The sequence below is a fragment of the Myotis nattereri genome, assembly GCF_964212035.1.
Source record: "Myotis nattereri genome assembly, chromosome: 14".
NCBI classification, from domain to species: domain Eukaryota; kingdom Metazoa; phylum Chordata; class Mammalia; order Chiroptera; family Vespertilionidae; genus Myotis; species Myotis nattereri.
This window is the reverse complement of record NC_138089.1, coordinates 31,688,016-31,759,692: the sequence shown is the minus strand read 5'-3', so window position 1 is coordinate 31,759,692 and position 71,677 is coordinate 31,688,016. Positions and strand designations below refer to the sequence as shown.

Below are 71,677 nucleotides of genomic sequence, written 5' to 3'. Positions count from 1 at the left end.
GAGGAGCCGAGGGGAGCGAGGACGCACGGAGGAGCCCCGGACGCTGGCTCAGGAGGCCGCCCCGGCGGGCGCGCGGTCCGACTGGCGACCGTGGCTGCGGCCCAGGCTGGCATCGCACGTCCCTGCATCCTCGCAGCCGGCGGGCGTGCGCCCTGGACTCTCAGAGATCGAGGCGCGAGTGCAGCGCACCGGTCTTGCTGTCGTGGTCCCAGTAAGAGCAATGCATCATGGCGAGCTCGGGCTGCCGGGCGCAGGCGAACTGCAGGCCGGGCGCGTTGGTGGGTGCCGGCGCCGGGGGCGCAGCGGTGGCCGGGCTGGCCGGGCTGAGCTGGCCCGGGGGCGGTGCGGCGGCCCCGTGGTGCGGCGGGGCTGGAGGGGGAGCGGCGGCCGCGTGGAGATGGTGTGCGTGCGGATGCGAGTGGGGGTGCGGCGGCGGCGGCGGGGGTGCGGTCGGAGGGCCCCCCAGGCCGTTGTAGGAGTTCACCACGCCGGGAGGCAGCGCCATGCTCTGCACGCGTGAGTACGGCCCGTACGAGGCGGCCGGGCCCGCCAGCCCCTTGACCACCGCGGCCGCGCCGGGACTTCCCGGGCCCGCGGCCGCCGCCGCCGCCGCCGCCGCAGCCGCGGCCGCCGCCATCTGGCAGGAGGCGTAGGGCATGGGCGAGGGCGGCTGCGGGAGCGGCCACGAGTTGTTGAGGAAACCCGACTGCAGGTACTTGGGGGGCGCCAGGTAGCCGTAGCCGTCGGCCCCCGCGCCCGCCACGCCGCAGCCGCCCGCGGCGCCTCCGGCCCCAAAGAGCCCCTTGCCCGGCTGGAAGTGCGCGGGCGGCGGCCGGAAGGGCCGCTTCATGCGGCGGCGGCGCCGGTAGTTGCCCTTCTCGAACATGTCCTCGCAGGCCGGGTCCAGCGTCCAGTAGTTGCCCTTGCGCTCGCCGCCGCCCTCGCGCGGCACCTTGATAAAGCACTCGTTGAGGCTGAGGTTGTGGCGGATGCTATTCTGCCAGCCCTTCTTGTTCTTCTCGTAGAACGGAAACTTGGCGATGATGTACTGGTAGATGCCGGACAGCGTGAGCCTCTTCTCGGCGCTCTCGCGGATCGCCATGGCGATGAGCGCCACATAGGAGTACGGGGGCTTCTGCGCCGGGTCGGGCTTCTCCGGGGCTGTCCCGGCGCCGCCGCCGCCCTTGCTGGGGCTCGGCGGCGCCGGCGCCTCGGGCTCTTTGGCTGCACGGGCGGTCTCCGGGGCCAGCAGGGCCCCCGCGGCGTCCTCGGGCTCGGGGTAGCTGGCCATCGCGGCGGAGTCGGCGCGCCGCGGCCGGGCAGCCCTCACTCCTTCCCGGTGGCGCAGACGCGGCCGAGAGTCCGGGCGCACCGGTCCGCTCGAGGCCGAATCGCGAACTCCTGCGGTCGGCCGGCGCCGCTGGCGGGAGGCCTCTCGCTCTTCTCCACTCGGTCCCCCCTTCTCCGGCGGAGCGGCCGGCGGGAGTGGAGCTCAGCTTCTGGCCATGGGGAGTCCGCCCAACAGAGAGGGGCTCCGGCCCCGCCGCCCCTCCCCGCCGGGCCAGTCCCCGCCTCGGTGGGTTTCTGCGCTGCGCTCGTCCCCTCCCCCACCCGCCGGTTTCTCGAAGCGGGACCCGCGTCTCCGGCGGAGCTGCCGCCCGGAGTCCCTAGTGCGCCAGGAGCCTCGCTCTGTTCTGATTCGTATGGGCTCCGCCGAGTTCCGCTTGCGTCAGGCGCCTTCGCCCCTATAGCTGGGCGGCCAGTCGCGCACGGGCGAGTTCATCTCCAAGTCACTTTTTTGTAAACGCCCCGCACAGCCCGGACTGGCCGGCCCCCCTCCCTGCGAGCTCGGGGGCTCGGCGGACGGCGGGGCTCACGCTCTCGCCAGCCCTGGTGGTCGGCCGCTGCTCGCTCTGCGGGTCCGACCGCCTTCGACCCGCGTCCGGGGAGCTCGGGCCCTATCGACGAGAGGCGAGCTTTCAGGTGAAAGAAAACGACTTCTTTGCTCTGCCCTTTGCTGCTGTCTTGGGACTAAACTTCTGGCTCGGGGCTGGGGGAGGGGCGGGACGGCGAGGGGGCCGGACGGGGGTGGGGTGGAGAGGGCTGCGCGGTGGCTTTGGGAAAATCGGCCCAGAAACCCGTGTCACTGAAGGAAGAAACCTCGGCTTGGTCTGCTCCTCGCGCTCGCAGTGCGCCTGGGCCGGGCTGGGCGAGGGCGAGGATCGCTGGGGAGAGGTGTCGGGGGCTCCGCCTGAAGCCCCGCCGCCTTTTCTGGAGCCGTCCCTGGACCTGGGAACCAGACCCTCCTCAGATTGCGAGTGGCACTCTTACCGCTGGGACGCGTGCTTTAGACTCCATTCTGCTCCTGCTCTGTGTCACAGAGGCACGGAGGTGGGCGCCGTGGGGCTCGGGGGAACTGTGTGGACGGGCACTGGTATTACCTTAGAAGGCAGGGGAGGGTCTGTGCTTGAGACACGTGAGATACCAGCTGCCCAGGTGCGCGTGTGCTGGTGCAAACCACAGGTACGCACGTGTGCAAGCTTTGAGCGTTAGGAGGTAAAACGTACAGATATGTAACCATGTGTGTATCACATATCAGAGTGAATGTGGCTCAAGGATATTGCCTCTTCTTCCTTTTTCCTCTCTCCACCCCTCTCTCTTTTCTCCATCCGTTCCTCCCTTCTTCCCCCTTGCCCTGCTTTCTTTTCTTTCTCAATTCTTTCTGCCTCCATTGCTGCCAGTGTATATATTCTATCACAGGAAGAAAAACAGGCTGAGAGGGAGACACTTACTTAATTCTCCCCCCTGACATTTATTCTGATCTTTCTCCAGGGTTGAGGGGTGAGTTCTCACCTCCCTTCAGCAGAAGTCTGATTGGGAACCAGTTACATCTGCACGTGCGGACATTGTCTCTTTGTCTCGGGGAAGTCCGCGCTGGCAAAAAAGAAAGCCAGGCATGCCTGACTTTTACTAGTTAACAGCCTTAACAAAAATTCTGTCCTTAGACGCGTGAGTCCTCCTGCCCCAAACTCCTGGGAGCGGAGGGGGCAGGGATTCTTTGTAGAGGAAGGTGGAGGAATGGATGTTCTGCAGGTGTGTGTTAGTGATTGGCATGTCTGGATTGGTTGGCCCAATGCCTGTCACCACCTTGTCCTCTCCAGCTGCCCAGTCTCTGAGGAAGTCACAGCCCACCTGCATGAGCTGCTACTTCCCACTGGCCTCTGAAGCTGCATTCTGAGGTTGAAGGAAAGGAGGACAGGGTGATGGGGCTCTTGGAATTCAGCATCCTAAGCGGGTGCAGGGCTCTCTGAACTCATCTCAGTAGATACGCTTCCACCCAGCATTGAAAACATCTCATCAAAGCTGGGTGGGAGTCTCCCACTGCTCCCAGCATACAGCCGGGCAAAGCGGCACTCCTTCCCATCCTCTGTGCCTGCTTCCTGAGCAGGCGTGCGTGTTTTTCTCCGTCCTTACTCCATGAGCGCCTAGGCTCGGAGTGGGAACTCGGTTTGGGCTGCTGAAGATTGCATGCCCATCATCCCTTAGCATAGGGCCTGGGGGCAAGGGGGGCAGGCCCCCACCATGGATACTGCTGTCTCCTTTCTTTTTCTCTGACCACCCAGGCTGGCTCTCTGCCCCTCTTTCCCCCGGGCAGGCATTTCCGCTTCTGGCCAGCAGCAGCCAGGTGTAACAGCATTGTTGTGTGTGTCATCACTTCCCCGGATTCCAAGCCCGGCTCCCTTTTCACCCTTTTAAGGCGTGTGTGTGTCGGGGGTGGGAGTAAAGGGAGGAGAGCCTCTAAAGGATTTTCTGAGTGTGAGAAAGAGGAGTCCTGCTCTCCCCAGGTACTGATCCCTCCAGGAGGCGGCGAGGCGCGCCTGCATTTGCTTCTGCACCTTCTGGGGCAGGCTGGGCAGGGCCGCTTCCCAGCGAGGTCAGGATCCCTTGTGGTAGGACTGGCCGTGGCCAGGCTTGAGCTCTCTCCCCGCGGCGTCTCGGCGACTCAGGACCCTCAGGACCCGTCTCCTTGACCTCGGGCGGTGCCCACCTCCAGGGATCCGGCGGGATCTCCTAGCCTCCGCGGCTCGGTTTCCCGGGGCCCGCGCAGTTGCAGCTCAGGAGGCACCGGCGCCTCCCTCCCGTCTTCCCGCCCGAAGATGAAGAAGCCGGGCCAGACCCGCCGACGGAGCGCGGCCTCTGCTCCCGCACCTCCGAGGCCCCGCGCCCGCCCTGCGCCCCGACGCCCGGGCCGCCGGCGCGAGCAAAGCGCTGGGCTCTGATAGCGGGAGGTGGTGACAGGCATCGGGCCAGCCACCCCAGACGTGCCAATCACACACACTGTAGCTGAGCTCGAGGCCGGACCCGGCGACGGGCAGGGCAGCGGGACCTGCGGTCGGTCCCCACCAGGTGAGCGGCCCGCGGCCCGGAGGCAGGCAGCGCTGACCTGGCGCGGCTCCTATGGTCCCGTGCGGCCGCCAGCCACCGGCACCAGGTCCTGCGGCCCTTTTCCTGGCGGGGCTCTGAACCCCACCCTGGGGAGGTGAGGCACTGAAGCCCCTACAGGCCTCTCCTGTGAGTACAGCCTCTGTGGCGTGCACGCGGGAAAAGGGAAGCTTTTGTACCCACACAACTCCACACCTCAACTGGCTACCCTACCCTAGCCCCCTGCGGCCCTCCCCCATTCCTTCCGTCCCTCCATACGTTTCTCTCAGTCAACCTGGGATCCCCTCCCCTGCTTTCCCCCACTCTCACCTGCTGTATACACCAGCTCAGATACTGCACATCTTGGGTAAAATGTCACTCCGATGATGCCTGGACGCCCAGCCATGCACGCTCGCCACCCAGCTATCTTATGACAGTGACGTCTTGGCCCCATGCCTGCCAGTCTGAGTCCCAGAACCTCTTGATTCTCTGATGTCTTTGGCCTGCGGTTAGGGTGACTGGGTGGCCACCTGGATGTTCCCATGGTGAGCTCAGACTTTTTTTTTTGAGAAGCTGAGGTACAGAGCACACCCCTGATGTACTTTAACACACTCACAGGCCACTCAGCACAGGCTTTGTCTCTGTTTTGTAGCTGAGCTCGCTGCTGCACTGACAGTCTGCAGCCTGAGATGGCTGCACAGTTCTCGTGCACACACCCACACCCACATAGCCCGGCCCGAGGCCAGCCGGAATTATTCTGCCTGGATGGGATTAGCAGGGTCACTTACCCAAATATGTGTTTGGGAGAGAGAGTAGGGGAGGAGAGAGAGAAAGAGAGAGAGGCAGGCAGGCATCGCCACTGCCCATTCTGGAGAAGAACGCACAGATGACAGCTGTTTCCAGTTGGTAAGCATCCTTTTGAATCCCACAACCCTGACCCTGTGATGGCTGGACTGGGAGGCAGCAGGCCAGAGTTCTGGGCTCCTCCGTACCTCTCTGAGGTTGGGACTCAAGTCCACCAGCACCTCTTTGTCCTAAGGAGTGTGTGCCCTGCCCTCTGTAAGGCAGACTACAGGGCAGTTGTAGACCTTTCTCCTGGTTGAACATAACTCAGGGAGAAAAGGCAGAGAGGGCTGGTTTCTGTGCCTTGTGAGGACTTCCCCTCTCCGCAGACCTCTGGGATGCTCCCCGAGAGAGAATTCTAGGGTGGCAGAAGCTGCTGGCCAGCTTCCTTTGGTGTCCCATAGCTATGACTCCCATGGCCCAAAGCCATTGTATTCATTCCTAAACAGCGGATACCCTGCCACTAGGCCCCAACCATGCTGGAGAGAGGGATGTTGTTGTCTAATGTTGCCTTTCTCCACACCCAGCCTGTAAGCCTTGATGGGCAGAGATTCTGTCCTCCACTTCTCAGCGCCTCCCGCCAATGGGCTCAATACATTCTAATGGAATTGGAAAAGGACTGCTCCTCAGAGAAAACTGAGAAATGTCACTTTCCTTGTAATGAAGCTGGAATTTCTAAGAAAGGGACTGCAGGTGGGACACAGTGGCTGGACCATGGAGGGCCAGCTCAGGATCCGAGAGTTTTCTGTGATGGGGGCTCTCTCTTCATTATCGCTGCACAGTCATGCTGCTGAACCTTAGGCAAGGACACAGGACACCTTCTCGGTTCCCTGATCATGGGGAAGACCTGTCTGAAACATTCAAACTGAACTTTCTTAGACATGGAGAGGCCTCTGCACCTGTGACAGCTGGCTTGCAAGGTGTCAGACCTGCTGTCTGGAGCCCCAGGCAGGCCCATGAAGGGATGCCTGAGAGAGCTCTGCGTTTTGGTCCTCATTCCCACCTCGAGTTTCTCTCCACAAATGGGTATCATTCAAAAAGCCTCCACGTTGGAGGGCAGTTTTATTTTTACTTTTAAAATATATTTTTATTTATTTCAGAGAAGAAGGGAGAGGGAGAGAGAGATAGAAAGATCAATGATGAGAGAGAATCATTGATTGGCTGCCTCTGCATGCCCCCTACTGGGGATCGAACCAGAACCTGGGCATGTGACCTTAACGGGAATGGAACCTGGGACTCTTCAGTCCTCAGGCCCATGCTCTATCCACTGAGACAAACTGGCTAGCGCTGGAGGGCAGTTTTAGATGCCTAGCTTTGAAGAAACCCAGAGGAAGGGAGGGAGAAGGGCTGAGTTTTGTGTTTTGTTTTACTGGCCTTCTGAAGATTTCCCTCATACCAAACACCAAAATGATGTGGATGAGTGTGTGTGTGTGCTGTACAATTTATATATGGTAAACAATATGCACTTCAAGTGTACAAGCCTGATGTATTTTTACATATAATGCACCATGAAACCATTATCCAGATTTGAGACCTTACCATTTCTGTCACCTCAGAAGGTTTCCTGTATCTTTTCCTCATCAATAACTACTGTATTCCCAAAGGTAATGCATATTCTGATTTCTATTGCCATAGATTAATTTTTCCTGCCTGCTTTGAGCATCATATAAACTGGATATATAACACATACTTTTATGTTTATGGTTTCTTCAGCTGAACATGTTTTGAACATTCATCCATCTTGTTACATGTGTCAGACATTCATTTCTCTTTGTAATTGCTGTGTAATATTCCACAATATGCTTGACACTTCACCTGTATCATCTGATGGACATTTGTGTTGCTTTCAGTTTTGGGATATGATAAATAAAGTTGCTGTCAACATTTTTGTACATGTCTTTTTGTGAAGGGCATTTCTTTCCTCCTAAGCAAGCACCTAGGAGAATAGGCGTATGTTTAGTTTTAGTAGATATTGCCAAACAGTTTTCCAATGTGGAAGAACAAACTACAGTGCTACACAGACAGACAGACATATACTGTAACAGGGCCTTTTCTGTATAGATAGCATTCTCTAAAGACCACTGTGTACTTCCAGCTGTTGTTGTTGTTATTATTATTATTTAAAAAGCATTTTATTTATTGAAATTTTAAGAGGGAGAGAGAAACATTGATTTGTTGTTTCATTTGTTTATGCATTCATTGATTGTTTCTTGTATGTGTCCTGACCGGGGATCAAACCTTGGCATATCGGGACGATGCTCTAACCAACTGAGCTTCATGGCCACGACTCCAGCTGTTATCATCATCATCATCATCATCATCATCAAAAAACAGAATAGCTATCCTTTATTAAGCACTTATTTTGTGCCAGGGATTTTACATGTATTCTCTCGTTTCAGTTTTTTTCGGACAAACCTAAGGGGTTGGTAGTATTCTTATTTTATAGTTGAAGAAACCGAGGCTCAGAGAAATTAACTAACTTGCTGAAGGCCCTCAGCCAATAAATGGCGGTTTGACTTTGGAGCCCTGAGTTTCACCTCTGCATGTGTGCCTCTGTTTGTCCCTGCACGGGCAGGAAGTCCTTCCTTCCATCTGACCAAATCTAGCTGCTATTTATGAGACCTGTTTCCTATAACCTCTGGTCCTCCCCACATGTGCTGTCACACCCAGGCTTGAGATTTGTGTACACACATACTAGTATACACACAGTCTCACAGTCACATACACTCACTGGGAAGAAGAAGAAGGAGGAGGAGGGGGAGGGGGAGGAGGAGGAGGGCATGGGGGCCAATTTCGTGAAAACCTCAAAGCTTGCCAAGCACTGGGCTCAGCAATAGTGTTCTTCTCAGGGAATTTGCTGAAGAAGAAGGGACCAATTTGTTTTTGGATGCTGCAGAGAAGAATTCAGAGGAGATGGGCATTTGGTCATCCCCCAACAAGCTGAGCCACGCCCATGACAGTGATGCTTTAGAGGCAGCCTGGGGAATCCCTCTATCTGCAGGGCTCATGCAGGGGTGCTCATCTTCTCCTTACCACTTCATCCTGCTGGGGAGAGTGGTAAGCCGTGAGGATGTGTGTGGTCTGAGCAGGGAGAGAGCATGAAGTCTACAGAAATGCACGTTAGGACAGAGCACTTGAGCAGGCTCCGCAGGGAAGGGTCACTCGGAGAAGGAAAGTCAGTAGCCGTCTCCTCAGGATGTCCTGGGATGTTGTTACCGAGTATCCAAGCCCCTGGGCTTGCCTGAGAGGATTATGCTGCCTGGTGGGTAGAGGCGCTATGTGGGCACTATACTCTGTGCAGCTGGCCCCTCCTCAGGCCCCGTTTTAGACTAATTGAGGCCTTGCCGGCTCTGGGTTTGTAATTGGGTGTAATTGCTGACAGGCTGCTGTGGTGGTACAAGCAGGCTTTTGTTGGGGAAACAGTGGTCAGGATTCTGGGACTTCGGGTGGGAACAGTTCAGGATTCTGGTGTGCTCTGTTCCAGGTACCTCTTGGTCCTAGTTTTCGCTAGGAGGCGGCAGTGCTGAGGACTAAGGAGGGGGCTAGTAGCATGTCTGCATAGGAAGGGACCCCTCACCTGGGTGATGGAACTCAGGCCCAGACATATACAAGGTCAGCTCTAGGCCACAGAGGTAGTGCAGATGGACTGGGACTCCTGGTGCCTGGTACTGTCACTGATGCACAGTCCCCTTAGGCTGTCAGTGCCGCAGTGGAGTGGTTAAACAGGCATCTGTCCTGATACTTACTGATATCAGCCTGGGAAATGATGGGAAATGAGCTTCAGAGTTTTAAAATTTTGTCACTCTTTCAATCAGCAATATATTCACATATACCAAAATTGAAAAATATAGAAGGCTTAGGGCAAAAAAACCTCCCTCCCATTTCTGTTCCCAAGCCATCCTTCTCACAGGCAGTGATCTTGCTTCCACATCTATCCCACTGGGCACGTTTCATGCATATACACACATGCTATGTGCATTGCCCTGCCTTTCCTCACTTTTTGCACATGGCAGCATCGAATGCACAGTATTCCACATCTTAGAGATCTTTCCATGCCTGTGCATTCTTTTTTTAAAAAAAATATGTTTTTATTGATTTTTTTAGGGAGAGAGGAAGGGAGAGATAGAAACATTGATGAGAGAGAGAGACATAAATCGGCTGCCTTCTGCATGCCCCCTACTGAGGATGGAGGTTGCAATCCGGTATGTGCCCTAACCAGAAATTGAACCAGTGACCTCTTGGTTCATGGGTTGATGCTCAACCACTGAGCAACACTGGCTGGGCTGTGCATTCCTCTTCTTCTTCTTTTTTTTTTTTTAAGGGCTGCATGGTATTGTTTCCAATCCTTAGCTTTTATAAACAACTAGAGGCCCGGTGCACGAAATTCATGCACTTGGGGATGGGGTGGGGGGTTCCTCAGCCTGGCCTGTGCCCTCTCACAGTCTGGGAGCCCTTGGGGGAATGTCCAGTTGAGTGGGCCGAAGCCATCAGTCGGACATCCTTACCGCAGCTGGGCTCACCAGCTGTGAGCCTGGCTTCTGGCTGAGCAGCACTCCCCCTGTGGGAGCACACTGACCACCAGGGGCCAGCTCCTGCATTGAGCATCTGCCCCGTGGTGGTCAGTGCACATCATAGCTACTGGTCGACCGGTCAACTGTCTGCTCCTGGTGGTTAGTGCACATCATAGTGAGTGGTTGAGAGGCCTTAGCATATCATTAGTATATTACTCTTTGATTGGTTGAATGGACGACTGGACAATCAGACACTTAGCATATTAGGCTTTTATTATATAGGATGCTGTAATGTATAATCTTGTATATATCTAATTTTGTAGGTGTGTGAATATCTCTGTACTAAAATTTCTAAAAGTATAGAGTTGGGTCAAAGGATATGCACTTTTGAAACTTTGATAGATGTTACCAAATTACCCTCCTATGGATTGAAGCCATGTACACTCCCACTAAAAGGGTGCGGGATGCCTGTTTCTCCACAGCCTCACTAACACACATATTTCTTTTTTAAAAATAAATTTTACAGATATACCCCTCTGCACCCTTTCTTGATGCCTTTCTGTCTCTCTCTCTTCTAAGGTGATCACATTGGTAGATTTGGTGCCATCTATTCCCATGGTTGCTTTTATACTTGTCCTACATATACACCCACTCCTAGATGGTACTTAATATTGTTTTGTGTTTCATAACTTTAGATAATTGATATCCTGCTGTTGCAGAAAGACACTTGCCTTTTCATTCAACCTGGTCTTTGTGGACAGCTCCTGGTTGATATACAGACAAACTCCATTCATTTTCACTGTGTTGCACCATTCCATTGGATGAACACACCACGGTTTATATATTCATGTTTGTTGAGGGATGTTGGGTAGTCTTGATATGGATGTTCTTATATATGTCTGCTGGGGCTCATGTGCTACAGTTTACCCAGAAGTGGGGGACTGCTGGAACTGACATCTTCAACTTTACTAGTTATTGTTGAGCAGAAGCTCAGCCTCTTCATTTGTAAAACAGAGAGTGATGCCTGTACCCTAGGGAGTCAGTGTCAGTGAGTGTGAGATGGTGAGGGCAGAGAACATGGGCTCTGCTGCCTGAAGATATAGACTTAAATCCTGGTCCTGCATTCTACTTGCTGTATGACTTTGGTCCTGTTATCCAGCCTCTCTGTGCCTCAGTTTCCTCACCTGCAAAACAGTGATGATAGTATTTAGGTTTCAGGGTTCTTGAGAAGAATTAAATAAGATATTATGTGAAAAGTATTGAATAGAGGAAGCACTAAAAAACCCTAGCAATCATTATTAGTAATACTAGGGGCCCTGTGCATGAATTTGTGCACCTTGAAAGGAACTGTGGGCCGAGAGGCTGGGGTAGGTACAGGGGAGGGGGGGGGGGTCTCGGCCCATCCTCCACACCCCTGCCCAGCCCCTCCTGCCGTGGCCTCCCTGTCCTACCTCCCCACCCCCCTGTCCCCTGTCTGCTGGCAGCCCCACTATTGCTGCTCTCACACTGACGGCACAAAGAATTTTCAGTAGCCACCAGAGGCTCACCCCCGATGATAGCAATGGTGCCCTGCCTTGGTCTGGTACCCGCTCACCTGGTCCACCGTCCTGCTGTGGCCAATGCCCACCATGTTCTGCACACGCCCCCTGGTGGTCAGCGCATGCCATAGTGACCAGTTGTTCGGTTGTTTGGTTGTTCCGGTTGTTCCCCATGAGGCCCACCAGCCAGAAGTAGCGGCCAGTGGTTGGGGCCAGGACTGGGGCACGGACAGGGTCCTGATTTAGGCAGGAGAGTGTTTTTCTTTCCCCTGGGCCAGGCAGAAAGTCCGCAGGGAGCCTGCCGAGCTCAGGACGCAGGGCCACCAGGCTCATGAACGCAGACACACACCCAGGCTAGCTGGAGTCAGCTGGAGAGTCCTGCACCCCAGTAGCCTTGCCCTCTTTATATCTTCTTGATGTTCTCAGGGAGCCACCATGGCTGCTGGTTTTCCCACGCAAGCTCTCACTGCCTGCCCCTAAGCCCTGCCTCGGATGCCTGCCCCAGGAAGGGAATAAAGGGCTCCTTGAAATGGTGGAAACAACTGCGATTTCCCTGGGGCTGAGGCGTGGCTGAGGCACTGGAGACAAGATAAAGTCCAGATGGAGGGAACACCTTGTGTGGGGAGGCACTTCATTAAGGACAGGTTAGACCGCCTTGGGTCTATTTTTCTATGAGACATGGGTGCCGATGTTTTTTGAGACTTGGCAAGGGTTTCTGGGACATTAGTTTATGTCAAGGGATGGTTGGTCTTTCCTTAATCTGAAGAGTATATGAATAGAGTGCCTATTATACTAGTACATGGCAGTCTGTGCCTACCAAACGCTTCCTGGTACTTCTCCGTCTTTCAGTTTTGGGAAGGAGATTTTTTGTTAAAGATCCCACCAGATTTTCTTTGGCTCCTGGGACTTTGGGATAAAATTGTTTCCAAACTTTAAACTTTATGACTCTCACTAGGTGTTGCGTAAGTGGATTATCTCATTTAATCTTCAAACAACTCTTTTCAGAGGAGATATTAGTCCGCCTACTTTACAAATGAGACAACTGGCTCCCAGAGGTTAGGTGTCTTGCCCAAGGTCACACAGCTAGTTAGAACTGGGATGTGGAGTCAGGTCTTTTTTGCTTTCCATATACCAAGGTTTTGTTTTTTACTGTAGTATGCTTCTCCTCCCATTAGCATACGTTCAGTGGTGGCTGCCTCCTGGCCTGGCCTGACTTGCCCACACCCTCCAGGCCTCTAGGCCACGGGGACTTCAGAGGAGACCTGTATCCCAGATTAGCCCTAAAGACAACATGCTCCCGAAGAAGAAAGAGGAGGTCTGGGCACAGCTGAGGCCTGTGTTGGGAAGGGCTTCCCGAGAATCAGTGGGGAACTTCCTCTTGGGAAAGCCACGAGAGGGGCAGTTCCTCTCTGGGGCCAGGCATCAGGGAGTCAGGCCCCAGCTGTTCCTGCTCAGCCGCCTGCAGCCCTGGGCGCCCACCGGAGACAGAAGGCCCTGCCTGCTCACTGCCCATTGTCCCTGCACCACAGTGCTGCTTCCCACGTGCCTCCTGTTTATACAGGAAGCCCCTGCTCTGGATGCCACCTCCCTCTCCTGAGGGCTGGCCCCAAGCTTGAATTCTTCACAGGCAGCCTCAGTGACCAGAGTAACTCGCTCAGGACCAGCGTAAGTTATCACTGCTCAGCGACTTTAGGAATTAGTACAGCAGCGTGGGTAAAAGCATGGGTTTTACCATGTGGCTGCCCTGGATTTGAAGCTGGCCACTCATTAGCTGTATGACCTTGGGCATTCGCGCCAACTCTGTGAGGGCCGGTTCCTCCTCTGTAAGATGGGGAATAGTATTTCTCTCTATCTTACAGGTTTGATGTAAGGATACATGAAAGTGTCTGGGACACTTTTAACATACAGGTATATGCTCAATAAATTATAGATCTCGTTATTGTTGTTATTCTTTACCTCCCACTTTTAAAAAAAAATATATTTTAACTGATTTTTTACAGAGAGGAAGGGAGAGGGATAGAGAGTTTAGAAACATCGATGAGAGAGAAACATCAATCAGCTGCCTCCTGCACACCCCCTACTGGGGATGTGCCTGCAACCAAGGAACATGCCCTTGACCGGAATCGAACCTGGGACCCTTCAGTCTGCAGGCCGACGCTCTACCCACTGAGCCAAATCGGTCAGGGCTACCTCCCCCTTTTAATTGCACCAAATTTTAGCTGTGTCCCAATTGCAGGGGATAGTTGTAAAATATGGCCTCAAAATTCTGTGACACTCCTCCCATTGTGAGGGGGGGTCATGTCCCCTCCCCGTGAGTCTGGATGAGATTGTAACTATCTTGACCAACATGATGCAGCAGCAGTGACACTGGGTGCGTGACTTCTCAGGCTTTGTTTAGGTTTCTGGAACACTTATACTTGGCAGGCAATGAGGATCATTCTTCCTCGGTTCACTACCAGAGAGGTGGGAATAATTGTTCCCAGTTCAATAGAAAATGTATTTAATGTAGTTTCAAAGTGGTAGATCAAACTCAAACTGGAATTCTATCCTTTACCAACAAAAGATGGCCAGAATTAAAAAGATAAAATAATAATACAGAGTTGCACTTAAATTATGAAGGGATACTCTTTTTTTAAGAGTAATTTTTTTTTTGCAAGAAGTAACATTTTATTGAACACCTACTATGTGCCAGGCAATGTTCTAATTTTTTTTAACATTCAGTAGTATTTTGAATTGGTTTTAGGTGTACAGCATAGTGGTTAAACAATCATAGACTTTACAAAGTGGTTCCCCAATATTTCCAGCACCCACCTGCCACCATACATAGTTATTACAATACTAGAAGCCCGATGCATGAAATTTGTGCAAGGGCCTTGTCCCTGGCCCCCACCCACCACTGTTGCTGCAGCCGGGGGCCTCTGCCACCTCTGCCTCAGCCCTACCCGCCGCGTCTTTGCTGGAAGGAAGGATGTCCAGAAGAATGTCTGGTCTAAATAGCATATTAAGCTTTCATTATTATAAATTACTGACTATATTTCTTTTTTTCTTTTTAAAATATATTTTATTGATTTTTTACAGAGAGAAAGGTAGAGGGTTAGAGAGTTAGAAACATCAATGAGAGAGAAACATTGATCAGCTGCCTCCTGCACACCCCCTACTGGGTATGTGCCCGCAACCAAGGTACATGCCCTTGACCGGAATCGAACCTGGGACCCTTCAGTCCGCAGGCTGATGCTCTATCCACTAAGCCAAACCGGTTAGGGCCTGACTATATTTCTTATACCCTACTTTACATCCCCATGTCTATTCTGTAACTACCAATTTATACTTCTCAATCCTATGGAAAGATACTCTTTTTTTTAAAAGATTGTTTTATTGTTGACAGTATTATAGATGTCTCCCATTTTCTGAAGGGATACTATTGGTAGACCAGAAATGATAAACATTCCTGGAATAAAAAAGTAAATCAAATGTGACAGCTATATGCCCCAAACATATGCAGACCTATGTCTCAGAAAAAGTGCACACAATCAAGAATCACTGATCAAAAAACAGTTGTCATGCACTTATTATGTGCTAAGCCTTTGTCACTATTTATCTGTATACTAGAGGCCTGGTACATGAATTTGTGCATGGGTGGGGTCCCTCTGGGTGGCCTGCAGGGATCAGGCCCCAGCTTGTGTCCCCAGGCTCACAGCCCCGCCTGGCATCCCACCATGGCCTGGTGCCACTGGCAGCCCAGCCTCCCACCATTGCTGGTCACTGTCTGCGGGGTGATCGGGCCCCTGCTTGCACCCACCTTGGCCTGGCACCACCCGCTCACCTGCTCCACCATCCTGCTGTGATCCCACTGTCATCAGGGCCCATTGGAGCTGGCAGCTCCTCCACTGCTGCCCACTGCCAGTGGCATGTTGCTGATGCTCACCATGTTCCACGCTGTCCCCTGGTGGTCAGTGCATGTCATAGCAAGCGATCGAACTCCCAGTAGAACTGGTTGAACGACCTCCCGAGGGGACAATTTGCATATTAGGTTTTTATTATATAGGATTTTTATGGTTGATGCTTGTTTAGAGGTTTTCACATGTTCGCATTTTCTTTGCACACTCATTTCTTCCTTTTGAGTTCAGTTTCCTCCTTCCTGAAGTATATAGTTTCATAGTGCTTTTGCCAAAAGTCTGAGAAGTCCTTTGCTGAAATTTAAAAATTTCATTCTCTCACTTAAGTTAATATAGCTGGATATAGAACACTAAAGTTGACAGTAATTTTCCCTCAGCATATGGGAGACACTTGGGATATTCTATTACTTTCTGGAATCTGGGGTTGCTATTGAGGAGTCTGTGGTAAGCTTCATTGTTCTTTTGTAGGTATTGTATCTGTTCTCGCTAGTTGCTTTTAAGATTTTATTTTGGTATTCTGCAGTTTTAACATATTTCTAGGCATGGAATTATCTATATATATATAAAAGCCTAAGCGACCATTACGATGGAACTACCGGAACGACTGGAACAACTGGTCGACCAGTCACTGTGATGCGCACTGACCACCAGGGGGCAGACGCTCAATGCAGGAGCTGCCCCCTGGTGGTCAGTGTGCTCCCCTAGGGGGAGTGCTGCTCAGCTAGAAGCCGGGCTCATGGCTGGTGAGCACAGCTGTGGTGGTGGGAGCCTCTCCTGACTCTGTGGCAGCGCTACTGAGCAGTGGCAGCAGGCTCACCGGGCCGGGATGAGTGCAAGTGGTGCGGTGCCCGGCCCGGTTCTGGCTCCTCCCTGGCCACCTGCCACTTGGCGCACTGCTACATCCCTCGAGGCGTCCCTGATTGTGAGAGGGTGCAGGCTGGGCTGAGGGACCCTCCCCTCAGTGCACAGATTTTAGGCACCGGGCCTCTAGTTTTTATATAATCTGCTTGGGGACTGGAGTTATTCTTCCTTATGGAGATTCATATTTTTCATCATTATTGAGAATGCTTGGCTCTTACAGCTTTTGATATTTCCTCCTCCCCATTATTTTTGTTCTTTCTTATTACAAACTTGTTGAACCTCTTCATTCCCTCTTTTCTCTTAATTATCTTTTATACTTTTCATTGCTTTGCCTCTCTGTGCAGTCATATTGGTGATTTCCTCATAGCTACTGTCTTTCAATAATTCTCTTTTCAGCTCCATCTAGTCTACAATTTTACCCATTCACTAAAATTTCCATTTGATGACTATATTTTTTCATTTCTAGAAATTTTATTTGGTTCTTTTAAGAAAACCTACCTAGGATTTCATTATTCTGCTCCCTTTCTCTTTCACTATTTAAAATATACTTATAGTCTTTCAGAATATTCAGTTATCAGAAGCTCTTGGGATGCCATCTCTCCTATTCGTTGTTTCTGAAAAACTCCTGCTCATGGTAAACTTTTCTCTGTATGGTTTGCCATTTCCCTTGGTGGTTTCTTTCCCTGTGGGAATCCTGTACTGCCTGAGTTGTTGGAACGACCCTACAGAAAGGTTTTATTTTGGTTTTGCCAGGTGTCCTGGAGGTATCACCAGCTTGAGATCTATTTTTTGTATATTTGTTAATTTTTTTGACTTGGTTTTGCTGCACGATGTGGTTGGTATAAGTCTAATTCTAAACCATCACCTGATACAAAGTTGGCATTTTGATTTCTAATGGGAGACCAGGAAGAGACAAACTTTATTGCTATGTCTCTGGGCTGGTGGGGGAGTTTTTCTAACCTTCTTTTCACTAAGGGTGTGGCTCTTCAAAATTCCTGACTTTATGCAGGATCCTCACTCCTAATTTAACTTGAGTGACCCCAAAGCCCTGTCTCTTGTCCCTGTGAGGGGGTTAGAACTGGAGTTTCTCACCTACGGAGATATTTTTCAGTCTGTAAGCCTTCTGCCCCCGGTCTGGGGTTTCTTCAGTGTCAGCTCATGAGCTTTCAGTTCCCTCTATTGCTGGTATGTCCAGATGACTTTTTTTTGGAGAGCTAGAAGTTGAAAACAACGGATATTTATTAGTTATTTTTAAATATAGGATTTCTGTGAGTTTGTAATGGAAGACTCTTTTTATTTTGCTTTATAGCTTCAGGTCACAATGAACCTTTCCAAGCCCTTTGCATATGTTCTTTCATATCATCCTCACAAGAACTCTATGACACAGATGTTTTTTTTTAAAAATCAGCTTCTTTTTATGCACTATGATATTGAGACTTAGCAAATTTAAGTCTTGTCCCTGATCAAACAGGTAGGAAATGGCCTTGTCAATATTAGACAGGTCTCTTTAATTTGGTTTCATGTTATATTTAGGATGTTATTGATAATGACTCCCTCCCCCTATCATTTCATTATGAAAATCTTCAAACATACTACGTATACTATCCACCCAGATTCTACAATTATGTTGATATATTTGCTTTATTATGTATCTATCCACTCACCCAGCCCTCTATTCATTCATCTATCCATCTTATATTTTGATACATTTCAAAATAAGTTGCAGACATTAGTATACATCATCCCTAAACAATTTAACATGCATATTACTAACTTAAGTATTTATGGTTCTTTTTTCCCTCTAGGTACAAATATTAACTCTGCCATCCATGAGTTTTGATGATTGCTTACACTTGTGTAATGCCAATCTATATCAAGATATAGAACATCATCTTCTCCGTAGGAAGTTCCCTCTTGCTCCTTCCCAGTCAATCCCTGCCCTCACGCAGAGGCAACCATTCTTTTGATGTTTCCCCATGGACTAGTTTGCCCATTTTAAAAATTCATGTGAATGGTGTACTATTTTTTTTTCCATTTGTTAATCCTCACCCGAGGATATTTTTCCATTGATTTTTAAAGAGTGGAGGGGTGGGGGAGAGACACAGAGAGAAACATCCATGTGAGAAAGACATATTGATTGATTGCCTCCTACACATGCCCTGATCAGAACCGGGATGGAACCTACAACCAAGGTATGTGCCCTTGACTGGTATTGAACCCGGGAGCCTTCAGTCTTTGGGCCGACGCTCTATCCACTGAGCCAAATTGGCTAGGGCTGAGTAAATTTTCTTTCAGTTAGCACAGTGCTCTTGAGATTCATTCATGTTGTGTGTGTATCAGTAGTTTGCTCATATTTATTGCTGAGTAGTATTTCATTGTTTGGCTATCACACAGTTTATCCATTCTCTTATTGTTAGACATCTGAGCTGTATTCAGTTTTTGGATATTATGATAAAGCTGCTCTGAACATTTTTATAAATATTGTTATTTTTTAACAGTTTCTATGACATGGGGGTGAGGGGAGTAGGGCAGTAGGCAGATTGGAGTTAGTTTAAGGAGATGAAGAAGTGCAGAAAATAATACAGAGAATTTTCTTAATATAAGTAGATGAAAAGTGGGGAGATAAAGAGTAAAAGCTAAAGAGATATTCAGGGGTCAGAACCATATATAGATATATACCATATAGATTGCATAATAATATCAGTATACATTTAATATTACATAGAATATATTATCATGAAATAAATATAATGCACCTATTTATAATATAAATATATGCTTACACATATATAAATTAAACATAAATGTATATATAAATATAGATATTTCTATTTAATGAGAATAATATAAGCATGTTTTCGCAGGGGAAGAGGAGGGAGGAGAGGAGGGAGGGGATGGGGATCTTTGCTTTTAAGGACAGCCCATGGCTGCCTTCCTCTTGGCCCTGGGTCTTAGATGCTGGGCACAACCCTAGATCTCTGTGGCCGCTCCGTGTCTTTATTGGCAGTCTCAGGTCCTGAATCTTTTCCTCTGATGTCCACATTGGCACCAGCCATTCTGACAACTGAAGGGGCAGCAGACCTTTGTCTTGGCCGTCGGCTCAGGCTGTTGAAATTCTGGGGGCACAGCAAGTGTCAGTGAGAGATGGGATAGTGGCTTCGGCTGGGCAGTGGGGAAGAATCTGCTCAGAATGATTGGGCCACCTCTCACAGTGATGATTGCATGGGCCTTGCCATGGGAGAACCACTAAGATTCCTTCCAGGTCTAAGAAGCTGTGACTTGAAGCAGTTGCTCATTCAAGTTCCTGGGTCAGAAATCACCTCCCGACAGACGCATAACAGTCAGCCTCAGGGGCCAAGCCATGCTTTCACTTCAACCCACATTTAGTTCTCAAGACGGTTGGATTCGTGAAAGAAAGCCTGCTTCTTAAAGTGACCGGGGCTTAATTGTGTGCAGGCAAGCAGTTGGGACCAGGGAGATCTTGTGGTAATTCATCGAAACATCCCTTTCTGGATGATGTCGAGTTTGTTATGAAATACCTTCCTCATTAGGCTCTCAATACTGGGTTTTCATTACTTTAAAAACTCTTTGTTTATTGATTTATATAACAAACATATATTTTTCTCTGAAAAAAAAAAAAACACACACACACAACTCTACCGATATAATTTTCATGCAAAAAATGCACCCATTTAAAGTGTATATTTTGATGAGTTTGACACATTTAAACACCCATGTAATGACCACGTCAGTCAAAACATAGAACACTTCCATCACCCCAAAAAGCTCCTTTGTGCCGCTTCCTGGTCAATCCCCCACCCCACCTCCAGCCCCAGGCAACCACTGACAGGTTAGATTTATCTTTCTGGAACTGCATGTAAGTGGAATTAGACTGGGTGTTATCTTTGGATCTGGCTTCTGTTGCACAGCATGTTATCTTGTAGATTTTTAAAACATATATTTTTACTTGATTTCAGAGAGGAAGGGAGAGGGAGAGAGATAGAAGCATCAATGATGACAGAGAATCATTGATTGGCTGCCTCCTGCACGCCCCCTACTGGGGATCGAGCCCGCAACCCAGGCATGTGCCCTTGACTGGAATCAAACCTGGGACCCTTCAGTCCGCAGGCCGACACTCTATCCACTGAGCCAAACCAGCTACGGCTTATCTTGTAGATTTATCCATGTTGTTGAGTGATTCCCTAGTTCACTCAAGTTTTTTTCTGAGTATATTCCATTGCACACATATGTCCTAATTTATTGAGTAGGTAATAAGACACATGGTTCAAAATTTAAGAAGTGTATGTCTTTCCCACTCCATTGTCTAACCAGCCAGTCCCTTTTCACGGGCATCAAATACTACCAGCTTCTTGTGTATCCTGTTGAGCTATTTAGAAGCAGATGTGTAGGCAGGATCGTCCTCCAGTCCTCCAAGAAATATACCTCATTTTGCATGTATGTGAGTATAATCTTAGAAATGTAATTGCCTTAATATTAAGGGGTTTGTGCACATGTAATTTTGATAGATGTTGCCAAATTGCCCTCCATAGAGATAATACAGTTTCCTTAACTTTTTTGGGGGGAAGATTTAAAGATAGTACAGACTTTTGATGGAGCTGCAAGTCAATTGATTTGGAGAAGATGGAGACATTCATTTAAATCTGCGGGAAAAAGTAAACCAGCGAGATCGTTCCTTTGCATACATGGCAGGTTTTCAGCCTCACACTTGGTGACCCTCGAGGGTACCTGCTTTCAGTCACAGGGCTATCTGCACTCCAGCCACTTCGGCTTTCCAGTTCTTTCCCTTGTTCCCTGCGTCTGGACACACTCCCTTATGCCCACCTCCCCTCCGCGCGCTGTCTTCTCCTAGTTAACATTGTTTCATCTTTCGGATCTGACCTAGGCCAGAGCCTCACAGTTCTTCTCCAGCATTTATGGCCATCTCTGCTTCAAAATGTCTCCCTCTGCCCCGGCCGGTGTGGCTCAGTTGATTGGGTGTTGTCCCGTTCACCGAAAGGGCACTGGTTCCGTTCCCGGTCAGGGCACATGGCCTGCTGGCAGAGCCCTGGTAGTGTGCAGGAGACAGCCGATCAATGCTTCTTTCTCTATCTCCCTCTCCCTTCCTTTCTCTCTCTAAAAAAAAATTCTTTAAAAAGTAATTTCTCTCATCTGATCCTTAGTGTTTATTTCTCCTCTTGATCTATTAGTGTCACGCGAGCGGGGGTCCTATCTGTTTTGTGCATGCTTTTATTCTCTGTGCTCTAACGTAGTAGATGCCCAGTAAAAGTTTGTGAAGTGAACATGCAAGGAATTTTGATAGCACAAGCATGTAGCTAATAGTCAGAACTGGGGGTGAATTTCATTTTTGCACCTTGGCAAGTTGCCTAACCTCCCTGAGCTGCAGTTTCCCTGCCTGAAAGGTGGGTATAATAACATGGCCTCTCGGAGTTGTTGGAAGTACTTGGAAAGTGCCAGGCCAACAGCAGGTGGCTGAGCCCCGGTGACTATCGTAGTAGCGTCTTTGATACGAAGCCAGTGAGCACACTTGTTCGTGGGCAGCTTGTGCTCCTGGTGACTGGCGACAGCTGGCCTCAGTGTCGGGGGGTCAGGCTGGGCCACAGGTGGGGCTCAGTGCCCCCTTACCCCAGGAGGTGAGAGTGACGCTGGAGCTGGGGGTTGAGGAGGTCACAGTGCCATTTGGCAGCTGCCACCGAGACCTTGGAGGGAAGGCAGGCCTGGGGCACCTCCAGTCACTGGCCTCTGCCAGGGCAGCGGAGAGGAGCAACAGGGAGCCATGGGAACAGGGGAGGGCGGGGAAGCTGGGTGGTCTCAGGAAGCTGTGGGCCTGGCTGGCAGGCAGGAACGGAGCTGATGAGAATGTCAGGGCTCTGGAGGGGATAGGGTTTCTGCCGCCTCCAGCTGCCCTAAGCTGCCTCTGCTGTTTTCCAGAGGGACCCAATTACCACCCCCTTGTGGAGCCAGGGCCGCCAGAGATCCCAGGGAGATAGGAGGCGGCTCCCAGCAGGGCAGCAGGGCCTTTTAAGCTCCCCTTACCGTATACCTGCTCCTGATCATCTGAGATTAGGGGTCTGGTTTGGGGAAAATGTTAGGACTTCTGAACATGGTGCCTCAGGTTTCCACAGAACCTCAGGCTTTCAAAGTGTTCTCATAAGCACCGACTCCTTTGATCCTCTTCACAGCTTGGGAGCTGCCTTGGGAGGGTTTGAAGGCCTCTTTGGACAAACAGCGTCCCAGTGGTCCAGAGAGAGGGGGAGGCAGTTGGCCACAGTCACCTGATGAGCTAGTGATCCAAGACTTTTGTCTTTATAGAGCCTCTTCCCTGTCCCACTTCTGTCAACACACAGGAAAGCTGTCCAGCTTGCCACAGGCCCCACCTTGCCCCACTGTTTGCCAGCAGGCTTGCACCCCTCATCCACGTACCTGCCTGGCTCTGGAAGAGATTTGAGCAGCAGCTCCTGCCCCGCATGTAGCTTGTGCCCAGCGTTGTCCTGGGTGCTGTGGAGGGTACCAGGGAAGGTGGAGTGTTTTCTGTCCCCAAGGAGTGGACAGCCAGACACGCCCTCTGAGAAAGCAGCATATAATGTTGGGTACGCTATTAGGAAGCCATGTGATGTCAGGCCTGAGGATGCTGACCCGAGCCTTGAGCTGAGCCTCTATGGGGTTGGGGTTAGCCTACACCAGCAAGTGTGGAGAGGAAAGAAGGGACTAGGGCAGTGATGGTGAACCTATGACACGTGTGTCAGAGGTGACACGCGAACTCATTTTTTTGGTTGATTTTTCTTTGTTCAATGGCATTTAAATATATAAAATAAATATCAAAAATATAAGTCTTTGTTTTACTATGGTTGCAAATATCAAAAGACTTCTATATGTGACACGGCACCAGAGTTAAGTTAGGGTTTTTCAAAATGCTGACACGCCGAGCTCAAAAGGTTCGCCATCACTGGACTAGGGTGTCACAGGATGGACAGAAGACCTTCCTGTGTATAATGGAAGACGTTTGGAGGTTACATGGCTTTGAATCCATTCATACCACAACTGTTTCCTGGGAACCTACTATGTGTCAGATACCTACTAGGCACTCTACACACCTCATCTAATTTCATCCTCACTGTAGCCATGGAGGTAGATATTTTCCCCACTTCACAGATGAGCAAGTATGAGGATGCAGATGAGATATATTGAGGTTAAAGGACTTGCTCAAAGCCAGTCTGACTTCAAAACCTATGCCTTTTCTTTCCAGAAGGCTTCTGGGGGGAGGGGGGAGGTGAGTTTTGGGTATGAATGAGGGCAGGTGAGGGGCTTAGGAGGCATTAGAGGTGGTAGGAATGCACGAGTAAAGGCAAGGAGGCAGGACCAAGTTGGGTGTGCACCGCGGTCAGCGAGGTAAAAGTTTTGATTGATGCAGAACTTCCTGGTCGAGACCCTCATTCTTCCGTCCAGGGCCTTGTTTGGCCCACTTGAGGGCCCCGCTGCCTGATCTGCTGTCTCCTCCAACAAGCTCACCTCTCCTCCAGTTGGGCCCTCTGCAGACTTTCCGAGACTGCCGGGCTCTCTTCTGGTCTCCACCTTTGCATTTGCTGTTCCCCTCCCTGAAATTCACCCCTTACCGTCCCCACCTATCCCAGCCCTGCCTCTCCCTGCCTGCTCCACAAGAAGTTTCAGCTCTTCCAGGAAGCCCTGTCTGACCTGGAATGTAATCTCCTTCTCTTCTCTGAACTCCATCTGTCCTGGTTCTTAGCTGAGGGTGCCTGGGTCCCTTTCAAACACCTGCCTTGTCTCACCATTTTATAAACTCCCCATGTTCTGGCAGGAGCCACAACTCTAACCCACTCCCGGCCTGCCCAGCAAGCCCCATGGGCAGGGGTAGGCCACTGATAAAAGATGTGCTGCAGGCTGGGCTAGGGGCCAGCACTTCTCACAAATTTCCTGGCTTAGTCCTCACAGCAAGCCCTGGGTCCTGACTAGCCTGAGGGCAGAGGTCACTTGAATTAGGTCCCTGCTCACAGGAGCCCACAGTAAGAGAGGGGAATGCAAGATAGTGTGGCCCCAGCAGGTGGCTGGCTCCTTTGCAGATGCCTTATAGCACAGCCCCTCTTATTTTTTCTGATTTTTCTTTTGTATGCTGGTGGGGTGTGTCTCCCCAAATCCCATTTCTGCCTTGAATCAATTTCCATTTGGAAAGTGAGCCTGGGTGGCCACGGTTTGAGATAGTACCTACCTCTTGAGAGAAATAAACCCATCTGGGGTGATGGTGAGGGGATTGAGGGGCCCCTTCACCAACCCCAGCTGCCACGGCTCAGGGGTGCAGTCCCCACCCTCCCGCCCAGGCAGGGTGGACTAGCCTGGAGGCAGCAGAACAGGAATGCAGCCTCTGGCCAGCTCCTGACAGGGCATCTCTGGGAGGCCCCCAGCTCCTCCAGGCCACGGCTCTGCCGGGGAAGCCGGGGAAGCCGGGGAAGCCGGGGATTAGAAGCCTAATTCCGCCGAGAAATCCTGTTTTTCTTAGCCTCACACAGATTGCTCTTTAGGAAAGGCCCTCATCTAATTAGTCTGAGTCAACAGCTCCATTTATTTGGACACGTGATGTTACGAACGGGCTGCTGCCGGTGTGTTTTTGTACTGCATATCTGGGCTGCCCCTCCAGGATGGCACCGGGAGGGAGGCACCTCAGGCCACCGGGCTAGGGTGAGAGCCCAGACCCAGAGGGGCTCCAGCCGAGGCTGGAAGGGCAGCCACAGGTTTGCTGGCCGGGCAGGAACTGCTCCCTCTCAGGTTTCATAACAAGAAAGTGACCCATGGAGTGTCCACATATCCAGCTTCCTCTCCTGTTGGTGTTTCTGAACCAAAATAAAGAGGGGATTAGGGGCCCTTTGTCTAAAACTCCTTCCTCTGTCCCCTGTCAGAATCAAAAGGGACTTCTACAGGAGGCTTTAGAGCAGTGGTTCTCAACCTGTGGGTCGCGACCCCTTTGGCAGTCGAACGACCCTTTCACAGGGGTCGCCTAAGACCATCCTGCATATCAGATATTTACATGACGATTCATAACAGTAGCAACATTACAGTTATGAAGTAGCAACGAAAATAATTTTATGGTTGGGTCACAACATGAGGAGCTGTATTTAAAGGGCCAGAAGGTTGAGAACCACTGCTTTTGATGGTGACAGGCCCTTTACCACGGGCATGACTACCTAGGACTTTCTGAGAGAGAAAAATAGAATAATAGTTATCATTTATTACACATTTATTATGTGCAGTGTGCTAGACATATTATAAAATAAGTCACCTGTGCATGCACGCACACATAGACACACAAGTACAGACACACACACACACAGACACACATATTTCTTCTTCTTTCTCTCTTCCCTCTCAATGTTATTTCTTTCTCTTTTTGTTTAAAATATGTTTTTATTGACTTCAGAGAGGAAGGGACAGAGATAGAGGTAGAGAGATATAGATAGATAGATAGATAGATAGATAGATAGATAGATAGAAACATCAATGATGAGAATCATTGATCAGCTGCCTCCTGCATGCCCACTACTGGGGATTGAGCCTGCAACCTGGGCATGTGCCCTGAGCAGGAATCGAGCCGTGACCTCCTGGTTCATAGGTTGACACTCAACCACTGAGTCACACCGGCTGGGCTACACTGTTGTCCTTACCTAGCTGGTGGAAGTGGAAGCCTCCCTCCCTCTCTTCCACATTCAGTCCCCCCTCACAACCCCCCACCTTTGGTGTTTATCCTTCCATATTCTTTTCTGTGCGTTCATATACATATACATCACATATTATTCCTAACTGTAAAAACAGCCCTTCAAGGAAAGTACGGTTGTACTCAGTTCACAGGTGAGAAAACTGAAGCGAAGAGAGGCTGAGCCACTTGCCCGAGGTCACATAGCCAGGAAGGAGCGGAGCTGGGTTTCACTGTGATTCCAGAGATAGACAGGCAAATCCTTTTCCTCTGGCACTGCCCTGACCCCCAGCGGGTCCCAGGCTTTGGTCTCAGTGATTTGTAGTGTGCTTCTCACCTGGTCTCCACCTTGCCATTCCTTCTCTGTGCTGCTATTATTTTTGCCAAATGTGGGCGTTCGATACATTGGGCCACATGGAAGCCGCCCTGAATAAACGGGGCCGGAACTCTGTCTTGCTGCCTCCTTCCTGCCCCCGGATCTGGAATTGCTGCCAACCTATCCGGCTTACCTGGACCACTTCTGCCCTGTGCACACAAGAGTCAAAAGGAAATAAGTACCAACGAAGGTGACATCGCCACCCTTTCCCCAGAGTACGGGTGAGCAGCTCACACATCCCCAGACCACAGAGCACTTGGGGCTGAGTGTTCTCCCCTTGCCGACCAAATAGAACATTCTGTGAACAGCAGCAGTTCCGGGGTTCAGGGTGCTCGCCACATGTGGGGAGTCTGGGAAAGCAGCTGGTTGTTGCTACTTCTGTCTGGGAGATAAACCCAGTGGGAGGAACAGGCTCCTCAACATTTTCCTCTTTATAATGGGGTTTCTCTTGGCTGGAGAGGCAGGAATCAAAGAGATATTACGTGATGGATTGAAAAAACTAAATTCAATCCCGTAAATTGCTAGATTCACTTACTAGTTTTAGTAAGTGATTTGTAGCATCCTTTGAGTTTTTCTGTATAAACAATCATATCATGTACAAATAGAATAGTTTTATTTCTTCTAAAAAAACCCACACAAACCACACACACACAAAAACAAACCCCAAATTCCAAAGCTGGGCCTGGAAGTTTCTTTAAAAGGTAATGGGACTTTTTCCTGTTGAACTTTCAAACCTCTCTGACCCTGCACTGTGTGCTCTGTAGTTTATCAGGGCCACCAGGGGCCAGGAGTGGAGCATGACTAAAGTTACTGGGGCAAAGCTGGAGTCAGGTCAGCCCTCCACAGGGGAGTCCCAAGGGCCTGCAGGCAGCCACCGCCACCAAGAACTTCTAAGGCCAAGAAAGGGAAGCCTCGAAACCAAACATCCCTGCACGGTCCCAGGCAAATGTGTTCCTCATCAAGGCAGATACAAACAAAGTTTATTAAAAAGCCTTCTAACGGACATTCCAAATCACCAGCAGGCCTCTGTGAGGCCACCGTCCATTCTCCTGTGGACTCATTCCAGCCTCGTTGGGGCTTTTCAAACACCGAGTCACCAATGTGTCCAGAAAGGAAAATAAACAGGGGGCTCCAGCGGGCGGCCCTGGGGCGCAGGGTGACTCGGCTTGCAGTGCAGGCTTGCACTTTCTGACACCACAGCCAGTGGGGTTGATAGGAATGATCCGGGAATCGAGTACAAACAGGGCAGTGAGGCCTCTTGGACTGTGTGGCGGGTGCCCACCCCCCGCAACCCCATGTATTAATGGTAGCCCACCAGGCAGAGGAAGGGCCCCTGTGATTGCAAACATGGTGGCTTGGTACCGTGGACTAGGAAAGCCATGTGTCCTTTGCATTCCTGGAGGAAAGGAGACTTCTGCCTCCAGGTTTCCTCATCTGTAAAATTGGTGGTTTTTCCAGTAGATGGGGGTGGGTTGTTCTCATTAAGGTCAGCGCTGGAGGTCTCAGAGCTGGTCCATGTGTTCTCCAAAACATGTCAGGGTATCCCATGGAACCCTAGGGTCCCCTGTGGAGGGAACATACGTTTTTTGTTTTTTGTTGTTTTTTTTTTAAATACATTTTTATTGATTTCAGAGAGAGGAAGGGAGAGGGATAGAGAGATAGAAATATCAATGATGAGAGAGAATCATTGATGGGCTGCCTCCTGCACGCCCCCTACGGTGGGCTGAGCCTGAAACCCAGGCAAGTGCCCTGATTGGGAATTGAATTGTCGACTTCTTGGTTCCTTGGTCAACGTTCAACAGCTGAACCACACCAGCCGGACAGGGAGCATAGTTTAACATCCCCCTCCTGGCATTTAAGCTAAGATTCTATAATTTTAAAATAATTTGAGTATACAAGTGAACCAATAAGCAAATCATGAGCCACAGTATATTGCAGTACAAAGGACAGGGGAGAGCTCTGTCTCCAGAGTCAGACAGGCTTGCATTGCCACAACCTACTGTGTCACTGTGGGCAACGTCATTGCTCAAACTTCCAGGGCCTCATGAAGAGGGACCACAGTACTTGTCTCATGACGTTGATGTGAGCATCTGTGTCGAAACCAGTGATTTGCAACCTTTCTCATCTCATGGCACACATAAACTAATTACTAACATCCTGCATTTCACCCCCCAAAATCGATTTTTTTGCCAATCTGACAAAAAAAAAATAGGTATAATTTTGATTCATGCACACCGCGTGGCTATTTGTTGTGTTGGCTGTTATCATTTTTAAAATTTGACAATCTGCGTGCAAAGAGGTCAGTGCCCCTGACTAAATAGTCAGGTATGACATCTTTAAAAATTTCTTGTGACACACCTGTTGAAAATCAATAGTCTAAATCCTCAGCAGAGATTCTGACACATAGCTGGTACTTCATAAGTGGTAGCTATTGTTATCTTTATTTGTTGGGCATGTCCTATGGCCCTCGTTCTGTTCAACATTTTGGAGAGACAAAGGGATATCCAGGGAATAAAGGAGGGGAGGAGAAAGAGAGAGAGCGAAAGCCCATGGGAAGTAGGAGGAACTTTGATGCTGATGGAAATGAACTCCTGTAATGATTTATTGATAGATTTCTGTGAGTGGTTACTGTGTATGGAGATTATAGTAAGTCCCACCTGTGACAATCCCCCATTGCAAGTTAGTATAATCCTTTCCTAACAGGGGAGGAAATGGAAACTCAGAAATCTTCGTGATTTCCCAAATGCCAAGACCTGTGCTATAGGTTGAATGTTTGTGCCCCCAATTTATATGCTGAAAACTGAACGCCCAATGTGATGGTATTAGGAAGTGGGGTCTTTAGGAGGTGTTAGGTCATGAGGGCAGAGCCCTTATGAATGGAATTCGTGCCCTTATAAAAGGGGACCGAGAAAGCTCCCTCATACCTTCCGCCATGTGAGGACACAGTGAGAAAGGTCAAGCTATGAACCAGGAAGTGGGTTCCCACCAGATATCAAAGCAGCTGGTGCCTTGATCTCAGACTTCCCAATTTCCAGAACTGTGAGAAAGAAATGCTTGTTGTTGTTAAGCTTCCCAGTTTATGGTATTTTGTTATAACAGGCTGAATGGGCTAAGCCCATAAGAGAAAGAGCTGGGACTGATACCGAAGTCTAGGCTCTTGGTCACAGACCCTCAATTCTGAGGTGAGGAGAGCCCTCCTCTTAAGTCAAAGATGGTCAAGGTCTTGAAAGACAGGCGCCCAATCAGAGCTGCCAATTGCGATGCTTGGGAAACCCTTCCTGTCAAGGTGTTGTGTACAAGGCCAGGGGATGATTTCACCCATTGTGGCCATCCCAGCTTTCTTGGTTCTAAATTAGTGATTCTCAACCTTGGTTGCACATGACATCACCTGGGGAGCTTTAAAAAATCACCCAGACCAATTATGGTGTCTCTGGGTGGGGCTGGGCATCAGTGTCCTGTTAATCTCCCTGTGGTTCTAAAGTGCATCCAGGCTTGAGGACCCCTATGAAGGGAAACTGCTGGGTTGGAGCTCTCATTCCCTCCACTGAGGAGCCAGGAGTAGGGGCTGGGACCAGAGGTTTTGAGGTAGAGATCAGGCATCAGGTGCGAGGCAGTAAACGGGGAGAGACCAAAGGCTGAGAAGGAATGTGTGGAGTGTGGACACAGAGGACCACGCAGGTTAAATAAGTGAATTCAGGTTACACACAAGGTAAGTGGCAGAGCTGGAAATCACACCATTGAAGTTGTGGCAAAATGACTGGAATCTCTTGTTACTGGGGAGACTCCAAGGGTAGCTCAGTGGTAGAGGTCCCCAAGACCTAGTTTTGCATCCCATTCTCTTCTCAACCCCATCCTTTCTATTCAAGCAGCCTCATCCACACCCAGGGTGTCCGTCATCACCTGACTCCCAACTGTCTATACTGCAGCGACTCATCTGGCATCTGTCTTAGATTATTCCAAGGCACCTAAGATTTTACATGCCCAAGACTAACTCATAACCACCTCCATCCCCAGGCTGGGCTGGCCTTTTGCAGGGTCCCAAGCCTGGTGAATGGCACAGGAATTGTGCTCAGCTCCTGCCTTGCTCATGGCCCAGGTGCATCACCAGCACTCTCAGTTGAACCTTCTAGCTACCCATCCATCCTGTCCTCTCCTCTCTATCTCCATTACTGCTCCGTTCGCCAAGTCACCATCATCTTTGGTAATTTATTATTTTTGTTTTTAATATTTTGGTCATTTACTCTTGCTTACCTGATCATTTGATTTATGTCTGCCTCTGCTCGTCACTTATACACTGTGTAAGGGCAAGGACTAGCTTTTTTGATGACTTTTGTATCCTCAGCACCTAGTACCTTACCTGTGACTTAATAAACACTTGCTGATTCCTAACTGAGTGAATAAATTCATTTCAAATATTTAATTCCTTCGGTGGGCTGTCGATATAATGACCGCTTTATTAGAGCTCGCTGCTTTTCAGGCTGAAATCAGGGATAATGTGCTCAGACGACTGTGCATTCTATGAAGTCTAGGGGCAAAAAGTCTTGTCTATGGAGGCTGAACAGAGGGTCTGAGGGGACCACAAGCTCCGAGATGAGACGCAGCCACACCGTGAACACACACACACACACACACACACACACACACACACACACACACACGTATCCATCCTTTGGCAGCTCTTGCCTGCTTACTCCACAGACGTTACCTTTATCTGGAGAATTGATTATGAAATCAATCCCTCACTATTTCTCCAATAACGTAGTTAATAAAAAGAAAAGCTATTTTGAGGGTGTCTGCTTTTCAGCTAAAAGGAGGGTCAAACAGCAATTTTATCAGCTGCCCTTTGAAAGTGCTTCTCGGTCCCAGCAGTTCGCAGGGGGAAACCCGATGACTCCAGCCCCATTCTTGATGTTGGCTCCTGCCCGAGGTGACGGATTGTGTTACTCCGGACCAGGACATCGGTGGGTAAACAGCAAAATCAAGTCGAGGTCACATCATGCTTGCTCTGTCATTAGAACGTGGCCCACTCCTCCCTCCCATTGCACACACATACACACTGCCTGTTCGGGTGAAATACAGTAAAAATGGCGGCTCTCTGAGATTCTGGCAGAAATGAGCCATCGGAAGAAGTCCTGGTCTCTGGGTGCAAGCTCCTCTTTCAGAACCTCTCCTAAGATTCTTCTCCAAGAAAACAATCCCAGCCTCACAGTGGCAACTCTGCCTGTTGTTCTTGCCCCGTATGGTTGGAAAGGCCCCCGAGGGCAGAGACCATGGTCTTCCCACTCCCCAGCCTCACTGTCGGGGCCTTCATGGGTGCTTAGGGGTTCCTTGGGCGGCAGGACAGGTGCGACTAAGAAGTTGTTAGAAATTAAGTACTGGAGTCAGGAAATTAAGTCTGCCTCCTGGACCTGCCACTTCCTGGATGAGAACTTGGGCCACGTTACTTGATGTCATTAAACCTCGGTTTTCTCATCTGTAAAATGGGGACCAAAATAGTAGCTGTGTGACTTGCATGAGGTTTTGTGAGGAGGCGTCAATCAGATAATGCATATAAAGCACCGTAAAGGCCAGTTGTGGAATGAATGAGGTTGGGGTGCCCCTCCTTCTTGTGTCAGTGGGTCTGAGGAGATGCTGGCACACACTACAGCCCGTAGGAGGTGGGGTCTCAGGCCTTCTAAGGCCACCACTCCTTTGGATTTAGTTTCCACTAAATAGAAAATAGTGACCACTGCCTTTTACGACCAAGGCCCAGACTTAAAACCGAATGTTTTGCAGGTTAAATGTCACCAGGAGACATCAACAGATTGCAGTCTCCCTAGCCAGCAGCTTCCTTATTTACATATGCGTCATAGATACAAGTAGTTAATTTTATTTTTCCTTTTACTAACTCTTGTAATTTAAGTACATTCTTCATCCATCCAAGAAGCATTTATTTATTTTTATTTTTTTTAATATATTTTATTGATTTTTTACAGAGAGGAAGGGAGAGAGATTGAGAGTTAGAAACATCGATGAGAGAGAAACATCGATCAGCTGCCTCCTGCACATCTCCTACTGGGGATATGCCCACAACCCAGGTACATGCCCTTGACCGGAATCGAACCTGGGACCCTTCAGTCCGCAGGCCAACGCTCTGTCCACTGAGCCAAACCGGTTTCGGCTCAAGAAGCATTTAAAAGAAACTCATCAATTGTTCTTGGGCCAAAGAGTAAAGAAGAGCACAATGCCTCACTGTCTCAGGGTGAAAACTCTAACCACTGAGCGTTTAAAATACATTTTTATTGATCTCAGAGAGGAAGGGAGAGGGAAAGAGAGATAGAAACATCAATGATGAGAGAATCATTGATCAGCTGCCTCATGCATGCCCCCCCTCCCCCCGGGGGATTGAGCAGCAACGTGGGCATGTGCCCTAGACCAGAATCGGACCTCATTGCTCAACACAGCCACGCCGGCCAGCCACTGAGCTTTGATGTGCTCACAATCCCTCCTGTCGCTGGTGTGAACACAGCTGGGTGAGACCCCTTCTGACTGAGAAGCTGAGGGGGTGGCCTGGCTTGGAACAGCTGTGCCAATTTATAGCTACTTCTTAGGTTGCCACCTTGTGGCAGTTGCTCTGAGGTGAGTCTGCCTGTGGGTACCCGACTTCCTAACTTTTCCAAAGACATGTTTCTTTCTCCCTTGTGATTTATTTTTTTAAAATATATTTTTTATTGATTTCAGAGAGGAAGGGAGAGGGAGAGAGATAGAAACAGCAATGATGAGAGAGAATCAATGATTGGCTGCCTCCTGCACGCCCCCCACTGGGGATCGAGCCCGCAACCAGGACATGTGTGACCTTACCCTGAATTAAACCCGTGACTCATCAGTCCCCAGGCCGATGCTCTATCCACTGAGCCAAAGCAGCTAGGGCTTCCTTGTGACTTACATAGCACTTGCACACATTTGTATACGGGGCTCTGGGGTTCTAACTCCAGGTGTGGGAAACAGGGAAATTAGCAAGATGATCTCAGAATGGGACCTTCTCCAATTGGGACATCCAGGCCAGCCCTGGGTGGCAGGTGTCCAGGTGATATATACGTCCAGGGCGGTGTGGTAGCAGGGCGATTACGAGCTACTATTTGTGGGGTGCCAGCTATAGCTTAGCATTTCCTATATTATTTCATTTAAAACTAACAACAACTCTCTGAGCTAAGCCCTGCTCGCTCCTAATTGTACAGATGAAGAAACTAAAGTGCCCAGTGGCGAAGGCACCTCCAAAAGTTGCGGAGTCAGTATGGTAGAGTTGGGACTCAAAACAAGGCCTTTCTGACCCCAAAACGTGTGCTCTACCCCTCCCACTTGGTGCAGGGGTGGGCTGTAGAGCCCAGAGCCCTGAGGTTCTGTCCTGGCTTAGCCACTTGGGTTATGTGAGCTGGGCTCAGCCACTTAGCCTCTCCCACCACTGTCTCCCCTCTGCACAGTGCAGCTTCCTCACAGGGTAATGGCAAGGATTCAATCGGATAGTTGATAGTTAGCACAGTGCCCAGCACAAGTGGAGGCTCAGAAATGTGTTTCTTCCTTCCCGCTTCAGAAGGGGAGAACTAGAAGGCACCACTTCCCTAGTTGGTCCCCCTACTGTTTCAGCCTCCTCTCCCTCCCCTGGACTCCACAGGACGCTTTGCACCGACACCAGAAGGGTTTTGATACCGGACAGTTTGATCCATTGATCAGTTTAATCGCCTTGGCTGCATGGGAAAGGCAGCACTGGACAGTGTAAACAGCCCTTGACTAGCGTTTTGGAGACCTTGGTTCTAGTCTCGTCCTGGGTCTGAGACTTGGGCAGTTTCTGTCTTTTCTTGGGTTTCAGTTTCCCCATCAATAAAATGGAGGGTTTATCTATATGCAGGACCAGCGTGGACATGTAGTCCATGTGCAGCCGCTCCCTGGTCCTGCACCCACTGTAGACGTGGCTAAGGAATTGCAGCATCTCTGTCAGTGATCCTGGATATGACTGCAGTGCCCTCCCCACGATTGGAGGGAATCATTGTTAAGTGATTAGAGTTGAAATGACAATGAAAACCTCTTGCATGTTCCTGGAACAGTTAGTTGTCTGCGAAGGGTCCTTCCAGCTCTGACTCTCCCACTGGAGTCTTTAATGCTCAGAGGGGCAGGGCAAGAGCATGGGTCTGAACTGAGGGGAGCGATTCTAACTCTAGCCATATCACCTAGCAGCCGTGCGACCTTGGGCAAGTTGCTTACACTCTCTGAGCCCTAGGTCTGAGCTGTGGGCACGCTGAACTCACAGGCTTTCTCATTTGTAAAAAGGGAGTCCTCACACATGCTCTGGCTGTCGGCATCGTTCTGACACTGAAGTCACCGTAGCCTCCCTGAAGGCAGGGCCTGGGTCCCTGTCAGCCCTGCACCCCCTGTGCCTAGAACAGGGTCTGGTCTGGAGCAGGCTCTCCATAAATTTTGTTGAATTGAAGCACAGTCCAATATGAGACCTGAAGAAATGGAAGAAGCTGCACCCAGGTGGAATGAATACATCTCTAGGGAAGTGGTTCCCAGCCTTTATGGAGCGTAAGGCTGATCAGGGAGCCCTTTCAACATGCAGATTCCTGCACCCCACCCCAGGGAGCTGGTCCAGGTTCAAAAGGCTTTCCTGGGAATGCTGCTGCAGGTGGTCCGGCACCCACTGCGGAGTTGGGAGGCTCAGAGTGGAAGTTAAAATAAACAGGGAGCTCTCAGTTTGCGGCCAGTTGTTCTCCAGGAGTTGAGTTTCCACTTTGGAGTTCCCGGAGCCACTGCATCTGGGAGGGGGTCCGCCGGAAGAACGGCTCCTTCCACCCCTCACTGGCTGCCTCCAGGAGAGGCTTGATCCTCAGCTGACGGATGCTCTTAGGGTTCTGTGCTCTGATCTGTGAGGCCCACATGGAAAGCAGCCAGGTCAGGGGCATTTCCCCTTTTATCTCCAATAAAATGGGAGTGTTGCGGAGGGGTAGGGTGGAGGGGTCTAGGTTGCCAGTGCTGCTCATCAGTAATTGTCCTGTGTGGAACACGTGTGTCACTCTCCCCAACTCCACCTACAGCCTTAGACCAGGAGTCTCCAGGAAGGGTAACCAGGAGGCAGGTTGGTTGAGGCTTAGCTGGGGTACTCTTGTTTCGGTGGTGGTGGTGGTTTTGTGTGTGTGTGTGTGTGTGTGTGTGTGTGTGTGTGTGAGAGAGAGAGAGAGAGAGAGAGAGAGAGAGAGAGAGAGAGAGATTGATTTCTGATGCTGCTTGTCTACAGGTTCCCAAAACAACTGAGTGGGGGAAAAATGTCAGATATTTGGCTTTTTCCCCCCTGCATGTTGCTAAACATGGAGATCTTCTCAAATACCCACATATTAGCTGGAAATTGAAATTTTCATTCCATATGTTTCAGGGTGCAATAATGCAGTTTGCATGTAGATGACTGATTAAAACATATTTTTGGATTTTTTTATTTTAAGGTCATATTCGTCATTTATGGCATCATCATCATTCAGGCTGAATTCATGAATTATTAAGAGATAGTTGGATTTTTGAGCTCTTATTAAATATTCAAGATAAATCCAGTTTGAAAAATTATAATTCTTTCCTTTTCTTCCCAGGACTTTTCCCCACAGCTAACAAGTTCTGTTAACTTCATGGGCTTCTTATAAGGACTAAACAAATTAACATGTGAAATGTGCTTATAATAGTGCCTGGTAAATTCTCATAAAATGATGCCCACTTTTCTTTATTCCTACTGCCACTACAGATACAATGCTGGCTAACATTAATCTAACCAGAGCACCCTCAATGATCCCAAATCAATAAGCAATGATCCTTCCTATAGATATTACATTCTCAGCCACGGAACTCATGCTTTAAGAGAGGAGATCTCTGTACCTTTTGCCACCTGGGACGGGGAGGCCACGCTGAACTCACTTGCCTTTACAAGTAAAGCTCCCTGGGTGTAGGCTAATTTTTCTCTGGGCTCCTGGGCTCAGGATTCAGAACACCAGCTGGTGATTGTCAGGCCACTGCCTGGCCCACAGCGAGTGCTTCTTGAGGCCTTTTCCTCCTTGCTTTTCATGGTGCCCCCTTCCCATCCGGACAGTCAACTGTCTTTGCTTCAGGGAATCTTTCGTTTCTACTTTCCCTTCTAACTTGCTGTAGCAAATCTGTCAGGCCCTAGGGAAAAGCAAGATAGATGATGCTGTTAAACTTGGTGAAAAATAAGAGTGAATGTACCCAATGCCAGAGGCTGCTTTTGCTTAATCCTAGGTCGTTAGCGATGTTCCCGAGAGTTATGATTGGCATGCAAACATCTTCCAGAGAAGGGAAGTGTGACCTGGACATTACACTCCCCTGGGATACAGAAGACCCTCTGAATCCAGTGTCAGGGCCAGTTCTATATACTCAGTCATCCCTGACAACACCCAGCCTGGTCAGAGACTCTAAGCAGGCTCCTGGCTTGGGCTCCCTGCTGCCCTGGCTTGCTCAGCTTGTCTCAGAAGTGAAACCAGATGGGCAGGGTGGGTAGTGAGGGAGACCCGCAAGGAGACCCGAGGGAAAACTGAGCTTCCGGTCCCACCCACTGCCCCATACGGCTTCTGAATTGGTTCATCCATGAACAATCCCCCCCAATTCCTTTTATCTCCCAATCACCAAGAATCTGATCCTTTATTTAGTCCCAAAACTTGGAAACTAATCTTTTATTTATCTCGACTGTAATCCCACTTCAGGCTGTGTGTGGAATATACTGCTTGGGAACAAACCTCTAGGATTTCAGAAGGGCGCTCAGTCAGGGAAGCACAGGGGCTTAGGAGGGAAAGTAAAACCAGGGCCAGGATGTTTAGGTTCCATGTGCGAATTGGAGGAAGAATGTGGCTGATTTGGGCTTGTGTGATGGAGAATGAGCCACAGGCAAGCTCCCTCATCACCAGACCATAGTAGAGGGCAGGAAAACAGGCCGGCATGATGGCAGGCCCCAGAAGGGCAAGCTGGTTGCAACAATTTCCCAAGCTTCCTTTAAGGCTGCCGGCCCAGCCCTCAAACCAGGGCAGAGAATCCCTGACATGCTGCTTGGAGTGTGCTGAGCGGTCCCAGACAGCTGTGGTCCCACCCTCTCCCCGTGGATCTGTGGCCAAACTGCATGGCCAACGTGTCAGGGGCTGCCAGCCTACCTGCCGGTCCCCATCCATCCATCCTTAGCAGGTGACTTCCACCGGGGCCCTGAGAGGACTGCCTTGCCCCCAGAGGTTTCCCAATCACCATTCTTCTGTTCATTCTTGTATTCAACAACTATTTCTTGAGTGCCCACCATGTGCCAGGCCCAGGGCCGGGGCCGGGGCTGGCCATTCAGTGGTTAACAGGGCACTGCCTGTGTTCTCAAAGCTAACAGACCCTGTGGGGGAAGCAATCGGATACTGAATAGTCATTTAACTAAAATTATGGTAGCAGGAGGGGGCGGAGCCACACTGGGGGTTTGGGGATCAGAGGCTAGTAATATGAGCAGGAGTTAGTAAGGTACCGAGTGGGGCTGGGGGTCAAGAAGTGTCTTCACAAACTCCTCCACTCTCTTTGGCGTTTCTGCTTCCTCATGCCTCCTTCCAAACCTTAGCTCCTGACTCTTAGCATGCATCCAAAACTCTGTTTCTAGAAACTGCCTCTGGCATCACCCCAGTACCAGCCAGCTAGTCTGTCCCTTCCCAATTCCCTTTCGGGGGAGGCAGCTGCCCCGTCTAGGTCCTTCTTTCTCCAGTTCACTCGTGTATTCACACATCATTGGTTCACATGCCAGCTCAATCATAGGGGGCTTTCCGAGCACTGCTGGCCCCACAGAGAAGGCAGCACACTTTGTTCACATATTCTCTCCCTCAGAGCTTCGTTTCTTCACTTCACTAACGTTCACTCAGCCAGGGCCCGGCCTTGACCTGGTCCCTAGCTGAGTACTAAAGGGGAGCCTGAAAGAGGGCCATGGGGTGGGGGTCAGGGTAGGCTTCCTGAGAAGGTGACACCGGGGAGAGTCAGGCTGAGGAGGAGTTTGTTAGGTGACATTGCCCCTCTTTCTCCTTCTTCTACCTTTCTTGCTCTTTTCCATGCATTTTCCATTCTCTATTGTTACCTGTCATGTATATTTCTGGGCTTCAGGCTCAAGTGATAGAGTTGGGAGGGCCCTTGGAGATCTAGTCTGACACCTGCCCATCTTACAGATGCGGACAGTGAGGTTCTAAGTGGGATTGATTGATTTGTAGATACTGAACCATCCTTTCATCCCTGAAATAAATTCTACTTGATCATGGTGTATGATCCTTTAATTGTATTGTTCAATTTGGTTTGGTAATGTTTTGCTGAGGGTTTTTGCCTCTATGTTCATTGGGGATATAGGACTGTAATTTTATTTTCTTGTGGCATCCTGGTCTGGTTTTGGCATCAGGGTAATGCTGGCCTCAGAAAATGAGTTTGGAAGTATTTCCTCTTCTTCTACTTTAGAAGAGTTTGAGAAAGATTTGTATTAATTCTTTGTTAAATGTTTAGTAGAATTCACCAGTGAAGCCATCTGGTTCTGGACTTTTGTTTATTGGGAAGTTTTTGATTACTAACTTAGTCTCCTTACTAGTAATTGGTCTCTTCAGATTTTCTGTTTCTTCATGATTCAGTATTCATAGGTTGTACATTTCTAGGAATTTATCCTTTTCTTCTAGATTGTCCAATTTTTTTGGCTTATGGTTATTCATAGTGATCTCTTATGCTCCTTTGTATTTCTGTGGTATCAGTTGTAATGTCTCCTATTTCATTTCTGATTTTATTATTTAAGTCCTTTCTCTTTTTTTCTTGGTGAGTCTAGTTAAGGGTTTGCCAATTTTGTTTATCTTTTTTAAAAAACATCTTTTTGTTTCTTTTTTTTTTTATTGCTTAAAGTATTACAAAGGGTATTACATATGTGTCCTTTTTTTCCCCCCGCCCTTGACAGTCCCCTGGCCTCCCCCCTGCCCCCCAGTGTCTTATGTCCATTGGTTATGCTTATATGCATGCATACAAGTCCTTCACTTGATCTCTTACCCCCCTCCCTCCTGCCCCCCAACCCTCCCCGGCCTTCCCGCTGCAGTTTGACAATCTGTTTGAGGCAGCTCTGCCTCTGTATCTATTATTGTTCAAAAGTTTATAATGGTCTCTATTATCCATGAATGAGTGAGATCATGTGGTATTTTTCCTGCATTGACTGCCTTATTTCACTTAGCATAATGCTCTCCAGTTCCATCCATGCTGTTGCAAATGGTAAGAGTTCCTTCTTTTTTACAGCAGCATAGTATTCCATCGTGTAGATGTACCACAGTTTTCTAATCCATTCATCTACTGATGGGCACTTAGGCTGTTTCCAGATCTTAGCTATGGTGAATTGTGCTGCTATGAACATATGGGTGCATATATCCTTTCTGATTGGTGTTTCTGGTTTCTTGGGATATATTCCTAGAAGTGGGATCACAGGGCCAAATGGAAGTTCCATTTTTAGTTTTTTGAGGAAACTCCATACTGTCTTCCATAGTGGCTGCACCAGTCTGCATTCCCACCAGCAGTGCACGAGTGTTCCTTTTTCTCCACATCCTCTCCAGCACTTGTCGTTTGTTGATTTGTTGATGATAGCCAGTCTGACCTGTGTGAGATGGTACCTCATTGTTGTTTTGATTTGCATCTCTCAGATGACTAGTGACTTTGAGCATGTTTTCATATGTCTCTTGGCTTTCTGAATGTACATCTTTTTGTTTCATTAATTTTCGTCTAGTATCATTTAAGTCTCTATTTCATTAATTTCTGCTCTGATCTTTATTTCATTCCTTTGACTAACTTTGGGCTTAGTTTGTTCTTCTTTTTCTGGTTCCTTGAGGTATAAAGTGATATTGTTTACTTGAAATTTTTCTTGTTTCTTTTTAAAAAAATATATATTTTATTGATTTTTTTACAGAGAGAAAGGAAGAAGGATAGAGAGTTAGAAACATCAATGAGAGAGAAACATCAATCAGCTGCCTCCTGCACACTCCCCACTGGGGATGTGCCCACAACCAAGGTACATGCCCTTGACCAGAATCGAACCTGGGACCCTTCAGCCCGCAGACTGACGCTCTATCCACTGAGCCAAATCGGTTAGGGCGAAATTTTTCTTGTTTCTTAATGTAAGCAATTATCACTCTGAACTTCCCTCTTAGAACTGCTTTGTTTTCTTACTGTTGAGTTTTGGGAGTTACTTCTATAATTTTGGCTAATAATTCTTTATCAGATATATATTTTACAAATATTTTCTCCCAGTCTGAGCTTGTCTTCTCATTCTCTTGATGGTTGGTATATGTTTTAATCTTATCTTTGTTTTGTTTTTATCATCTTAAGACATTATTAATCTTTTAGTCAGCCATTATTCATTTAGATTCATTACTGACGTATATAGTACTCTGCTTGTTCTTATTTCCTGCCCTACTTCTCAGAACTTCCACCTTGACATCATTATTCTTCTGTTTGAAGTATATCATTTAGGATTTCCTTTAGAGAGGGTTTACTAGTGGCAAAGTAATTCAGTTTTATGTTTATTTAAAACTGTCTTTAGTTTATTATCATGGTGGAATTTTGCATAGAACTGAATTGGCATTATAAATGGTAAAGGATGAATGATTCAGTAATTGACTGTAATACTGAAAGCTGGAAGCACAAATACCTATTATTAAATTAGTGAATAAAATATGGTATATTCATATAATGGAAACTTAAATATTTAGGAGAAATGAACCATGTATATTTATAATTTATGATTTCAAAAATAAAGTTGAGGAAAAAACTGAAGAATATGATGCCAGTTATGTAAAATTAATTGTCAATGAAACAACATAAATATTATTTATATCTGGAAACAGTATATGTAGCATTCATATAGTGACTAGAATGATATCCACAAAATTCATAACATGATGAGAATCCTCTGGCAATGGTGAGGAGGGGACAGGGAATGGGGAGCAAAGGATATGATTACATTATCTGTAAAAAATTCTTTATAGTGAAACCAACATTATGAAAATAGTACTAATGAATAACACCCAAAAATTCTGGATGGTGGGCTAATGAGCATGAAAAAATGCTCAATAATAAATGTCCATGCTGTGAAGCCGAGTGCATCCTAGTGAGCAGCTGTTCTTCCTGTCATTCTGAGCGGAAGTCAAGGGGAAGCCATGATTAAGAACACCCATTTGATTGATTGGTAAAGTGCAGGAGAATATGGCACTGCATATGCTTCTGTAACAAATCAATATCCTAGCTTCCTCCTTTCATTAAATATTGCTTTTACTAACTTTATGTTCTAATTTTAGAAATATCCCCCAAAGTCCAAGGCATCACACTTGTGTGTCATTTATTCATTTACTTCTTCGATATGCATTTATCTTGATGGACCAGGTCCAGGGAAAGGTGTTAGAAAAGCAAGAACGAAGTTCGATAAAGAAAATTGGCGATCAGACTTTATCCAAATATTCAAAGCTTACGTAAGTAATATTACAATCACTTCACTGCTAGTCATAATTAAAGGCAGGAATAAATGGAGATGGACATCAAGGTAAAAAGAAATCAATATCATCACTGCGAGGAGTCCTATGGACAGAAAGCTTCCAGCTGCCATCCCCTTTAGAAATGGTCTCAGCTGAAGAAAGCTGCCTTGACCAGGACCAGGGCCCCTCCCTGGTGTCTCACACCCAGGGGCTGATGAATGAGGGAACTGGCCTATTTCAGCCTAACATGGGACAACTCTGGCCAGCCATGCTCACTCCAAGGCTCCCAACGAGGTGGGCTGGAGCTGTTACTGGACCTGTAGCACCTCAACTTCTCCCTCTGACCACTGCTGTTTACTTTGCTTCTCTTTCGCAAGGCTCTTCTTAATAAATTCCGTGCATGCAAAAACAAAAAATGCTGACCAGAAGCTCCTCAGATAACATTAGGGAAATATACAGACCTACTCATAGCTACAAAAAGGCAAAACAACAACAACCTGGAATGGAGAGAAAGGAGAGATGCATGGAGGAGGTGTTGGGGGAAAAAGATAAATGTGGGGAAAAATTGAGATGAGTTTGAGGCAACAGTAGGGGTGAAACAAAAATGGATTTGCCTGAAGGTGAAAGACAGGTGGAAAAAGCCGCTCATGCAACAGAGACAAGGAACCTAAAAATCTATGCTTAGCTCTCTGTGGCTCTTTGCTAAAGGACCTTACAAGAATCTGCTTTTAAAAAATGTCCTTGCCTGCTACGGAGCAAGGCCTTTTCTAAAAAAAAACTAACAAAACAAACAAAAACCGCAGCTGCCCACTGTCTACGAAGGAAGATGCTCCATCTCTGAGTAGTGGTAAGAGCTCACAGCGAGTCTTGGTGGATCACCAGCGCCGGAGGCCGGTGGCAAGGAACTGGGAGGCAGTTCATCCCTGGAACAGGCCTCTCCCAGTCTCGCGCGCAGGACCAGAGGGCGCTGGGGGCCAGCGTGGGGACCGGGACTGGGAGGCGGAGGTAGAGGTTGGGGGTAGAGATGGGGAAGGGCTCCAGAAAGTGGAAGTCGGGGTGGAAGTAGGGACCAGGGGACTAGCCGTGGGGGCCCGAGGCCACGGCTCTGATGGGACCTAGCGGAGGTGCCTAACACCATTCTAGCGGAGGGGCGGAACCCCGCGACCCAGCCGGCTGCAGCGACCATGCAGGGAGGCAGGAACCCGGGGGCCGCGTCCTCGTCCTGGTGGTGGGCCACTACTGGGACGGCGATGTGTGGGGCAAATGCGCAGAAGAATCCCTGCTGGAGGGCGACGCCTCCCGCGGGAGCGCCCAGGAGAGCGCCGGGTTGCGGGCCGACGGGCGGGTGCGCCCCCGCTCCCGGGCCCAAGAGCGTCTCGGGGACCAGCACGAGGGTGTGCCCCCCCAGAGACACTTGCAGGACCGACGTGGGCTCGGGCTGCAGCACCAGGGCGACGCCGCCGTTCAGAGGCAGCTGCAGGGCACAGCCTGCAGCCAGGACGAGCACGGAGGTGAGCGCGTCGGCGGCCCGGGGTCCCGCCGGGCCTTGCAGGCTGGGCGCCATCCCGTCTTCAGGGCCCGCGCGCTCCTCAATTCGGCGGCGCTTGGCGGGGCCGGGTCCCCCGGACTGGGGTCCCCACGAGGGCGCAGCATGGAAGCTGGGGCTGGGGAGGCGGCTGCCTATCATCCGAGTGGCGCTGCGGGCGGTGCTGCGGGGCCTGGCAGAGGGCGAGTGTCACTCGGCGTCGGCGACAGGTGAGGCGGGCTGGGGGCGGGCTGGGCGAAGGGTCGGGCATCGCTGAGCGAGTCCTGGGAACTCGGGGGGTGCCTCCCGGGAGGCCTGCAGCCCCAGATTCTAGGAGAGCCTTGCGGGGCTTAGGTCTTGCCCTCCAGCGCACTGAGTGACAAAGTGAGATGGCAGGTGACCTGCGTCTCACTATAAGCCCCGCCTCCTGGCACTTGAAACAACACATTAAAAATGGAACATACCTTTTTTTTTTTTTCTTTCTTTCTATATCTGCTCAAGGACCTTCCAATCTCAGAAAACAATAGTTCCATCCTTTTTGTGCTCAGGCCCCAAACTCTTAATTTATCCTTGACTCTCTCACACCTTTCACAAGAAATCCTGTTTTCTCTATCTTCAAAATATATCCAACTACATGCAGCTTCATATCTCTCCTCTTGCTACTACTTAAATGTAAGGCAGCATTCTTTATTGGGTGAATTATTGCACTCCATGAAGGTAGTGGTTTCTAAATGTTTTGTTCTTGCCCGTATTGTTGGAGTTTGGAAAAGTGCCTGGTACGTAGTAGGCACTTAATATATGTTTGTTAAATATGGCAGCTTTAAAAAGGAGCTAATGATAAAGTACAGCATAGGGCAGTGGTTCTCAACCTTGGCTGCACATTAGAATCACCTGGGAATCTTTTTTTAAAATCCTGATTTCTGGGTCTCATCCTCCAGAAATTGTTTCTTTGTAATGGGGTGGGATCACAACATTAGTAACAAAGAAACAGAATTTCTGGAGGATGAGGCCCAGAAATCAGGATTTTAAAAAGATTCCCAGGTGATTCTAATGTACAGCCAAGGTTGAGAACCATTGGCATAGGGAATATAGTCAATAATATTGTAATAACTATGTTGGTGCCAGGTGGGTACTGGACTTATCAGGGTGATTGTAAGGTACATAAATATCTAATTGCAATATTGTACACCTGAACTAATAGGTCAGCTGTAACTAAAAAAGGGAACTAAAAAGGAACTAAAAAAAAACACTTCTAGGGATTAAATATGGAAACATGGAAGCAAGAAATTCAATGAATGGGTTAAACAAAAGTTTAGACAGAATTGAAACTGGAAATACTGAACTAGAAATAGTATGCATGGAGCTAAGAAGGTTAAAAACATATGAAATAAGAAAAGCAAACTAAAAGACATTGTCAGAGAGAAAGCAATTCTACATGACTATTGGAGATGGAAGGGAGAACACAGAATAGGGAAGTAGCATTACTCACAGAGATAATGAATAAGAATTCTTCAGATGTGATGATAGGGAAAAATCATTCGTTCATTCATTTAACAAATCCAACATATACTATTTAATTTTGTAAAATTTCCTTCTCTCCTCTGAGCTTCACCAATGAGGACTGAATAAACTAATTTTTAAGGACTCAATGTAATACAAGTAAGACAGAAAGTTTGAATACAAAAAATTAACCTTATGATAAATTTTTACTATTATTATTATTAAATACCACAGCCTGATCTCTAACAAAAAACTGCAGTTTCACTTGAATATTTTAAAAGCTTTTTTATTAAAAAAAAAATGTCAAGAATCATTTGCAGAAGGAGTGGTCAGAGATGGGGTAAAGGCTTTCCATAGCCTGCAGGAAAATCTTAGAGACTTTAGACATAGGCACTTGTAAAAGTAAGCAAGTGGTTTATGAGGTTGTATTTTGGCTAATTTTCCCCTCACGAATAAGTGCCATGGGGCCCCCAATGAGCATCCAAGGAGCATTCCCCTGCACTTTCCAGAAAACCTGCCCTGCCATTGCACTGTACCAAACCTGATGCTCTCTCCAGTCCTCATTGGTGAAGCTCAGAGGAGAGAAGGACATTTTATGAAATTAAATAGTATGTCTTGGATTTGTTTAACTTTAAAACAGAGATCTTTGACTTTTATCTCTATGCTTAAGGCAAAACATCTAGATGTGGAATTGCTGGGTAGCAGTGTGTGGCACCCTAACAGTAATAGAGAAGGTCAAACTCCTTTCTTAAATATTTACCCTGCATCTGTGTCCCCTTTGTACCACATCCTTGACAACACTTAGTATAGTTAGATTTGTAAGCATTTTCAATCTGATGGTGTAAATTGTATCCCATCATGTATTTATGTTGTATTTCTCTGATTACTCATGAGGTTTTCATGTATGTGTTGGCCATTCATGTAACGTCTGTGTAATATGCCTTTTCATTGTGGTTGTCTTTTCTTTTTGTATATGACACTGTTCTCTTTGAATTTGGTGTTTGGTGGGTTTACAGTAATCTGTCTAAATGTGCATATTTAAATTTATCAGCCTTGAAAGTTGTGCTTCTTGAATGAAGATACTATAATATGTTCCAGAACTATTGGTTGATGCTCAACCACTGAGCCACACCGGCCAGGTTTGATATTTTTTTCTTAGCTACATTTAGGTTGCCCTCTTTTATGTTCTCAATCAAATTAAATTTATTTAAAAATATTTTATATCTGATAATTCATCAATTCTCCTTTTTCTTGTTTTGAATGTCTCTCACTTATTCTCACTTTATTTTGGTTTGTTTCCTTATATGTTTTTTTAAATTTGAATTATGAGTTTATAATCAGTGGAAGATTTCACTGAGAAGATACTTAGCCTTGGGAAGAAGGTGTATTCTCCTTGGAGAAATTTTGTTCTGCTTTTGCCAGGCTCACCATCAACCAGAGACTATCTCAAACGAAGCTCTCAGCTCCCCTCATCACCCCCCAACAGATTTGCTTTCATTTTACCTGGAGTCAGAGCCCAGACAGATACATTTAAGTCCCATCTCCTTTTGTATTATGAGTTTTTTTCCTTTGCTTGTTAGATTACCTATTGGAGGCATTATGTTTGGGAAGCCTGGGACTTTTTTCAGGGCTGTGTGACAACTAAATAGTATTTTCTCTCTCTCATAAATGGACCATTAAAACTAAAGCTCTAGGTTGCCACAGGATGTTAGGAACCCCTATGTGTCCTCTTGTTTCAGCACCTACTTTCCTCTCTGGATTTGTGGCATGTCATCATTTTTGGTGTTGGAGGACTTCTCTTACATTTACAAGCTAAGATACACCTTTAAAAAATGTTAGAATAACATTTTATTCATCAGTTTCAAGAGTGTTGTTCTTGAGGATTTTTTGACTATTTGGTTCACATATTGCTAAAAATGGATGTCCTTAGTGATTTCTAGTATAGATTATGAAGCTTTTGTAGTAGAAGACAGTTTTGCAAACAGGGCCATCTTCTCTCTTCAAAATAACCAGCTAATTTGGCTGATTAATTGATATGTTATGGGGAGAAGGAGGAAGGATGGTTGAGTGTGGTGGAAATTGTGGACAAGATGGTAGTACAGGGGAAATCCCTCCTACTGGAAGCAGAGATAGAAAATATTAAGTCATATTAAATATAGACATCTACTAGTACTTTCAGGGACCAGAAATAGAGTAGAAAATCCAGTCTCTGATGGACAGCTGATATGGTGTATTTGTGGTAGTGAGACTAATGGAATTTTTGCTCTTTTGAGAGGGCCGAATATCGGCCTATTGTCAATCATCAGAGTTTGAAGGGGCACTTACCACTATTTTATTTATGGCAGTGCCTGTGGTTGATCAAAGAAAGAGGTTGAAACTGGGAATGGTCACTGTATGATTGCTTGGGGATTCGACCTGTGAGTTTTCACAGAGACAAGTTACAAGAGTCCTGCCTTAGTTCTGAGTTGTGGTCCACTTGGAAGTGGAAACTATAGAAATTATAACTGTGGAAGCAGAAGATGAATTCCCACTCAAAATGTGCCCGCTCATAAAAATTACTGAGCACATGAGAGATTCCAATATGATTAAAAACAAATAATAGGTTTTACCTGTGAGGAAATTGAATTAATTGAGCTATTAATTCATGTTTTAAAAATTTCAGAACATAAAGGATGGAATACCACCCATGAAACAAAAATGGGAGTTTATAACACTAACTGGAGAAGTCTGAAACAAGATGAAGGAAGTAAAAATCTTGAAAAGAAAACAATATAGCCGTAACTGGTTTGGCTCAGTGGATAGAGCGTCGGCCTGCAGACTGAAGTGTCCCAGGTTTGATTCTGGTCAAGGGCATGTACCTTGGTTGCGGGCACATCCCCAGTAGGGGGTGTGCAAGAGGCAGCTGATCGATGTTTCTCTCTCATCGATGTTTCTAACTATCTCTCTCCCTTCCTCTCTGTAAAAAAAAAAAAAAGAAAACAATATAATTTTTGAAATGAAAACTTTCTTATAGAAATATAAACAGAATACTGGAAACAGTTAATGAAACAGTTAGTTGGGTTAAAGAATAAAGAAAACTGGAATTAAGGCACACATACATATAACAAAATGTTAAGAGTCATGGGAGATTGAGCACTATATCTGATTGGATTTCCAGAGATGGGGATATGTGGGATATTCTAAGATATAGGGCCTACGATTTTGTGGGATTTCAGTTAAGAGATAATTCCCCATATTGATAAATTCCACTCAGCCAAATAAAAATAGAATTTACCCCAGAGACATTACAATAAAACTCTAGAACACCAAAGGAAAAGAAACATTAAAAAATATGCTAAAATTAATAGCAGAATTAAATACAGAAGGAATAACAAACTGATTAGCAGAAGACTTCTTCTTTCAAAAACAACAAAATGGCAGAACAATGGACTAACATCTTTAGTTAAACATCACGTTAGAATTAGTGAATATGCAATAAAACATAAGAGTAAGAGAGCTTACTACACAAAAACATGTTCAGGTTTACAAAACCAAGATAATTTATCATACATAGGACATAGTGGAAAGAACTATTAACAGATAGTCTTCAGCAAGAAGAAAATTGTGGCTAGACTTTAAGAGTGGAACATAAGAAGAAAGAGGCAGAGAAGAATTGGTAAAGTATGTGGTAAACCTATTAGTATCGATGTTTAAAAAAATAAAATCATGTTGCCCTAGTGCCTGTGGTCGGCAAACTGCGGCTCGGGAGCCACATGCGGCTTTTTGGCCCCTTGAGTGTGGCTCTTCCTAAGCCTTAGGAGTACCCTAATTAAGTTAATAACAATGTACCTACCTATATAGTTTAAGTTTAAAAAATTTGGCTCTCAAAAGAAATTTCAAACGTTGTACTGTTGCTATTTGGCTCTGTTGACTAATGAGTTTGCCGAGGACTGGGCCTAGCTGGTTTTGCTCAGTGGATAGTGTCGGCCTGTGGACTGAAAGGTCCGGAGTTCACTTCTATCTGGGGTTATATGCCCAGGTTGCAGGCTCATCCCTAGTAGGGGGCGTGCAGGAGGCAGTCCATCAATGATTCTCTCATCATTGATGTTTCTCTCCCTCTCCCTTCCTCTCTGAAATCAATAAAAATATATTTAAGAAATCATGTTGACTTCAGGGCCTGATCAATAATATTTTATTTCTTTAATAAAAATGTGAAGCAAATATGATAAATAAAATTTTAAATGTTAAAGTTTGATTTACATAGTAAAAAGGTCAGAGTAAAATTAAAAAGGTATGAAATGATGTGGACTAGCAGAAATGCAAACATTTTACATCAGTCTATAGGTCAAAACCACCGGATGAACAGATTTAAAAATCCCAATGCATGCTGGAAACATCTGATAAAATCCAACAGTTACCATTATGCTGTTTTGCAGTTTTCCAGAAGGGCATCTGGACACACCAAGAAAGAGAAAACCAATGGCTATGAGTATACATTCATGAGAAAACCTACAAGAAAAAAAAAAACCACACGAGAAATCCCGTGAATTCTTGGTTTGGGGAGAAATGGGAGTAACTGTATGGGGCTGATCCAGTTTGAGAGAAAATAACTGATACAAAACGAAGGGGATGGAGGGGCCTGAGAATGATCGTGTAAAAAAGCCCAGCCCTCTGAGAACACATTGTTTCATATCCCTGGGCAGATTTTCCATTTCAATGATGAGGTCCAGAATTTGCTTTCTCTTCCTACCGTCTTATCTGCTTACTAGAGCCAGTCTGCACGGAAGGAATTGTTTGCACATGAAGCGCTCAGTTTCCAGGTTGTAGGATATTTAGTTAGTATAACTCTGGGGGGAGGGGCAGTTCATTCCCAGAACAGGCGTTTCCGGGCCTTGGGAGCCGGCCCCAGAGGGCGCCGGGGGCGCACCTGCGGACCTGGACTGGCGGACGGGGGTAGAGCTTGGAGCGGTGAGCTGGGGAAGCGCTCCCACAGGTGGAAGTTCAGGTTGAAGTCGGGCCCAGGCGGGCGTCTCTCTGGACTAGGCGTGGGGGCCCGAGGCCATGGCTGTCTGGTGGGGCCGTGCGGGCGGGGGCCTAACCCCGTTCCAGCGACCCAGCCGGCTGCAGGGACCATGCAGGGAGGCAGGAACCCGGGGGCCGCGTCCTCGTCCTGGTGGTGGGCCTCTACTGGGACGGCGACGTGTGGAGCAAATGCGCAGAAGAATCCCTGCTGGAGGGCGACGCCTCCCGCGGGAGCGCCCAGGAGAGCGCCGGGTTGCGGGCCGACGGGCGGGTGCGCCCCCGCTCCCGGGCCCAAGAGCGTCTCGGGGACCAGCACGAGGGTGTGCCCCCCCAGAGACACTTGCAGGACCGACGTGGGCTCGGGCTGCAGCACCAGGGCGACGCCGCCGTTCAGAGGCAGCTGCAGGGCACAGCCTGCAGCCAGGACGAGCACGGAGGTGAGCGCGTCGGCGGCCCGGGGTCCCGCCGGGCCTTGCAGGCTGGGCGCCATCCCGTCTTCAGGGCCCGCGGGCTCCTCAATTCGGCGGCGCTTGGCGGGGCCGGGTCCCCCGGACTGGGGTCCCCACGAGGGCGCAGCATGGAAGCTGGGGCTGAGGAGGCGGCTGCCTATCATCCGAGTGGCGCTGCGGGCGGTGCTGAGGGGGGGGGGGCCTGGCAGAGGGCGAGTGTCACTCAGCGTTGGCGACAGGTGAGGCGGGCTGGGGGCGGGCTGGGCGAAGGACCGCGCGTTGCGGGGGGAGTTCTCGGAGCTCCTGGGTCGCCTGTCTGGAGGCCGGCCGTCCAGCTTGTGGGGAGCCCGCGCCTTGGCTTTGAATCTTGGCTCCTCGTGCTGACCTGTGCGCGTAGGGAGGACCGATGAAGTTGCAATTGAGGCCCCGGGAACCAAACTCTCACTTCTCACTAAGCTCCACCCCTTCCGAGGCTCCGCCCCCAAGAGATCCAGCCCAGTATCCGTGTCTGTGGTTGGTAGGTCACTATGAGGAAATACTTCTATAGGCCTCTAGGGGGCAGAGTACTGGTCTAGGGAAAAAATGATATGCCAGTAACAACTTGAAACATTGCTTACTTTTGGGACTGATGTTTTCCTTTGATTTCAGGCATTCTAGAAAAAAAGACCACTTCACTAGACCACTCAGTTCCCAGCATCAAACGGACCCACCCAAATACTCCTTGAAATTTCTTTTTTTTTTTTTATAGATTTAAAAAATATTTTTATTGATTTTTTACAGAGAGGAAGGGAGAGAGAGAGAGAGTCAGAAACATCGATGAGAGAGAAACATCGATCAGCTGCCTCCTGCACATCTCCCTCTGGGGATGTGCCCGCAACCCAGGTACATGCCCTTGACCGGAATCGAACCCGGGACCCTTCAGTCTGCAGGCCGACGCTTTATCCACTGAGCCAAACCGGTTTCGGCTCCTTGAAATTTCTTTAATGTTTGTTCTTTAATTTCAGGAGTAAATGGAAAATACTGATTTCTCTTTAAGAGAAGTTTTGTTTTAATACTAAAGTAAGCCCTAGCCCTAGCCCTAACCGGTTTGGCTCAGCGGACTCATTTTCATTTTGTATTTTCATTTTGCATTTCTGATTGCCAATCAAGGTGGATCATATTTATATGCTTACTAGCCATTTTTATATCTTATTCTTTGAAATGTTTCTATCTTCGTTCTGATTTTTTACTTTAAAAATTTGGGACTCTTTCTCCAGTTTATGCAGCATTGGTACCTTCTTCAAAGACCAATTTAGCACCTTCTCATAAGGTGGCCACTGCTAACGGTTTTATTTGATATGGCTTTCTGCATTTATTATGTCATCACTCTCCATGTAGCCTTCGTAATATTACCTCAATTTGTAAAGAAACAAAATATTGTTTAAAAAGATTAGGTTTCAGACATTCTTTATACCAGTCATTTAGCACATACATGTATAGAGAATGTCTCTATCATAGCTATGAAAACGTTAGCACTTGGTTTACTATAATTCTCACACATTTTACACCTGGCATAATTTGTGGTGATTTTAATTTCTCATGGATTCCCTCTGCCCCCAAGTCTTGGCCTCTTCTCTGTCCCTTCAACAGTTTTGTCCTCCCTTCCACCTCATTGATTCTTACTCTTGACCTTGTCATTACTCCAAATTGTAACCCCTCCATAATCACATTTCCAAACATTTTATTCTCTGAGTATCTCCTAATTTTCTAGTTTAGGCCTCTAAATACTTAACCTCTACCAGACTTTCCATCCCTCTGGACAAACCCACGGATCCTACTACCTTTTCACTAAAACCGACACCATCAGGTCCTCACTCTGCTCCGTCCCTGGAACTTAAATGGTACTCATTCTAATCATGGCCATGTTTATATCTTCAGCTCCCTTTCCTGTCTCCTACTTTGCTGGTTAATATATCTGCTACTTTGTGCCTGCACTGATGCAGCCGAATGGGGCTGGAGAAAAACACTCAACCCCATTGACTGATCTCATTTTATATTCATGATCATTAACCTCAAGTGGGCTTCAAATGCTGCCCAGCGATCTTATCCTTATGCTTTATTCCATTCATTCTCTTGTTCTAGATCAGCGGTTCTCAACCTGTGGGTCACGACCCCTTTGGTGGTCGTACGACCCTTTCACAGGGGTCGCCTAAGACCATCCTGCATATCAGATTTTACATTACAATTCATAACAGTAGCAACATTATAGTTATGAAGTAGCAACGAAAATAATTTTATGGTTGGGTCACAACATGAGGAACTGTATTTAAAGGGCCAGAAGGTTGAGATCCACTGTTCTAGATGAACATTGCATACTTTCTCTTCTCTCTGCAAATCTCCAATACCTCACCCTTTATGTTCTCCCCTAGATGGTCACCTTGCTTCTTTTTCACTGAGACTACAAGCAATCATAAAATACTTTTCAAAATGTCTATAATTATATCTCACCAAGCTCCACTAAGGACTGATAGTCTGCCTTCTCTTCTGTTGCCATGGATGAAATGTCTATGCTCCTAGCAAAGGCCACTTCCTCCATTTGTGCAATTGATCTCAGTTCGTTTTGCCTCCTCAAGAACATCAATCTGGCAATTATCCCGTTTTTTTCTAGCATCATCAAATTTTAGTTACCTTTACTGAATAAATATCTTCAATGTATAATTGAGAGGTAAACTCTTCCTTCTTTTTTAAAATTTTTATTGATTTCAAAGATGAAGGGAGAGGGAGAGAGAGAGGGAAACATCAAATCATTGATTGGTTGCCTCCTGCACACCCCCTACTGGGGATCAAGCCTACAATTCGGGCTTGTGCCCCTGCCTGGAATGGAACCCGGGACCCTTCAGTCCACAGGCCAACGCTCTATCCACTGAGCCAAACCAGCTAGGGCAAGAGGTAAACTCTTCCTTTTTAAAACAAGTAAAAACTTTCTTGACATGACTTTCTCCTCCAGTTTCTGAATCAATTTTCTCCTTCCTTATACACCAAAACTCTTGAATTAGTCAACCATACTTCCATTCTCTAATTTCTTTCCTCCCACTCTCTCTGTGTCTGTCTTTCACACATCACATCCGTTTCTGGATATCCTGGCCCATAGCACTTCATACCATATTCCTGATATCACCCTACTGCCACCTTCATCCTTTCAGTGAATTACTCTAGAAGCCTCCTAAGTGGTCCTGCATCTCTGCTTTGCCCTTTTTTTCAGGCAGTCTCTCCACAATAGCTAGGGTGATTCCGTTAACCATAATCCTCTGCTAAACACCTCCAATTTAACTCAGGGTCTAAGCCAGTATTTTTATACAGCAGGGGTCCTCAAACTTTTTAAACAGGGGGCCAGTTCACTGTCCCTCAGACCGTTGGAGGGCCGGACTATAGTTTAAAAAAAAAACTATGAACAAATTCCTATGCACACTGCACATATCTTATTTTGAAGTAAAAAAACAAAACGGGAACAAATACAGTATTTGTATTTGCATCTGGCCCGCGGGCCATAGTTTGAGGACCTCTGTTATACAGGTTCTAAATGATCTAGACTCCCTATTTGCATTATGTCAGATTGACTCTCCCCCTTGCTCCTTCTGTTACAGCTCTGCGGCCCTTATGCTTTCCTAGAGAGGCGTACTCACAGTTTTTGCAATTGCTTTTCTTCTACCCATCTAACTGCATGGTTCCTCACTTTTTTCAGCCCATTACTCAAAGGGTTTTATCTCTGAGGCTTTCCTGAGCACACCATCTAAAATGGTAATTAAAAAAATTGTTTTAATTGATTTCAGAGAGAAAGGAGAGGGAGAAAGAGATAGAAACATCAATAATGAGAGAGAATCATTGATTGGCTACCTCCTGCACCTCCCCAACTGGGAATGGAGCCTGAAACCTGGGCACATGCCCTGATCGGAATCCAACTGTGACCTCCTGGTTCATAGGTTGACACTCAACCACTGAATTACACCAGGGAGCAAATCAGGTTATTATTATTATACAAGAGGCCTGGTGCATAAAATTCATGCAGGGGAGGTGTCCCTGAGCCCGGCCTGCACCCTCGCGCAATCCTGGACCCCTTGGGTAGGATCCCTAGGCCTGGCCGGTGATCAGGGCCTTTCAGGGCTTTCCTTCCCCTGGCTGCCAGCAGCTGGCCCCTGCTCTTGCCGCTGCCACTGCTTGCCATCTATGCAGCACTGCCCCCCTCCCCTGCCACCGGTCACCTCTCTCTGCCGATGACAGGCTTGGGGTGCCATCGCTTGACTGGCCTGGGCCTCCCTCTGCGGGATGATGGTGGGGCGATGGCAGGGTCCCCCCGACCAATTGCATCGCACCTGCCTTGGCTGGCCTGGCGCCAGTGTCATAGTCTGGTCATCCGGAAGGTCGTCTGGATGGTCGTTCTGCTGTTCAGGCATTCGGTCTATTTGCATATTATGCTTTTATTATTATAGATTTTGCTATTGAGTTGTTGAGTTCCTTATATATTTTGAATATTATCCACTTAACAGATCTATATTTCCTCCCATTCTAGAGGTTACCCTTTTACTCGTATTCTGCTGAGTGTTTCCTTGTTTCGGTTTGACTCTTTTTGCTTTTGTTACCTGTCCTTTTGATATCATATTCAAAAAATCATTGTCCAGACCAATGTCAAGAAGCTTTTCCTCTATGTTTTCTTCTAATAATTTTATTGTTTCAGGTCTTATGTGTAAGTCATTAATCAGTTTTGAGTTGATTTTTGTATATGATGCGATAAGGGTCCAATTTTGTTCTTCTATATGTGGATATCCAGTTTTCCCAATATAATTTGTTGGAGAGACGATCTTTTCCCTGTTATATACTCTTGGCACCCTTGTTGGGATCTATCGACCGTAAGTGTGGGGATTTATTTCTGGGCTCTCTATTATGTTTCATTGGTCTTATGCCGGCTTTTATGCCAGTACCATACTGTTTTAATTACTGTAGATTTATAATATATTTTGAAATCAGAAAGTGAGATGTCTCTAGCTTTGTGTTTGCTAAGATTGCTGTGGCTATTCTGGGTCTTTTGTGATTTCATATGAATTTTAGGATTTTTTTTCTATTTCTTTTGTTTGTTTTCTTTCTTTTTTTAAAATATATTTTATTGATTTTCCAGAGAAGAAGGGAGAGGGATAGAGAGTTAGAAACATAAATGAGAGAGAAACATTGATCAGCTGCCTCTTGCACACTCTCTACCGGGGATGTGCCTGCAACCAAGGTACATGCCCTTGACCGGAATTGAACCCGGGACCCTTGAATCTGCAGGCCGACACTCTATCCACCGAGTCAAACCAGGCAGGGCTGTTTGTTTTCTTTAAAGATTGTCTTTGGGCCAAACCGGTTTGGCTCAGTGGATAGAGCGTCGGCTTGCGGACTGAAAGGTCCCAGGTTCGATTCCGGTCAAGGGCATGTACCTCGGTTGCGGGCACATCCCCAGTAGGGGGTGTGCAGGAGGCGGCTGGTCGATGTTTCTCTCTCATCGATGTTTCTAACTCTCTATCCCTCTCCCTTCCTCTCTGTAGAAAATCAATAAAATATATTAAAAAAAAATAAAGATTGTCTTTGGGAAATTGATATGGATGGCATTGAATCTGGAGCTCACTTAGGGTACTATGGAAATTTTAACATTAGTTTTTCCAATCCATAATCATGGGGCATCTTTCTATTTGTCTTCTTTAATTTCTTTCATCAATATTTTATACTATTTAATGTATAAGTCTTTCACCTCCTTTGTTAAGTTTATTCCTAAGTATTATTTTTTGTTTCTATCATTTGAATTGTTTTCTTAAACTTTTTCATGTAGTTTGCTGTTTGTGTATAGTAATGACACTGATTTTTGTATTCTGCAACTTCAATGAATTTATTATTGCTAATGGTTTTGTTGTTGTTGTGGAGTCTTTAGGGTTTTGTACACATACAATCATATAATCTGCAGATAGAGATGTTACTTCTTCCTTTCTGATTTTGGATGGGGAAATGGGATCTGAGAGGCTGAATACACAAAACAATGGCCAGACCACATATGGCAACAGAATTCTGACCCCCACCTTTGTAGCAAGCAGCCCAGAAGGAAAACCATAACCTCTGCAGCAACTGGCCCCAAATGTTCAGGACTTGGTCAGCTTTTCTAATTTCCACCCCCACTTCCAACTCGGGGCCAACTTGAGAAAGCCAAACCTGCTATGCCTAAGACCCAAAGCACACAAGCCAATCCAATTACATAGGATATCCTGCTTCTATTTAGCCTGCCTCCAGCTTCCCCCGGCCAACAATCTCCAAACATACCCGAAGCCCTCCCCTTTCTCCACCATAAAGCTTTCCTACTCCCTGGCCTACCTATAAGTTTGTCAAATGCAAGCAAGTGACAGGGCTGACACGCTTGCTCTAACAAGCTCTGAGTAAATAGTCTCTGCTTGTTCTAATTCAGTGGTTCTCAACCTTCCTAATGCCGCAACCCTTTAATACAGTTCCTCATGTTGTGGTGACCCCCAACCATAAAATTATTTTCGTTGCTACTTCATAACTGTAATTTTGCTACTGTTATGTATCGTCATGCAAATATCTGATATGCAGGATGTATTTTCATTGTGACAAATTGAACATAATTAAAGCATAGTGATTAATCACAAGAACAATATGTAATTATATATGTGTTTTCCGATGGTCTTAGGCGACCCCTGTGAAAGGGTCGTTCGACCTCCAAAGGGGTCGCGACCCACAGGTTGAGAACCACTGTTCTAATTGAAGTGGGCTTTCTTTATTTTCAGTTTTCCTGGAGGTCCCTGTGTGATAGAGTCAGCACTGCCCATCCCCGTGGACCTCAGCCTTCAAACAGGTACAGCACCCATGGAGGCACCTTTTGCCTTGATACTCTCAGTTTATGGAGTCTGGGCCAATGTGCTGAGCAGTAGTTTCTTGGCTATTTACTCTCAGTTCGGTATCAGGTGTGTGTGTGTGTGTGTGTGTGTGTGTGTGTGTGTGTGTGTGTTTTAAGATTTCAAAATTGATTTTCGGAGAGAAATATCAATATGAGAGTAGAACATCGATCTGCCTCCTGCACACCCCATATCGGGGATTGAGCCCACAACCCGGGCATGTACTCTGACTGGAAATCAAAATAGCAACTTTTTGGTGCATGGGACAACCCCCGTCAACTGAGCCACACCAGTCAGACCTGGTACCAGGTTTTGTTACTGGTTCCATTTATTTGGCATCCTTGGTGGAATCAAGCCATTTTTTCTCATCTCCTTGTGCTCTCTGTCATGTTCCCATTTTGCATTTGCTGACTCAAAGTGTTGTCTGTCACAAGAACGAGAAACACAGAGTATATGCCACAGTAATAGGTCCTCCGAGCCTGTTGCCCAGGCCAGCATCACAGTCTGGTGAGTTTGCAGTTCTCACCAGACTGGTATCCATTTGGAGAAACTTTGCTGTGGCTTATCAATAAAACCAAGAGGTTCTCCTCTCCTGATTTTCTTTTTGACCTGAAGGTTTGGAATTGACTCAGAAAGAGTGTTTTCTCTGGTTTTCCCCCTGCTAGGGGGTGTAGACTGTCAGTTGTACATTCAGAGGCAGCCAACCATCATGTTGGGGGCCTAAGACATAAGGTGCACAAGTATCATGTTTTACCCACCTTTCACAGCTCTTATGGGGTAATCTAAGTCTAAATCCTCTCCTCTTCCAGGAAAAATGCCTGCTTCTTATATGTAGTCTTTTTACAATCCTAATCCTTGTGCCTATCTTTTGAAATGACATAACTTCACCAAGGATGATTTGACTTGAACAAAACTTTATTTGAAAGGTGCATTAAAAAAGAAAGGGAATATTTCTAAGGTTCAAATTATATGAGCTCCATATAGGTGGTTCTGAATTCTGGATTTTATTTTATTTATTTTTTAAATATATTTTTATTGATTTCAGAGAGGAAGGGAGAGGGAGATAGAGATAGAAACATCAATGATGAGAGAGAACCATTGATTGGCTGCCTCCTGCATGCCTTCTACTGGGGATGAAGGCCACAACTGGAGTATGTACCCTTGACTGGAATTGAACCTGGGACCCTCCAGTCTGCAGGCCGATGCTCTATCCATTGAGACAAACCAGCTAGGGCCTGAGTTCTGGATTTTAGGGAACCAGGAAGAAGCAATGAAAAATTCAAATGTGGAACAGAAAATGTATTCCCATTCAAAGTATGTCCACAAAATAAATTTCTTTGTCCAGGAGAAAATCAGTCTTATTTCATGTTGCCAAATAATTGGAGATTTTATGCCAGAGGAAGTTGAATTATTAAGCTAATTGATATAGAAATTGAAAAGAGAGATAAGGCTAGGGACATTAGTTAAGCAGCTCCAACATTTCTCTATTAGAAGTCCCACAGATTGGAGAGGGGTTTAATAGCCCAAGAGATACTGACTCATTCTTTTTTGAGATTTTAAGAAAATAGTCAATTCTTCAGATTTAGAAAGCTCACTGAGTTGCAGCAGGCAACATTTTTACTGCTAAACACATCAGGTTGAAACTGTGGAACATCAAAGTCAAGAAAAATACTAAAGTAAATAGCCTAATCTCCTACAAAGGAATGGCAATACAAATGACAGAAGACTTCTGAACTGTGACAATAAATGGCAGGGAAAACAATAGAGCAGCCTTTAAAGTAGTGAGAGAGTATAGGCATTATTTTAGAATTCCAAACCAAGCTAGAATTATACAAGTTTGAAGGTTTAATTGAAATATGTGCAGGCATATAAAACTAAGATTTCTACACAGGCCACAGCTGAAGGAATTGGAAAGAGTATACCTAGGTAAGAAAAAAAAAATGAGGACAGAATGGAGTGGAATGCAAGAACAGAAGGTGAGCAAAGATACTGGCAAAGCATGTTGGTAAGTCTAAATAATTATTAATGTTCAACAGAAAAAAGCTAGTATCTTGATATTAGCTTTATCACTAATAATTTATTTCATTGTAAAATATGAGGCAAACCTGGAAAAATAATTTAAAAATTAGGAATGGTGGGTATATGGTTGCAATAAACAAAGAAAAAAAACAAAGAAGAACCAAGGGTGGAATTAGAATCATATAAAATAATGTAAAATAACCAAAATGCAAAGATACTGTTAGAAGGCCTATCAGTGTAAATGACCACATGAATAGATTATAAAAGAAACTACAATAAGTCATCTTATACATACAGAAAAATTAGTTTCAAAATTTAACATTTAAAACCTTTAAAGTGACCCTGTAGTTACTGCCTTTCCCTTCCACATTCTCTTCTGAAGTCAGAAGGGCATGCAATTTCTAAAATCCCTGAAGCCCCAAGCTTGGTCTCATTTGCTCTGTTGCCAGCTTTCTGTATGTACCCAAAGACTCAAAGAATGAATGTAGCTACTTTATGTATACACACAAACAATAAAATTCCAACATGCAGAATAATCTGAGAAAGTCTTTGTAGTCAGCCCCAAACAACACAAAAATCCAAAATTTTTAATGATTAGAAAGACTGAAAACTAATTTCTTTAGTAGGATAAGGGTTATCTACCAAGCATGTACAGAAAAGATTACAATTTATGGTAAAATTTAGAAGCACCTACATTTACACAAGTTATAAGACAGGATGCCCCTATTACTGTTCAACCTGGACTTGAAGTGATGTCTAATAAAGGAGACAAAGGAATAACATGTAAGAGGCTTGTCAAAAAAGACAATTTCTCATCCTAGCCGGTTTACTCGGAGTTTAGAGTACTGGCCTATGGAGTGAAGGGTCTCAGGTTCAATTCTGGTCAAGGGCAGGAGCCTCGGTCACAGGCTTGGTCCCAGCCGTGGTCTGGGCACATGTGGGAGGCAACCAATCGATGTGTCTCACATCGATGTTTCTCTCCGTCTCCCTCCCTTCCATTCTCTCTAAAAAAAAAAAAATCAATGGAAAAAATATCCTCAGGTGAGGTTTAACAACAACAACAATAAGACAATTTCTCACTATTTGGAAATAGTATTGTTTTTATCAGTCAAGCAAGAGAATCTACAAATAAGCCATTAAAGAAATTAAATAATTTTTCTGGATACCAGATCAATATGAGAATAAGTTATTTCCATATGCCAGTACCAATGTACAAAATATATCTGGGATCTTAGAACTATAAAAATACAGTCTTTAGAATTACATTTCTAGGACAGGAAAATTATATTAAAAATATAAGAAAATACTGGAAAAGAGTTGATACTTTGGGGAAAAAACCTCCACAAACCCAGCAATATAGTTAAATCATTTGCTTATCTAGTCATTAAGAGAGGAGGGAGCACGGTTATTGGTTCCCATTCTGTTTGTTTTGTACCCAACTGACATTTGCCCACATGTAGCTATTTGCTAGATCCTCCCCAGGGGCTGGTGGCATGGATATTAGGGCCAAAACCCATTAAACAAAAGAAATTTAGTAATTACTCTAATTTGGGAGAAAAGAGGTATAGTGGTAGGTTACTGGGGAAGGGAAGTATTTTTAGAGCAAAGTACTGGTGTCAAGGTTTGAAGCAAAACTAGGGAGAATGGAACTGCTTAAAGGTGACCTATATAAAGAAAACAACCTAAGTAGCAATCTGAATGTACACTGTATTTTAAAAATATTTCTTAAATAGTATATTTATTGGGGGGACACTAGTTAATAACTTACATACGTTTCAAGTGCACAATTTTCTATAATACATCGTCTGTATGTAGCATTGTGAGCTCACCACCCAAAGTCAAGTATCCTGTGTTTGAAGCAGCATTTCTAATACTTTGTGATCTTTCTTCCCAATGTTGTAGTCTACCATTGATGGAAAATTCTGCAAAGCGTCCTGCATCAGGAGTATCTGTCTTTATCCATTCTTGTAGGATGTGCAATATCCACACAAGCGCTATCAGAATCCCTTCTCCTGGTCCTCAGCCCCGTGGGGCGGGACTGCAGCAGTTCATTCCCAGAACAGGCGTTTCCGGGCCTTGGGAGCCGGCCCCAGAGGGCGCCGGGGGCGCACCTGCGGACCTGGACTGGCGGACGGGGGTAGAGCTTGGAGCGGTGAGCTGGGGAAGCGCTCCCACAGGTGGAAGTTCAGGTTGAAGTCGGGCCCAGGCGGGCGTCTCTCTGGACTAGGCGTGGGGGCCCGAGGCCATGGCTGTCTGGTGGGGCCGTGCGGGCGGGGGCCCAACCCCGTTCCAGCGACCCAGCCGGCTGCAGGGACCATGCAGGGAGTCAGGAACCCGGGGGCCGCGTCCTCGTCCTGGTGGTGGGCCACTACTGGGACGGCGACGTGTGGGGCAAATGCGCAGAAGAATCCCTGCTGGAGGGCGACGCCTCCCGCGGGAGCGCCCAGGAGAGCGCCGGGTTGCGGGCCGACGGGCGGGTGCGCCCCCGCTCCCGGGCCCAAGAGCGTCTCGGGGACCAGCACGAGGGTGTGCCCCCCCAGAGACACTTGCAGGACCGACGTGGGCTCGGGCTGCAGCACCAGGGCGACGCCGCCGTTCAGAGGCAGCTGCAGGGCACAGCCTGCAGCCAGGACGAGCACGGAGGTGAGCGCGTCGGCGGCCCGGGGTCCCGCCGGGCCTTGCAGGCTGGGCGCCATCCCGTCTTCAGGGCCCGCGGGCTCCTCAATTCGGCGGCGCTTGGCGGGGCCGGGTCCCCCGGACTGGGGTCCCCACGAGGGCGCAGCATGGAAGCTGGGGCTGAGGAGGCGGCTGCCTATCATCCGAGTGGCGCTGCGGGCGGTGCTGCGGGGCCTGGCAGAGGGCGAGTGTCACTCAGCGTTGGCGACAGGTGAGGCGGGCTGGGCGAAGAGCCGCGCGTCGTGTCGCGGGGCAAGTCCTCGGAGGTCCTGGGCGTCCTACCCGGAAGCCTGCAGTCTGGCTGGTGGAAACCTGGGTCTGGGCTTCGAATCTTTATACGCCCCGCTGGCCCAGGCATGCGTGCCCCTTACACCCGGATCCAGCCTATCACAGGTTCTGGCTAAGCCCCGCCCCTTCCGAGGCTCCGCCCCGCGGAGATGGTGGCAACTTGGGCGCCCAATATTCGCGGCTGTGGTTGGTAAGTCACTGTGAGGAGGCCCCAAAGGGCCGGACAACCGTGATGCTCTAGGCTTGATGTCCAGTGTAGTTCCTGTTGGTTTTTGATTTGAGCTCGGATGCGGAGGACATTATCACCCGGACGCGGATTAGGTTTCTAGTCTCACCAACAGAACGCTGTCCCAGGACACCGACAGGTAAGACCATCTTCCCCCAGGCCCATCCCCTAGTGACCTGCGCCTGTCTCTTTTGGAGCAATAGTGGGGTGCGTTTTTGGGTTACATCATTATTTTCTGTTTGCCTAAGTTGTAAATTACTGTCAGGTCCTTTCAGTCGTGTTAGAATGGAGTGTGTTAATAGCAGCCTCCATACAATTAACTTACGACTATACATATATCAGTGTAGTACTATCGTCATTATTATGCTACCATGAACAGAAAAGTTTGACCTAAACTACAGCGGCGAAGTGTATCTGTTTTGAGCCCAATGCACAGATAAAAATGCCACGCAGAAGGATTTTGTCCCGGAGCCCGGAACCAGCAGAGCTGGGCTGAAACGGGAAACGGCACTTTAAGATGATGCAGGATCCGGGCTTTAGTCGGAATGTCGGTTAAAGGTGTGTCTGCGTGGTGTGCGTGGTGTGCGTGGTGTGCGTGGTGTGCGTGGTGTGCGTGGCGTGCGTGGCGTGCGTGGCGTACGTGGCTGCAAAAGCGAAGGTGTAGCTCAATGCGTTAGCTGGTGTTGACAGGAGTAAACGCCCAACACTGACTTTGTAATATGTAACTCTTTCATGTGGTGACGGAGGAGAAGGAAATATTTCCTTCTACCCCTGTCAGGTTCCAGGGGTGGTTTATGCTTTTGGTCAGGGCCCTGCTTGTTAGTGACGAAGTCGTAAGGGAACTCAGACTTCCCGGGCTGCACTGGGGGATTTTGCCAGCACTACAGGCTGCATCTGCCCTTACGGCCTGATTTCCTGTCTCCCTGTCCGTGCGGGCGGAAATTCCCCGCCAGTGGCACGACCCTGTGGCGGTCCCCGCCGGGGCAAAGGTGCACGCGGTTGGTACCTACACCCAGGCTGCCAGGCGATGGGAACAGCTGCTGTGTTTCCGGTGTCTGGGTAGAGGGCGCCGTGGTGGGAGGAGCTGGCAGGAAAGAATCGCTTTGGCCCTGGGGAATTCTGTCTTCCATCCGTGAACATTCCACATTCGATGACTAATGGGGGCAACATTCAGGAGAGGGAGGGTGAAGGTGCCATGATGTAAGGGGCAGATGGACGAGTTGAAAGCTGGCCAGGACTCCAGGAGGAGCTCTAGGCTCCTGGCCTGGCCAGTAGTGGGGTTCTGAACCCAGTGGCGCTGCTAGCCTGACCTCCGCACCTCACCTGTGAGCTCATCCTTGCCCTGTGCCCTGTGAATCCTCACTGTGAACTCCCTGTCCGCTGAGTCAAACCAGCTAGGGCTGGACTTAGCTTTGTGGGAAGATTTTAAATGGCTAATTCAATTAAAAAAATATTGGTCTATTCAAACATTCGATTTCTTCTGAAGTCAATTTTGGTAATTTGTGTTTTTATAGGAATGTGTCCATTTTTATTTTATAATCCTCACACGAGAATATATTTTTATTGACTTTAGAGCAGTGGTTCTCAACCTGTGGGTCGCGACCCCTTTGGGCAGGGGTCCTCAAACTTTTTAAACAGGGGGCCAGTTCACTGTCCCTCAGACCGTTGGAGGGCCGGACTATAGTTTAAAAAAAAAAACTATGAACAAATTCCTATGCACACTGCACATATCGTATTTTGAAGTAAAAAAACAAAACAGGAACAAATACAATATTTGTATTTGAATGTGGCCCGCGGGCCATAGTTTGAGGACCCCTGCCTTTGGGGGTTGAACGACCCTTTCACAGGGGTCGCCTAAGACCATCGGAAAACACTTACATAATTACATATTGTTTTTGTGATTAATCACTATGCTTTAATTATGTTCAATTTGAAACAATGAAAATACATCCTGCATATCAGATATTTACATTACGATTCATAACAGTAGCAAAATTACAGTTATGAAGTAGCAACGAAAATAATTTTATGATTGGGGGTCACCACAACATGAGGAACTGTATTAAAGGGTCGTGGCATTAGGAAGGTTGAGAACCTCTGCTTTAGAGAAAGAGGGAGAGAGAGAGAGAGGAGAAAGAGAGAAACATTTATGTGAGAGAGAAACGTTGATATGCCCTGTCCAGAGATCAAACCTGCAACCTAGGTATGAATTGAATCCACCAACTTTTTGATGCACAGGGTGAGGCTCCAACCAACTGAGCCACCTGGCCAGGGCTAGGAATTTGCCCATTTTATCTAACTTATCTTTTGTTGACATACAGATGTGTTTTGTTTTTTTTTAAAAATATATATATTTTTTTTAGCAAGAGGAAGGGAGATAGAGAGAGGGACAGAAACATCAGTGATGGGAGAGAATCATGGATCAGCTGCTTCCTGCATGGGATCGAGCCTGCAACCGGGGCATATGCCCTGACCAGGAATTGACCTGTGTGACCTCCTGGCTCATAGGTCAACACTCAACCACTGAGCCACACCAGCCAGGCACATAAAGATGTTTATAATATTTTCTTATAATCCTTTTTACCCAGTTCAAAATATTTTCCAATTTCCTTGTGGATTCTTCTTTGGATTATATAGAAATGTGTTGCTTAATTTACAAATATTTGGAAAATTTCCAGAGTTTTGTTTTTGTTGACTTATAGCTTAATTCTATTGCATTCAGAGAACATACTTTGTATGATTTCACTCTTTTTTCAAAATTTAGTGAAACTGATTTTTTGGCCCAGAATGTGGTCTCTTCTGTGCATTTTAAAAGAATATATATTCTGCAGTTTTTGGATGGAGTGTTTCATATATGTCAAATTGAGTTAGTTAATAGTGGTGTTTAAATGTTCTCTATTTTTGATGATTTTCTTTCTAATTGTTCTGCCAATTTTTGAGAGTGAAGTATTAAGACCTCCGGTTATAATTGTTGAATTGCCTATTCTGTCTTTAATCCTGTCAGTTTTTCTTCATATATTTTAGGGCTCTGTTGTTATAGGTGAATGTACATTTACAATTATTATGTAGTCCCAGTTTATTGACCTTTTTATCATCATAAAATAGCTCTTTTCTAATAATAATAATAATAATTCCTGCCTTAAAGTTTACTTTCTTCCAATATTAATATAGCCACTCCAGCTCTCTTACCTATGGTTACTTTGAATCTTGAGGATGTCTCTCTCTCTTTCTCTCTTTGCTGCAAAAAGCTTTATTGTTTCATTTGGTCCAGTGCATGGGAGAGGGCTTTAGGGTGGTTAAAAGAATGGCTAGTAGTTTTGGGAAGAGGCTCAGGTAAAAGCCAGACATCAGGGGAATGCAGAGGGGCCCCTCAAAGGCCTCTGGGCTCCAAAGTCCTTGAGTGTGAGCCTCTCGGAAGAGATACTCGCCCAGCCCAGCCTGGGGCCAACCAGCCTGTGGATGGATGTTGGTCAGGTGTAGCCCGTCTTCTTGATGAGTTTCACCTCCTCACCCAGGAAGTGGTTCTCCAGGAATCACAGAGCTGCGGGTCTGCGCGGGTAGAACCAGGGCCTGCAGCTCCAAAAGGGCCTGGTTCAGGTTCCTCTCCAATGCCAGGGCAGCTTCCATGGCGTCCTGAGTTTTGCCCACTCATCTGGGGAGGCTTCAGCACGTCCTGGAAAAGAATGCGGCCACCACTGCGCTGGTTTTACAACTTTGAGATGCTCAGCGCCCTCTCGATTTTTCTCTGCCAACTCGCAGAAGAAGCAGCCCACGCCCTCGAGAGCCACATCGTCCCTATCGAAATGGAAGCCCAGAGAGAGGTAGGTGTGGGAGGCCCGCAGATGCAGGCTGGCCAGGTGGTTGGCCTCAGCCTCCACCTCGGTGGAATAATTCTGACGTATATGGGAGCACATGGTTGTTCGGTAATAAGGAGTTAAGGTAGAAAAAAACCCCGGTGTGTTGGTTGGTCCAGGAGGTGGTTCTGAAGGTGGTGACTGGATGAGACCCAGGAGAGTGGCTGGAGGCTGGAAGAAGGGGCATCCTGGGGTCTGTTCTATCCAAAACTATTGAAGCAAGAGACAGATCCGGGACGCTGAGGGCACTGCTTGAGGATGTCTCTTATAGACAGCACACAATTGGATCTTGCTTTTTAAATCCATTCTAACAATTCCTACTTCCTACCATGAGGATCGAAAGGTTGGTGACTGCTGGTTAGATCATGTGTATTTATGGTAGTTATTAATATGGTTGCACTTACACTTGCCATTTTAATATTTGTTTTCTAATTGTCCTGTCTTTTTTTTGTTCCTCTGTTGCTCCTTGAAAAGAGAAAATAATTTTTCTTTTGTAAAATAAATATTTTGTGTGTGTATCATTATAAATTTCTCTGTTGATTTTTTTAAACCATATTATTTTGAGCTGTTTTCTTTGTGGTGGGGATCTAAGAATCACAATATGCATCTTATAAAAATTTACTTAAGATAATATTAACTTAATTTCAATAATATATAGAAATTTTGCTCCAATAGAACTCCATTCCCTCTTCTTTGTTCTATATTCTCATCTATATTATACTTATGTTATGAATCCAGTAATAGAGTGTTTAATTATTGCATTATACAGACATGTCTTTTAAGGAACTTAAGACATGAGAGACTATATTTATAGCATTTAAAAATAATAGATTTTACTTTTCAGCATAGTTTTAGGTTCACACATGTGTAGTTTCCCCAACTGTCACATCCTGCACCAGCATGGTACATTTGTTGCAACTGATGAACCTAATTGACACATCATCACCCAAAGCCCATAGTGTACATTAGGGTTCACTCTTGGTGTTGTACATTCAATGATTTTGATGAAAGCAAAATCATTCTGTATTCATCATTATGGTATACAGAATAATTTTATTGCCCTAAAAATGCTCTGCTCTCCCTATTCATTCTTTCCTTGTCCATAACCCCTGGCAATCACTAATCTTTTTACTGTATCCATAATATTGCCTTTTCTGGAATGCCATGTAGTTGCAGTCATACAGTTGCAGCCTTTTCAGATTGGGTTTTTAACTGAGTAACATGCACTTAAGGTCTCTTTATGGCTGATAACTCATTTATTTTTGTATTGAATGATATTCCATTGTCTGCACTCACCACAGTTTACTTATTCACCTATAGGACATCTTACTTGCTTCCACGTTTTGGCAATTATGAGTAAGCCTGCTATAAACACTTGAGTGTAGGTTTTACTCCTTTGGGTAAATACCAAAGAACACAGTGTGGGGCATATGGTAAGAGTATATTTAATTTTGTAAGAAACTGCCAAACTGTCTTCCAAAGTGGCTGGCAGTGCCACTTTGCATCCTCACTCTCATTGAATGAATGTTCCTGTTTCTCCTCATCTTTGTTAGCATTTGGTGTTGTTGTCCGTGTTTTAGATTTTTGCCATTTTAATAGACATAATATTGGTAGCTCATTGTTTTAATTTTCATTTCTCTGATGACACATAATGTGGAGGCATCTTTCCATGTGCTTATTTGCCATCTTTATATTTTTCTTTGGTGAGGTGTCTGTTCAGCTCTTTTGCCCATTTTAAATATATGTTTATTGATTTCAGAGAGGAAGGGAGAGGGAGAGAGAGAGAAACATCAATGATGAGAGAATCATTGATCGACTGCCTCCTGCACTCTCTCTACTGGGGATTGAGCCTGCAACTTGGCTATGTGCCCTGGCCAGGAATTGAACTGGAGACTCCTTCATGTATGGGACAATGCTCAATCGACTGAGCCACACCATCTTGACTAACCATTCAGTTTTTAAAAATATAAAAGTATTAAAGCTTTCTCCATGTAGGTCTTGGGAATTTCTTTTTAGATTCATTCTTATGGTTTTACTAGAGGCCCGAAATGCATGAACGGGTAGAGTCCCTAGGCTTGGTTGGGGATCAGGGCTGATCTGTGGGGTGACCAGCGGGGTGATCGGGGACCCCGCTTGCACCCGCCTTGGCCTGGCACTGCCCGCTCATCTGCTCCACCATCCCGCCGCGATCACGTTCTGGTCGTTGGGATCATTGGGGCCAGCAGCCCCTCCACTGCCACTAGCTGCTAGCACAGCATCGTGGATGCCCATCATGTTTCATGCTGCCCCCTGGTGGTCAGTGCACATCTAACTCCCAGTAGGTTGAACTCTCGCCAGTGGGGATAATTTGCATACTAGCCTTTTATTATATAGGATTTTACTGTTTTGTTGCTCTTGTGCATAGGATATTTTCTTTTTCTATTACATTTTCTAATTATTTATTGCAGGTGTAAAGGAACGGTGTCTCTTGCATTACTTTCCTTTCCTTTTCCCTTTCCCTTTCCCTTGCTTGAGGCTAAGTTAGCCTGTGGTTGCTGTGTTTTGTAACTGCACCCTGTGGGTATGTGGGGAGAGGGTGCTGTTTGGGAGATGTGTCACTTGTTTGTTTCTGGCTGTGAGAGCTCCCTGTTCTTCCTGTGGGCTGCCCTCCCTCTGTCGTCTCCCTCACTGACCCCTCCTGGGCCAGATATCATTGTCTGATACTAGCAGGTAAGAGATGAAGGAGAGGATGACCTATTTGGCTGCTCTTCCTGTGGTCTCCCTGACCAGTTACCCAGCTGATTGCCTCAGGACCTCTCTGTTAAGAGCTGGGAAGGTCTGAGGTTTTACCTGACTTGCAAGCTTTTAAGTGAGCCTGCCACAATCTCATGGATGCCAGCAGAAGACACAAGACTCCAGGATCAGAGACAAATGATTTGGTTACTTGGGATTCAGAAGCAGCATGAGCTTTATTGTCATGTCAGTTCTCCTTGCCTCTTCCCCACAAGTCTCATGGGGGTGACACAGCTGGCTCAGATGGATCTAGCCTAAGCAATGGATTGCTAAGGGATCCTGTGCTTAGGAAACCCCAATCTTTTATAATGGGCTCAAGCAAATTTACTCATCATTTGCCCCCGAGGGCGACTTTATTTTTATTGTACTGGACAGCAATCAAACTTGCTCTCTGCTTCTGGAGGGAGATACTATCTCTGTCTTCTAAGGCTGTTCTCTATTCAGACACCCTTGAAAGGATAGTCTGCAACAGAACCTGTCTGTGCTTCTGTCTATAAGACATACAGAAACGTGGGAGACCCCTGGAGAATTCTCTCCCAATACTTTCCTGCTCTTGGAATCCACCACCTCTGAGATTTGAGTAGTTTTGGGGTCCTGCCTGCTTTTATGCACCAAGTTCTTTTGAGCTTTAGTTTTGACTGTGATTTTTCTCTTTCAAACCAAATCTTCTCTCTATTTTATCTCTCAGAGATTCCTGAAATTTCTGATTTGTAAAGAGCACTTTGTCCAATTTTCTAGTGCTTTTAAAGTGGGGGCACAATGACTGTGGAGGCCAGATGGGTGGCAGTAAAAATTATTATGGGGCCCCAAGAGACAGTGATCTCAGGCTTCTCTCCGGTTCCAATGGGTCAGCTAGCCATCTCTTCGTAGCATGAGTCTCTCAAGTCCATCACTTCTCTCTCTCGTGCCATTCGTTAAGACCTCATGATCTCTCACTAAGATCATTCCGTTGGAATGTCATCTCCATGAGGGCAGGAATTTGTGCCTGATTTGTTCACTCTTTCCTCACTGCCTACAACAGTGCTGGGCAATTTATTTATTAAATGAATGATTTTTATGTTTTAGTAACAGCTTCCTTGAAATATATAGTTAACACTGGAACAATGCAGGGGCTGAGGGTGTGAATGACCCAGGCAGTCGAAACTCTGCTGGCCCTCCACCCAGACAGATGTAAAATGCAGCTGACCCTTGAACAGTTTGGGTCCAGTTCAAACCCGCATTGCTCCAGGGCCAACTGTAATTCACATATCATAGAGTCCACTCTTTTGGAGTGTACAACTCAATGGTTTTTCGTATAGTCACAAAATTGTGCCTTGATCGCCACTATCTAATTCCAGAACATTTCCCACCCCACCCCCCACTGCAAAAACTCCATCCCTGTTAGCAGGTACTCCACTCTCCCTCCTCTCTGAGCCCCTGGCAATCACTAATCTATTTTCTGTCTCTGTAGATTTGCCTATTCTGGAAATTCCTATCAATTGGATCCTACAATATGTGCCCTATTGTGATAGGCTTCTTCTACTTAGAATTATGTCTTCAACATTCATCCATGTGGTAGCATGTATTAGTATTTCATTATTTTTTATGGCTGAATAATATTTTATTATATGACATATCACATTTTATTTACCAAATTGATGCACATTTGGATTGTCTCCACTCTTTGCCAGTGTGAATAGTGATACTATGAACATTTCTGTGTGGGTTTCTGTGTGAAAATATGCTTTCAATTCTCTTGGGTGGAATGGAGTAAAATTACTGAATTATATGGTAACTCTATGTTTAACTTTTTGAAGCCCTGCCAAACAGCTTTACAAAGTGGCCGCACCATTTAACATTTCCACCAGCAATGTATGAGGGTTCCAATTACTCCATATTCTCACCAACACTTGTCTGTCTTTTTTATTCTAAACACCCTAATAGGTTTGGAGTGGAATCTCATACCTATTTTGATTTTCATTTCCCTAATGACTAATGATGTTGAACATCTTTTTATGTGCTTATTGGTCATTTGTATATCTTTTGAGAAATGTCCATCCATATTCTTTGCCTAGTTTTTAATGGGGTGACTTATATTTTTACTGTTGAATTGTAAGGATTCTTTTTATATTCTTGAAGCAAGTTTCTTATCAAATATATGATTTACAAGTATTTTCTTCCATTCTGTGGGTTCTCTTCATTTTCTTTAGGTTGTCATTTGAAGCACAAAAGTTGAATTTTTTTTTTTGTTTTTTTGTTTTTAAAAGTTGAATTTTGATGATGTTCAATTTCTTTATTTTTTATTTTATTGCTTGGTTGTTTTTTTTTGTCATATCTAAATTGGATAAGCATTTAAATAGTTTCTTTTTATGTTTAGAAATTATTAGTAAATATTTTGAAAACACAATCTGAAATACTTCATTTATTCAAGCTCTATTTTTTTTAAAAAATTAATATTCTTTTCCTTTTTAATTTAAAAATTAATTTTGACATGTAACTTTGTGTAAATTTAAGGTGTACAGCATGTTACTTTGACACCTTTATATATTGTAACACGGTTGCTATTTGGAAGATCTTATCACATCACAACAGTGCAATATTACTGTCTATTGAATAGTTTCTTAACTACTCTTCCTTACCTGCCACTTTGCATATGTCTTTTCCATTATAACTGAAATGAGCATTCTAAAAAGAAAATTTACCAGTTGCTCCCTATTTTAAGTCCTGAGTTGACTCTCAGTGGATTCCTATTGCTCTCAGGAAAAGTCCAAACACTGTTCCATGGCTAGAAGTTCTCAATGAT

The 71,677-nt window shown here is 46.6% G+C and overlaps 3 protein-coding genes and 1 pseudogene across 4 annotated transcripts; all 4 read right to left on the bottom strand.

Annotated features, from left to right (window-relative positions):
- Positions 1–160: 160 nt before the first annotated feature.
- FOXL2 (forkhead box L2) lies at positions 161–1,291 on the bottom strand (the record flags this gene model as incomplete). Its single annotated transcript, XM_081106380.1, has 1 exon — positions 161–1,291. One exon carries the CDS (start codon positions 1,289–1,291, stop codon positions 161–163), a length of 1,131 nt encoding a protein of 376 aa, XP_080962506.1.
- Positions 1,292–42,594: 41,303 nt separating this feature from the next.
- Positions 42,595–43,364, bottom strand: LOC308529408 (proline-rich protein 23A-like; annotated as a pseudogene). Its single transcript has 2 exons — positions 42,813–43,364; positions 42,595–42,754 (listed from the first exon to the last, which is right to left on the bottom strand). The product of its transcript is annotated as a proline-rich protein 23A-like (transcript).
- A 6,181-nt stretch (positions 43,365–49,545) lies between these two features.
- On the bottom strand, positions 49,546–50,316 carry LOC308529773 (proline-rich protein 23C-like; the record flags this gene model as incomplete). Its single annotated transcript, XM_081106085.1, has 1 exon — positions 49,546–50,316. The coding sequence occupies one exon, from the start codon at positions 50,314–50,316 to the stop codon at positions 49,546–49,548; it is 771 nt and encodes a 256-aa protein (XP_080962211.1).
- A 10,811-nt stretch (positions 50,317–61,127) lies between these two features.
- On the bottom strand, positions 61,128–61,898 carry LOC308529450 (proline-rich protein 23C-like; the record flags this gene model as incomplete). Its single annotated transcript, XM_081105556.1, has 1 exon — positions 61,128–61,898. The coding sequence occupies one exon, from the start codon at positions 61,896–61,898 to the stop codon at positions 61,128–61,130; it is 771 nt and encodes a 256-aa protein (XP_080961682.1).
- Between the last annotated feature and the right edge of the window lie 9,779 nt (positions 61,899–71,677).